Source organism: Panthera uncia, unplaced genomic scaffold, assembly GCF_023721935.1.
Source record: "Panthera uncia isolate 11264 unplaced genomic scaffold, Puncia_PCG_1.0 HiC_scaffold_204, whole genome shotgun sequence".
NCBI classification, from domain to species: domain Eukaryota; kingdom Metazoa; phylum Chordata; class Mammalia; order Carnivora; family Felidae; genus Panthera; species Panthera uncia.
This window is the reverse complement of record NW_026058734.1, coordinates 4,682-75,841: the sequence shown is the minus strand read 5'-3', so window position 1 is coordinate 75,841 and position 71,160 is coordinate 4,682. Positions and strand designations below refer to the sequence as shown.

At 48.1% G+C, this 71,160-nt stretch overlaps 1 protein-coding gene and 1 non-coding gene across 2 annotated transcripts; one reads left to right on the top strand and one right to left on the bottom strand.

Annotated features, from left to right (window-relative positions):
* Positions 1–25,541: 25,541 nt before the first annotated feature.
* Positions 25,542–25,633, bottom strand: TRNAT-CGU (transfer RNA threonine (anticodon CGU)). Its single transcript is given in 2 exon segments — positions 25,542–25,589; positions 25,597–25,633. It is a non-coding gene; the product is annotated as a tRNA-Thr (tRNA).
* A 10,638-nt stretch (positions 25,634–36,271) lies between these two features.
* LOC125917579 (autism susceptibility gene 2 protein) lies at positions 36,272–65,696 on the top strand (the record flags this gene model as incomplete). Its single annotated transcript, XM_049623746.1, has 13 exons — positions 36,272–37,013; positions 38,692–38,945; positions 39,980–40,200; positions 41,940–41,984; positions 45,046–45,141; positions 47,477–47,548; positions 48,758–48,787; positions 50,479–50,550; positions 54,675–54,816; positions 57,764–57,841; positions 58,713–58,796; positions 59,936–60,158; positions 62,487–65,696. Coding segments are annotated over 13 exons (3,308 nt in total), but the record flags the coding sequence as incomplete, so codon positions are not given.
* Positions 65,697–71,160: the final 5,464 nt, after the last annotated feature.

Below are 71,160 nucleotides of genomic sequence, written 5' to 3'. Positions count from 1 at the left end.
GTCCCAAAGTGGGGAGGTGGGGCTAGGAGTTGAGAACAGATTTCTTGAATCACCTGCAATGGGTGATGCTTTACATGAAACACTTCTCCCTAATCTACTGTTAGTCGTGCTTAACAAGGACAAATTTCCTTTTGGAACTCTCACCTGGAGGCTACCCGGGGCCAGGGGATTGGCAGACAGCACTCCTGGGTTTGGCAAAAGACCCCGGAGCCTGCATCCTTGCCCGTGCTGTTGAAGGAGTCAGACACACGGCAGGTGTCTGTGCGCCGTGTAGAGTCCTCACACAAAGGGCATTGGGGGCATTTAAAGCGAATAAAAGGCTCCGATTTTTCCCCCAGAGAAACTGTGTTTGCATTTACCTTTGTGAGTTGTAGAGAAAAACTCCTGTAAACCCACTTTTGTTTGCATCTTCGACAACAGCAACTTCTCTTGTGCATTTGAGTTTAGTTTACAGGTCCTTGGCTGCATGTAAAATTGATATGTTGGGCACCATTACCTAGAAAATAATCTTTAAAAGATAAAGACTAGGTACCCCTGAAACTAATATTTTGTTTACAGACCTCCTAAGGATATACCTAGGCAACTTCTCTTACAAAGGGGAAAGTACCTGTCAATTTTTTTGCGGGGGAGGGGAATATATTTTTGGATATTTTCAGTTGTTTTTATGTGTGATAGCATCAGAGATTTGATTCCGTATTTTGATATACCCTGTGGGTATAGACAGATAATATCGTAACTGGATTCTCCGTGTAGAGTAAGCTTAACAGAAAGCAAGCTATCATGAGAAGGAAAACATCAGTCTGTTGTTGGAAGGAAGAGTGGTTGCATTTCCATCTTGAAATTCTGTGTTAGGTCCCAAAGTGGTGGCATCCTATTAAAATGTGATTGATGGGATTTAATCTAGGTAGATCGTTTTCAGGAACCCCGTGCATTAAACAATTTCTTGCCTCCATTGTAAGATGCACCATTGACTTCTTAATTTTTTGGAGAGTGGAGAGTGAGAAATACTACTGTATGAAACTACCGTGTTGATTGCAAGATGCCTCTGTATTTCAGAAACATTAAAATGTGGGCGTCGGTGACAATGGTGAGAATACAGGTCTCAGAAATGAAGAAATATGGCACATACATGTGGCGTATTATATCACATTTTATAATTTGTCCACTCAAACTGTGATTTATAGATCTTTAGAGAAAGAGAGCAAAGAGGTTGAGCCTTTTAGTAAGAGAAATGACCTTCCCTCCAAGACGTAGACCAAATTAAATTGGACTTGGAAAATGGTTTACCCTTTTCCTCTAGGGTAAAATCTTCTTGGGAGTGAGCGCTCTGGCTGGACAAGAGGGGAGATCCATTGTCAGCACCTTGAAAGCCTATTTGAAATGTCATCAGCTTGGAACATTCCATTGGCAATGACTCTCACACCCCATTTTAAAAGGATGCCTTGGCATAAGAATGAATGGATTTGGGAGCGATTCTGTAGTCCCCGTGCTCTATCGTGACTGTCAACACCAAACGCATTTTTATTCTGCCAGCTGCCTGGGGATTTTCCATTTGGCAAACCTACACGGCGAATGGTAAAGCAGTGACATTCCACGAGAGTCCCGAATCTGTTGCTGGTAGGGATTGCTATCTCTGACTAAAGAATTTTGCGATTTCAGCCAAGGCTTTGGGTTAAGGTTGAGGCTCTGTGTGCTTGGCCTCAGTGGGTGCAGGTAGAAAATTTAAAAGCTTGACAGTAGCCTCCGTTTGAAATAAAGAGCCGAATTTAACAAACACAGACAGTGCTTTTCTTAATTGTACTCAACTGTAAATAAAGCACAGGGGGAAAGGAAGGGACACGGCCAGGTTGTTTTACGAGGAGTCGGGATTTATAGCGTTTCAGTGTTCGGGTGTGAATTTAGGAAGTTTTTTCACATTTTGAGAAAAGAGCGAAAGATGGAAGATATTTACCACACCTGTGGTACTACTTTTCAACACTTGGGAAGATTTTACGGAGAGACAAGCGTGTTCAGCAGAAACCCTGATTTATTTTCTCGCGAGGGAAATATTCCAAGGAATATTTAGGTATCCTGCTAGACATGTATGTGAATGAAAAATGGCATTTCTTGACAAATAATTAGATCCCTGACACACATTCTATTATTTGAATTAGACAGTTGCTTTATGGGAGTATGCTGAACTTCGAAACATTCTGTCATGTATATACAGTTTTTCAGTATGTTGGCATTTCCTATGAAAATGGTGTGTGATGTTGGCCTTCTTAAATTTCTGTGGCTTAAAATACTATCAGTAGGAAGAAAATAAACAGAGGCAAAAACACAAACTCAGTGGGCGAAAATAACCATGGCACACGTGGAACCTTCCATAACACCGCATCCCAGAAATTTTGAGAAGATAAAATCTTAAGTGGTCAAGAAATCCAGAGGCCCTGTCCAGCTTATTGCTGTTGGTGCACCCAAGACCCTTTAATCCCCCCGTTTAGAGGATAATGTTGTCAAGTCAGAGAGGCTTAAACACACTAGCATCTTCTGGAACCCCGGTGACCTGTATTGAGAGTGGATCTCGTGCTTTTGTTCTCCTGAGAAGCAGGTGTAAAGGATAACACGGCTGGATTATCTTATTTTAAAGCATCTCAAAGCCAATTCCCCAGCTTTTGTTGTGTTTGATCAGGTAGATTCTAAGGGCGGGTACTTGTGAAGAAGCCTCAGGGGCCTGGTTCTCGGCGTTTGTCTGAAGGCCAGCCTTCTGTCTTCCCCCTCCTCACCAATTAGGACTAATGAGCGTGGAATCTGTGAAGGCCGAGTATTAACATTATTGTTGCCCAGGTGACTCTTTTCCTAACCTGTGCGGTGTCTAAGGGGAGAAGGGTTATTTCCACCCCACCTGGTGGGAATACAAAGACAGTTTTCGATTCTGAGCAGGTTAGGCCGTTCCTTCGGGGCCAGCATGCAGGAACCTGCACGTTTATACCAGAGTAAGAGTAACTGCACCCAAGTGTGTGTTCAGATTGCTGTCGTACCGGGCCAAAGGGGCCACAGCCCCATATGTTACAGCCCCCAAAGCCTGTTCATCCCAGGGTGTTGGTAAAACTTACACGTTCACGATTTCAGATTCACGATCTGTGTCTCCAGACCACCTTACTTAATCACCTTAATCACCTAACGTGTCCTAAGGTATATGCCTTGGTTATAAGTTAGCATGAAACATCGGACCTGACCTAACAAGTTAAAACCCCACACCCGGGCATGCGCTGGCTTCCAAAGTGTTCGACGTCAGTGAGAGAGAAGAGAGCGGAGTGAGTCCCAGACGTGTGGGCTTTGTGGTGCCAGGTAGCATGAGAGTATCTAGGATTCTGTCACCAGTTTACACAGTTTGAACTGTCAAAGGAATCTGTCGTTTGGTAAACTTGAACTTGAGAAAGGCAAACTCCTGAAGGCAGTCATTGATTTCTTCCGGAGAAAAGAAGCCAGTCATTTAAAAAAAAAAAAAAAATCTTAAAGGTAATTACATTATCCAAACCATAGTCTGGAACCAATAAAGGGGAAATGCAAATAGTTTTATTTGTTCACCTGCCTCTGTTCCCTGTGGGAGACTTGTCCTTAAACCAGGGTGAGGTTCCTTGAAGGCATTTTGGAACAGCAGGAAGGTGCTGACCAGGCCATGAGCAGATGAGAGTTCTGACCCGGGTTCGAGCTTGCTCTTGATTTAATCTTCATGGCTCAGCTCACCCATAAAGGGATTGGCTGGTGTAGTTGTTTATAACTCTGAATTTTCTTGATTTCCCTCTTGAACCAATTCAGAAGTAGATGGAAAAATTGTATGTGAATATTTCTTTTTAGGCACAGTTGAACAAAACAAAACAAAAAAAAACACTCGTAGGCAGAATCTGGTCTTTAAGAAAATTAAAACAAAATGTACCGAATGTTTAAACACTTTCCTGATATCTCGAAGGCACTTTTTTTTCTCATCTACTGTCTTCGGTCATCTCACAAAGAGCACTTACGCAAAGTGACCCACATAATTGGAGGGATCGCTTACCTGCAGAAACAAATAAACCTTTTGGTTTGCCTTGTGATGCTCTCCTGATATTTGGCTCCAAATTGCCAAGAGATTTTAAAAAGGAATTGTTCTTTTTTTTTAATGCTTTACACCAGCCAAAGTTAGAAGAGAATCCTTAATTTATCCTTGTGGTTTTGGGGTTTTTTTTTTGAAAAACCCTTTGAGGGTCTTAGAGGGTTCGATGGAGTTCATCCAGACTGAGCCTCGTCCATTTCAGAGCCCATCTTGAAGGAGCTTTGCACACATTGTGCCTTGGACAGTTTTCCTAATCGGTAATTTTACCAAAGAAGGGAGATTTACATTTAACACTTTTGTGTGTGGCCCAAATGAAGAATGCATCCTTAACTGATCTGTTAACTTTCTTCCTCCCTCCCCTCCAACCCCCCCGCAACTGTTTCCTCAAACAGTGCTCCCTGATTAAAAGGAAGGACTCACCCAGTTATCCCCAGAAGTGCTTTTTCTCCCCAGGGGCCAGCAGGAAAGGCCAGCAGCACACCAGCCAGGACACGCTGGGCTGGGAGGAGCGCTCTCTGTTCTTTGTGAACCTAAGACCTGCTCTGCACTTGAGAACAGGGATTTACCAAATGGGGTGAAAATGTCAGCCACACCTTCCATCTCCTTCTGTTTCTTCTGGTGCTTTTGAGAGCTTTTACAGACCTCTGAGGTGGGGGTGGAGATCCTGAGAATGGTCCGGGGGCCGGATGGTTAGGGTACCATTGATGGTCAGCACCGTAATGTACCCACAGTGCCTTCCCTCTGTGCCCCTCCAGCTCTCCACTCCCCAGTGCCCTCCTGGTCAGGAGCCCAGAGCCCCGAAGGCCCTCAGGCCCTCAGGTCTTTCCGATGATAAGTTAGGAGATCCTTCTGGTCAGGGTTCAGGTCTTAACTTTTCTGCAAATTCTTAGCATCAGTCCCTGAAACTTGGCGGTCCGTCTGCAACCGTTGAATTACTGAATTATTTCCATGTCATAGATGACAAAGCTGGGGGAAATTCTTTATTCTGAGACTCAGAAGACTTTAGAAATGTATAGAAGCCAGGCCTTATATGCTCTCCTCCTCCAGAGATTTAGAAGTTGGAAACTTGTTAGCGCTCTGTGACTAGTATAAACCCAAGGCCATGAACCCTTAATTACTTCTTATTGTAGATTGTGTGACCCTGTCTGCCCATCCCTAGGCACTAACTAGCAATAAGACAACCATTTGTTTTTTTTATTGGTAGCATTCACATACCATAAAATTCACTCTTTTTTTATTTAAAAAAGTTTTTTTAACCTTTATTTATTTTTGAGAGGCAGAGAACAAGTTGGGGAGGGACTGAGAGAGAGAGAGAGAGAGAGAGAGAGAGAGAGACAGAATCGGAAGCAGGCTCCAGGCTCCGAGCTGTCAACACAGAGCCCAATGTGGGTCTCAAACCTACAAACCAGGAGATCATAACCTGAGCTGAAGTTGTACACTTAAGTGACTGAGCCACCCAGGTGCCCCCAAATTCACTCTTTTAAGATAACAATCCAGTGGTTTTTAGTATATTCACCAAGTTGTGGAACTCTCACTATAATAAATTCTAGAACACTGTCTTTATACCCGAAAGGCACCTAACGTTGGAGAAGTTACCCCCTAAGCCTAGCATTGTCCCTCAGCCCTCGGCACCCACTAATTTTTCTGTGTCTGTATCTCTGTTCTGGACTTCATATGAATGGAATATGGTTATGTGCTCTTCTGTGACTGATTTCTTTCACTTAGCCTTTTTTCACGGTTCACCCATGTTGTGACCTGTATCTGCACTTTATTTTTTTATTGCCAAATAATATTCCATTGTAGAGAGATGCCACATTTTGCTTTTCGATTCCTTAGTTGAACGTTTGGGCTGTTTCTGTGTCATGAATAATGCTGCTACGAGCATTCGTGCACGGGGTTTTTGTGTGGACAAGTTTTCGTTTCCTGGCAGCATGATGGTTGGGTCGTTTGTGAACACTACACTTTAGCCTCTTGTGGCTCTGCCACACCTCTTTCCAAAGCGAGGGCACCAGTCTTGGTTCCCACCGCAGCAGCGTGCGAGGGTTCTAATTTGTCCACATTCTGCCAACGCTTGTTATCCATGGTCTTTCTGAGCTGGGTGTGGGGTGGGATCTCATTGTGACTGTGATTTGCATTTCCCTGGTAGGCTAAGGATGTGGAGCATCTTTCCATGGGCTTATTGGCCTTTTGTGAACCTTAGGAGAAATGTCTACCAAATCCTTTGCCCGCTTTTAAATGGGCAATTAGTCTCCATTTTATTGAGCTGTAACCGTTCTTTATATATTCTGCATCCTAAACCCTTATCATATTTGTGACTGACACATGTTTTCTCCCATTCTCTGGGTTGTCTTTGCGCTTTCTTGGTAATGTCTCCTGAAGCATTTGTTTTGTTTTGTCTGGTCATGTGTTAGTTTAAGGACATCTAACAAGACTGATCGCTCAATTTCTACCACCTTTCAGTGATGATCCACTCCAAGTAACTGTCACAGAGCCATTCCACTGTCTCCCTTTCCTCCTCCACCTTTCTCTTTTTACTTTTCATTTGGGAATGATCTCAAAGATTTGCAAGAATAAGAATAGTACAAAATCCATATATTCTCCTCCGCGTTTTAATTTTTGGCTCTATTTGATTTATTCTGATACTCTCTTTCTGTCTCTGTCTCTCTCTGTCTCTGAAGTTTGCCTGCACATACACTCGAATAGGCAATTCTGTTCTGAACCAGTTGAGGGCAAGCTACGTAAATGAGGACCGTTTAACGCCACCCAGGTCACTGAGTATTTCTTAAGAATACTCTCTCAATTCTTAGGAAGAGTCTCTCACATAGCCACAGGACGGTCACCACCTCCAGGAAATTTCTCACTGATGTGATGCTTTTGTCTGCTCCCCTCATCACCACCCACCCCCTGACACAATGACCTTGATGGCATTTCCCCCTCCAGGACAGGGGCTGGTGTAGGATCAGCCGTTGCATTTGAGTAAGAAAATGAAGGCCCGTAAGCGTGTTTCCTAAACATATGCCTCTGCTAGGACTTTGGCCCCTTGGCTTTGTGCGTCAGAATTTGTGGCCGACCTCACGCGCCCCACCTGTAACCTTAGGACTCCTCATGGGTAGCGCGGCTTCCATTTCCTGAGGGCTTGCCCAGAGAAAGGCCAGGTGTCGGAGGCTGGGATGCCCATTTGAGAGAGCAACAGAGGCTCCTGGGATGACCTCCAGACACTGACATGTAGCCGGGCCCATCTCTTCCAGTGGTGTTCCGTGTCCAGACCCCAGCCTCGCACGCTGAGTGTCTGTCTGCTCCCGAAAGGTCTGCTCTCCTGACAGAAACGTTGGGGGCGGGGGAGCGTTCAGCTTAAGTTCTCTTTATCCGGTGACCTTTGACCCGCCCTGTCCCGCCTGCTTCTCCCTTAACCCACTTGGTGTTCCGCCTGGTGAGGAGGCTCAGGCAGGCCCCGAGCCTTCCCTTTGGCTCCCCCTCGCCAATCGTTACACCACCAGGTCCCAAACTCTGAATGCTAGCAACTGTTTGCGCATGATATGGAAAAAGCAAGCACCGTTTTCCAAAACAGGTGCAAAAGCCGGTCAAAGTAAATTAGGAACCGGACTGCAGCGGATTACGCGTCACAGTGTTCAAAGTGCTTTCTCGTTTCTTTGTGTCATCAATACACGTATTTATAGTTACCTACGCTCAGAACAAACACTTGGAGGAGATGTGGCACGTGTGACCTCCATTTTGTCCCCGAGGAGGCCGCGTGCTCAGAGGCGGCCACTCGCCCGCGGAGGCTGGCCTCACACCTGGCTTCTCCAACTTCCCATCTTCTGCCATTCCCACGGGGCTGCACAGCCTAATCACTTTGTTAATTAGAACTCAGTATTGCGGGTTGGGTAGAAATTGGTTTATGCACCATGCAAGAATAATAAACATTTACACCCTAGATTTTTAATGATCTGAGACAGCAGAGAAGTACAGAAAAAGGTTAGCCTCCTGAACATTTAATTCTGCAAAGGAGGGGACGGAGGGAAATCTCCATCTGCAGAAGTAATTGCAGCTTAAGGGCATCTTAGATGGGATGTTGCCTAGGACTCTGGAAGGCTTAGAGCGACGGGTGTTTACTGATCATATTTCCCACCATTCCAAGCCGGGGAATGTTTCTGTTGCATAAATAGAACATTCTGTGGAGCTTAGCAAATCTGTTGCACACAAGTCCCACACGATATTGAAGATGCCAACTGTCTGGATGATTTTCTCCCAATAATTTTGTGTGGAAGTTTTCAAACATACAGAACAATCCAGAGCATTGTATGGTGGACACCTGTGTCCTTCTCCACTCGCAGCCTCACCAACACGCACCCCCATCCACCTGAACTCTGCAGTTGTTAACATTTCCTGCAATCACTTTATCACATATGTGCAGGCTGTTGTTGATGTGCCTTGTTTTTGTTTTAAAAAATTTTTTTTTAATGTTTTATTTATTTTTGAGAGACAGAGACAGAGCGCAAGCAGGGAAGGGGCAGAGGGAGAAGGAGACACAGAATCCGAAGCGGGCTCCAGGCTCTGAGCTGTCAGCACAGAGCCCCACGCGGGCTGGAACTCACAAACCGAGAGATCATGACCTGAGCCGAAGTCGGATGCTTAACTGACTGAGCCACCCAGGCGCCCCTGATGCGCTTTGTAAAATAGTTGTTAAGCATCTTTTATATCTTGGATGGAAGCGGCTTCACAGTCTTTTTTGGCTGAGTTACCTTTTTTTGTTTCTCAGAATCCTTCCGAACTTCAAGAACGCAGGGCTGAGCTGATAACAAAGGTCTGGAGGCTCGTGCTCCTGTGGCTCGAAAGCCCACAGTGCATGCTGGTTTCCCGTGATGTTTGCCCATTCAGATCTCATGACAACCTGGGAAGTGTCTCTATGGAGATAGAAACATTCTCCCCCTCGCTCCTGCCCTTTTTGACGTGTAAGAAAGCTGTCCCGGAATGAGGTTTGCTGAGGGTTATGTCTGTTTTGGCCTGTGTACGGGGGGGACACCCTGTGTCAGGGGGGTGAGCTTGGCAGGGTATGACCACTATGCTAGTATAGTCACTTTCTCTCTTTTCTGCTCACTGGAAGTAATATTTCCACATTTGACCACACCGTGGATTGGTCCGTTTCCAAGAATAGAAAATAAAGCCGTATATTAACTGTGAAAGTCCCCAAGTTAATGTTTGAGCTGCTGTATAATACCTCCCTAAGTCATTTGATTGCCTTTCCAAGATTCTTCAACTCTGTTCATCATTATCTCTGCCTCTTTTTAAAATGGAGGCAGTGACTCATGAAAGAGCTTGTTACGAGTCATAAGAAGAGCTGCTTTAATGCTTCATAATTATCTCAACTTCAGTTCAGTGTCGCACTGTTGAAGGTTAAGGAAGAAGTGTTTGGTGTTTTAAGGTGGTAAGGGAGGTAATTACAAGCTTTCAGCGCAAGGTCGAGAGAATATATAGATCTGGAGAAGGAAACTAAGTCCTCGATCTGTCCCTCAGGTGGAAAAACACAGGTAGTGCTTAGGGTAAGTGGCCCTTGTCTACAAAGAAAGCCTTGCCAAAGTAGGGCTGAAACAGATTACCGCTGCACGTGGAAGCCTGGGCGACGGACGCATCACTGGGTTCTGGGTTTGGGGGGAATTTCGAGGGGTGGGGGTTTGGAGGGGGTGCCTTACTTGGATCTTCCTGAAATCCAGAAACAACGGAAATTGACTTGTGAAAGGATAAGGGACATGGCAGCAGAACATCTCTATTCCATTGTTTAGAAGCCGCTACAGTCATTCAGGAGAGGGGCAGGAGGAGTGGCGAAGGGCAGTGAGAGACCTGGCTTCTAGGCCAAGGTTGGGATCCTAGCACTGACCTTCTGGGGTGGTCTTGTTGGTTTTATGGGTTTGCTATGAAGGATGCAGTGCTTTGGCCTTTGACGTTCGGGCTCTAATGGAGAATTTACTTACCAGTCAGGCCAAGGCCACATGCGTGGACCTGTCTGCATTCCGTGTGTCAGGGAGTGCATCTGTACTCTAAGTTATTCTCCCTGGAACTGAAGCCCAGGGTTGGCTTTGCTTCGGGGCTTTTGTGTTCTCCTGAAATCCTCCATTTGGAAAATAAAGCCCTTGGGAGTGGGAAGTAACATGTTCTCAGGATGCCTGTTGAAAGGGCAGTTCCATTCACTTAGCAGACTAAGATGAAGACAGTTACAAATCTCTGCGAGGCATGAGGCAGATTGTGGAGTTCGGCCAAGTATTAAGTTTATCTGAGTGAATTTGAAAGTTTAGATCAGTTACCGTCCAAATTTTTATTTGGGCGAGTGGAGTTTGGATTTGAAAATCTGCAAAGAAGGAGGAAGTGACCACTTCCACTGTATTTATTTATACGTATGTGTGTGTTATGTAACGTCTACGTAGCTAGAATATTTTGACTATCATGGTCCTAATAATCTGAATATTCCAGTGCTGTTAACAGACCGTGAAACAAATCCTATTTTCGTAGAAAAATGTAATGTAGGATATAAGAGCCTTTACAGACCCGAGGGGAACGGGAGGAAAGATTGTTCAACAGGTGGTTAGATCTTCATCTCATACCAGGGTAAATTTCTAATGAACTAACGAGTTAGATAGATATCATTACTGTTTAACATGGTACCGGAAGGTCTCAGCCTCAGCATTCAGGCAACAAAATGAAATAAAGGGCATATGGATCGGCGAAGAAGAAGTCAAACTTTCAGTATTTGCAGACAACATAATACTCTATGAAGAGTTAAAGATGCGTTACCTAAAAGCAACCAGAAGTCACTAAGCCACCAATAAAAACCTATAGATTACATATTGCATTCCTTTAGGAATGTTCCTGATGAAGAATAAATGTCAGCCTGGAAAAATACCGGATCAAATGATCCGGATCAAATGATATAGGAACTGAAGGGAAATGTGCAGTCACTTTAATAAGCATATTATTGCCTATTGTCCTAAAGGTTTGGGAAGAGGCCTTTAGTTTTCCAAAGCGAGTGGTGTGGTTGGAATAGTTGTTGGAAGAAAAATGTATTTATAATCTATATGTTTTAAGGTAAATTCCTTCCCATTTTTAAAAAATGTCAGGTCAGTGCCTTCTATGCATCGTCATTAATCCATCCAAATAGGAACGATTTACAGAGGGCTTGAGTCTGATTGATGGGGTCATGAGTTGAAAGACTTTGTCATGGTGAAGAGGGCACTGGGTGGGAAACGCTGACCTGTACTGGAAATGAGAAATGTCTACGTTGTGCTCTACATTCCCAAAGCTGGCTCATCAGAGCTGTTATTTCCTATTTCATATACTTGGGAAGAGATTGTTTCCACAAAGTTCATCTCTGACTGTTAGAAAGATCTAGACATAGGGTAGATTGATTGTGCAAGAGAGTCATAAATATGCCCTTCCGTTCCCCATGCTCGACCTCCTCACCCCTTCCGCCTCCTTGTAAATCATGGGCCTTCACCAGCCCCCTCTGTCATTCTACCGCATTAACAGAGAGAAGGGGTACTATTGTTGAGTCCATCGCTCTGTCAGCCAAGCTAGTGTTACTCCCTAAACGGACTAAAACATTAACCGCAACTGCTCACAAGGAGAAAAGTTATCCTCCTCTTGCTTCTTTAATGCCTGGTGGAGACCCGAGGAAGCAGTGATAAATAGAAAAGGCAAGGAGTTAAACAAATTTGGATAATACGTGCAAGCTAATGTTTCCACGAGAGTGTTATCCTTGCGTTTTCCGCATGCTTAGTCATAGAGCAGACTTTCTCAGCCTGCCCCTTAGTTATATCACCTAAGCAGTCGATGCAGAAAGGGCCTGGGAAATTAGATTTTGCAATGTTGCGTCTTCTAGAAACATCTGTAGTGTAGATTCTGCCTCGTCCCTAGAATCAAAATGGAATCAGAAGATCATGTTTCTGGGTTTGAGTCTAAAGGAATTTATTTTTGAAGGCCTGTTTGCTCTGTTATTTTTAGTGTGGGGTAGAAACATCCTGACCTTTGATACCCACTTCTATCTCATTGATGTGTGATTTCTGAAGGAAGGGATAGTCGCCAGAGTGGACCGGCATGCATTTTGCTTTACTGTTCTACTACTATGTGCTGCCTTGATTATCCAGGGGTGCACAGGACGTTCACATGACCCAAAAATCCAGAGGAGTGACGAGAAGGTCTCCCTCATGTTTCAGAGCCCCGGGGCTCTATAGATAACCTTGAAGAGAGAAAAAAGTCATTGCCCATTTTATTGATGTTGTGATTGGCAGTAAAATACTATAATGTAGACAGATTATTATACTGCAGCCAATTAGCAATAAAGAGGACATTTCAATAGATGGATTAATTAGGTGTTAAAATTTAGGCAAGTGGGAATTAACAAAGACCCCCAACGGAAGGTTTCTGCTGAGGATACCCGTGAACTAACTTTTGGTCAGGTTAAGTCCGTAAACTGAAAACAGATCAAGAGGTGTGGCCGAAGTTATCCTCAGACTCCCAGGTGTGCAGTTAGAAGGCTTTGCAGATTTATGGGCCTTTCTGCAGACTTGCCTAAGAACCAGGAAGTGAGGTCCTTGCAGGTCTCCGTGTCCTAGAGGGAAGTCCCGGACACCACGTTGTAAATGCACAGTGTGCTTGTGAGTGGCGGTTCTCCCCAGGGGGAGATGGCCTGTAGGGGAAGCCCGTGGCCATTCTCGCTGCTTTTTGTTTGTTAGATTGTCTCAGAGAAAAAGAGAGGGAGCAAGAGCAGGGGAGAGGCAGAGAGAGAATCTTAAGCAGGCGCCACGCCCAGCGCGGAGCACAGCGCAGGGCTCGATCTCACGACCGTGAGCTCATGTGGCCTGAGCCGACATCAAGAGTCGGACGCTTAACCAGCTGAGCCACCCACGTGCCCCCTCTTTTTTTTTTTTTTTTTTTGTTAATTGAAGTATAGTTGACAGACAGTGTCCCATTAGTTTCGGGGGGTAACATCGTGCTTCCACGACTCTGTACCTTAAGCTTTTCTTTTTCTTGGTGCTAGAACTTGTAACTCTTAAGGCGGTCTTGTCTTCTTGGTCAGAGAAACGGGTGTTGCTGCGTGGACAGATGAAAAGGCTCCACGGGAGCATTTAGATTGACATTTTTTTCCTTCCTGCCCCGTACTGAAGTGTCGGGTTTGTTCTTCACTTTGTTGGCATCCACGTGCGCGTAAAGCTGCGTAGCTGCGAGGCACGAGGTAGGAGGCAGGCGTGAAGAGAAGCGGTGGAAAGCCCTCTGCCTCTACCCAGGACGGACAGCAGGGGGTGACAGTGGCCAGCGGGATCTGTGATGCAAGGTGCCAGGTTCCCAGGCTCAGTCCCCGGGGGATAGTGGGGGCTCACAGTGGAGGGAGGAAAAGGATGCTCACGCGCTTTGCAGGTTATTTTATCCCGTCTCTCACAACCGGAGAGGAGCAGTGTTAGATCTTCACCTGTGTGGCTCTTCTAGTCGCGTCAGCCCTTAACACACTGGAATATTCTTGTTCCGTGTCGTCCACGTCTTCGTGGCGCACCGAGTATGGACAGAGTCGCCCTCCCCACCCCTGCCTTCTGGAGGCCACATCACCAGGGAAAGTTTCGATTTGCTGTTGTTCTTTCATCCTGACAAGCTTTTGAGGCCTTTCCGGCCCTGCCTTGGCTATCCGGTTGTAGAGAAATTTCGATCCACACGTTACCTGGAAGGATCAGGTGCACTCTGGTGCCACCAGAATGAGCGGGGTTCCGTGCGGATCTTTTTCTGTCTTCCCCACATGCCGGCCGTGGAAACATCTAACCGAGGGAAGGGCTTGGGTACCCACACCAGAAATCGTGATCCAGAAAGAAATCTAGATGGGCTTTTACCAGCCACTCACCTTGAGTTGGAACGAATTATCTTCTGAGAATCGCCTGGGCTCACAAGAGAGCCCACAGGCACTGTCAGAGCACAGCTTAGCCGTGCAGAGATGTGAAGGCAACCCTGTCTCCTTACGTGTGCCCTTGTCGCCCTCACGGAGGTGTGTGTTAAAGGATCCAAAGAAGAGGAAACGGAAAGTCTTTGATTGTGTTTTTTATTGAAGTACGTACAATATTTTGTGGGTTTTGACACTTGGGCGCGTTGCAAACTGATCACCACGGTTAAGTGCCATCTGTCCCCGTACAAAGCTACTACGGCATTATTGCCTATATTCCCCATGCTGTGTATTAACATTTCCGTGACTCATTTCTTTTGTAACTGGAAGTTTGTATCTCTTCATGCCCTTCACCCATGTCACCTCTCAACCTGCCTCTCCTTGTAAGGAGACACCAATCTGGTCTCTGTATCTGTGAGTTTTGTTTTGTTTCGTAGGTATCCCACGTAAGGGAAATCTTGCAGGATTTATCTTTCTCTGAGTTATTTCACGTCGTGTAACACCTTCAGGGTCTGTCCACGTTGCAGCAGATGGCAAGATTTCATTCTCCTTTATGGCTGAGTGATATTCCACGGGATCCGTATGCCACGTCTTTATCCTTTCATCAGTCGATGGACACTTGGGCTGCTTCTGTGTCCTCGCTGTTAACGTGCAGTGAACGTGAGGGTGCGAGAATCTTTCCAGATTAGTGCTTTTATTTTCTTCAAATACATAATCCAGCAGGGGAATTGCCAGATCATATGGTGGTTCTGTTTTCAATTGTTGGAAGACCTTCCAAGTTATGTTCCCGCCAACAGTGCACGAGGGGTCCCTTCCCTCCACCTCCTCGCCAACACTTGTTTCTTGTCTTTTTGAGCGTAGCCATTCCGACAGGTGTGGGGGGATAGCTCATCGTGGTTTTGACGGAAAGTGTATGGTCGGTGGATGCATTGTATAGGTGAAAGACGATGGATTGAGTACCTGTGGGTGCTCCTCGTGTCCTCTCTTACACTTTTTGTTCTGTCTGTAGCATAGACTCTTTGTCTCTAAAGGAGCACCAGACGGCATGCTTTTCGTGTCTGGCTCTAAAGTTAGGAGGTGGAGAAGAATTGTAGCTTGCCTTAGAATCAGGAAGCCAATTTTTAATAACTGGAATCATGGAAACTTTTGACTGGGGAAAGATCTGAGAAAGATCAGGCGTTTGTAAATCTTCTGGCTGTAGCTTCCACGCCAGCTGGTCACAAAGCCTGTGCTTGAACACCCCTGAGACACCTTTCCAGGAGCTCCGTTCTGTCTTTAGGCAGCCTGCTACAAAAGTCTCGTCTTTCTTGGGCTGACGTCTGTTTCCCATGGAGCACTTTCCCCTTGGAGCCACGTAAGAGAAGTCTACTTTCTCTTCCAAAGACAGCCTCTGTCCTGCCCTCCTGTCCTGTTTCCTGCCCTCCTCCCTTTCCCCCTTCCTGCAGCCAGTACCAAGGAGACAAGGCTTTGATTCTGTCCGTCATCCTCTGAATTCGTTCCAGCTTACCTACGGCCCCCTTAGAGTAAGGTCTGCAGAACTTGATGCTCCCGATGTGGTGTAACCAGTACCTATCACCCCTGTTTGCTCGGTGATACGTTTCTATTAAGGCAGCCAAAACTTGCATTAGAATAGCTTTGGGCTGATTGGAGCTTACCACAAAATGAATGCAAGTACCGGCTGTTTTCAAGTAAAGGAAAGGAGAGGCAAGGCTTACTAGGGGCAGATTTTTAAAAGACCTAAAGATTTTAAGTACACACTTAACAATTGGTGCTGTTGTAGTTCCTTTGGGGTGTGTTTGCTTATTTTTGTTTTTTCTTTTAACCCATCACTTATTTCAGCTTGTTAAGCTTTGAGGATTCATATTTCTGTCATTGAGAGTTAGTCCTTCCTTCCTTTGAGATTGCAGAGGACTTAGTGCTACGTTTATTAGAGCTTTTGCTACATTACATGATAGCTATTTATGTCTTTCTTCCATTCAGATATGAGTTCCTCCAGGAGAGTAATCCTATCTTATCATCATCTTTCTCCTCTCCCTCCAACACTTAGCTTAGAGTGAGTAGGCTTACTCTATTTGCGTTGAGTGAATAATTCAAAAATATTCATTCTCTCAATTTCTGCCTGGTAGTAAATAAGTTCATTGCTAAGTAAGTCGAAGAGGACAGTACCTGGATGCCTTTCGCAGCGCGGTAGAAACTTTGCCCTAGACTCTGCCCTGGACTGACTATTGATCCATTCTTTGACATTCTTTGTACGAGGAGGTTCTCCCTGTCATGCATAGTCCATTCTGCTGCAACGTTGCTTATATGTTCCTAAAAAAAATCACTGTGCTGTGCACAATGGAATAATTGGAACTGTAGGGCTTAGGGATAAAATGAGTTAGGAATACAAAAATTTCATCACTGACATTTTTTTTTTTTTTTTTGAAGTAAGAACCTTATAGGGGTGCGCCTGGGTGGGTGGCTCAGTTGGCTGAGCGTCCGACTCTAGATTTCAGCTCAGGTCACGATCTCACAGTTCATGAGTTTGAGCCCCACATCAGGCTCTGCGCTGACAGTTGGGAGCCTGCTTGGGATTCTCTCTCTCCCTCTCTCTCTCTCTCTCTCTGCCCCTCCCCACGCCTGCCCTCTCTCTCTCTCTCTCTCAAAATAAATAAATAAACATTAAAAAATATAATAAATAAAAATTTTAAAAGATAGGAACCTTATAAAAATGGTAACGTAGTTTTACATGCATTAAGTGATAAGAGACAAATACATAAATGCTACAACGAATATGGCATTTGCCTTGAAAAAGGCCTGAAGGTGGCTTGTGGAGGCGGATGTTGGGTTGCAGCTTACGCGTTATCGTGAAGAGGTGGAAAATTGGGACACCAGACGTGGACAGGTGAGCTCCAAATGTACAGGGAGCCCCGGGGTATCAGGCAGGAGTTTGAAACGTGAGCATTCAGTGTGGTGAATGGTGGTTCACTGTGGGCTTGGTTCAGCCTGGTGCTGTTTTCCGCATTCACCTCGTGTTTCTTGGTTTGTTTGTTTTTTGAGAGAGAGAGAGAGAGAGCACGAGCAAGAGTGGAAGAGAGAGAGAGGGGGAGAATCCCAAGCAGGTTCTACATTCGCCTTGGTGTTTGATGCAGGGCTTGATCCCACGACCACGAGATCACAACCTGAGCCAGTATCGAGAGTCAGATGCTCAACCAACTGAGCCACGCAGGTGCCCCTCACCTAGTGTTTCTTGCAGGGAGGATCTGCCCGTAAGCAAACCCAACATTCACGGTGGAACAAATTCATGTTTTCAAAACAAGTGGTGTGCAGCCCTTTATGAGTCTGGTTTCTTGTTACATTTAGCACCTTTCTCTACAATTTGAAAGCTAGAGTTTGAATAGCTCTTACTTCCGGGCGCCTGGGTGGCTCCGTTGGTTAAGCGTCCGACTCGAATTTGGCTCAGGTCATGATTTCACAGTTGTGGGATCGAGCCCCGCGTCAGGCTCCGCCCTGAGCGGAGACAGATTCCCCCTCTCTCTCTGTCCTTTCCCTGCTTTCACTCAAAACAAGACAAAGCAAAACAAAAAAGGAACAGCATGGAGGAAAGACTTGTACTTTACCCATCCCATTTCTGGTTTAAAAATAAAATTTCACCTCCTATCACTCACATGGTTGTGACTTGTTGATGGCCTTAATTAAAAATAGGCTAATGTGCCAATATGATCACAGACTCTTGGAATTGGAAAGAACCCCAGAAATCAGGAGGCCCAGGCTTCTATTCAGTTCAGATGAGGAAACCAAGGCTCTAAGAGGTGAAGTGATTTCCTCAAAGTTCTGGGCCAATGAGCGACAAAGCCAGGACGTGAATCCAGTTGATTTCTGAACTGTTAATATATTTACTGCCTCTCCTCGCCAAAGCGTATCATAAGGCAGATATAAGTTCCATTCATTTAGGGGAGAAGTCTAAACTGAACTTACATTATTTCAGCCTCTCCATTTATTCATGGAGTTGCTATTCATAAACACACTTCCCATTGTTTCATTAGTGTTTACCTATAAAATCTGGCACTGCACAAGCTCACCAAGTTGTGTCTTCTTCAGACCGCATGCTCTATAATTACATGTCTTTGTTAGGGCAGACGGAAAACTGTGTTTCTTTGTACTCAAAAAGATTTAAGCATTTGCCGTGAATTGATCTGGGGTTTTGAAGGAAACACATCCCTGGTTATGTTTGTGGAATTTGTGGTGCATTACAGAGGATTAAGATTTCATTGCCTCTAGGCAGGACACGCTTTCTTTTTCCAGTTGATGGGTTTTATTTTGTTTATATCTGTTCCCCCCCAGTCCCCAACACTGACTGACTGGCTGGAAAATTGTGTCTGAAGCGCACCTTTGTGTGGAAATCATAGTCTTAGCAAGGGCCCCGCAGGCCCGTTGGCCTTGGCCACTTTGCCTGACTTGGTCATTTCTAGTGTACAAGAAATTGAACCAAAGATACGGGGTGGCACTTGAAGAAAGCAGGAGGGGATGGTTAAAAGTGTGGGGTGAATGATCATTCTCGAGGAAACGCATCGCTGCAGCGGAACACGAAGGAAGAGGAAAAGACAGCAAGACACGTTTTGCCAAATCAACTCAAGAACGCTTAGAAGGGTAACCTGAAAGAAATTCTTCGCGTCCCCGCCTTTCCTATAGGAGAGGAAATAAACCAGTGTATTTTGAGCCCTGACTGTTTGCAAAGCAGTTTTAAATTCTCACTTTTTGGAGGTAAGTTTTGTTTTAAACCTGGGAGGTAGGCATTCTCAGGGGATATTTGAATTCTAGACCCAATGCTTTGAAAACCCCCAGTTTCACCTGGAATCAGGTGCACTAAGCGTGGTGGTTAAAATAAAGCAGTTTATAGATCTGAGTAAATCAAGGTCTAAAGAAACACTGACCAGTGTCGGCGGTTAAAAATAGACTCCAGGGGTGAAATGACTTCCAGCCATTTGTCTCTGGCAGAGCGGACTAGGTTGTGGGCCAGCACATTTCCAGTCTGGGGACATTCGCCCAGTGCCCTCTGTTTTATCTTGCTCTTTCTAAGCCAGTCCTCCCGTCTTCAAGGTCAGGACTTAAGAATGGCCTTCAGTTCTGCTTTCAGATTGATTGAAAGCCTTCCTTGGCACCTGAACAAGGAGGAAATCTTCAAACGGGCACATTTCAGTTCCGTCAGCCAACGTGGCCTCTGTGAGCACAGGGAGTAGCGGTGAAGTTCCACGTGCTGCTGGGGGCGTGCCCTTGTCAGACCGAGCAGGGCGCTTGGGTGCAGCAGCGGACGAGCTGGGGAAAGACTGTTGCAGAGTGCGAACAGCCCCACGAACTGGGAGACGCTGTCATTTAGGCTCTGAGATGTCCTTGTGTCTTTGTTCAGTTCAAGTGCCTGGGGTGCCCGCGGGAATCATCACCGGGCAGCAATCTTCCGAGTGGTGATTTTCTCCTTTGGGAGGACCTTTTACCTCCAACAGAATCGAGATCTCAGATTTCAACGGTACTTGAGGTCGGGTGAACGAGCTGGGGACGAGAAGAATTTCTTTCAGGTTACCCTTCTAAGTGTTCTTGAGTTGATTTGGCAAAACGGGTCTTGCTGTCTTTTCCTCTTCCTTCGTGTTCGATGCGTTTCCTCAAGAAAAGGGTGATTCAACAATTGTATTTTCAATCCGCAGGGGGTTTTTTGCAGCTTAAGAAATTAACTCTTACCCCTTGCCTTGTTGTAGAAGACTTTATTCTATAAACCTTCATCTTATCCCCCTTGTTTCAGTTTTGGGGTGTGTGTGTGTGTGTGTGTGTGTGTGTGTGTGTGTGTTTGCCATCATAGGGATTTCCAGGACAAAACCCTGTCCCCCTTCAACCCCATGTACTTTGGACCCCATGATTGCAGCATTCTTACCGGCATTTATTGGTGCTTGATGTTTCATTGCTGGGTGATTTGTCTATGTAGTTCTTAGCAGTTCTGTTTAGCTAATTTTGAAAAGGTTTTTTGCTTTGGTTTTCTCATATTGAGTATATTAGGCCCATTGCACAGTTACTTGACTCTGTATCACCTTTGTGGATTTAAACCGTGTTCTGATGCAAGTGTAAATACGATAAAAGGTGAAAAATAAAAATCCTCTGACACCTCCCTATGACTAGTCCCCAAGTGAAGCCATGTACATTTTCACATTTTCTCAATACACATAAAACTGTGTATTTGTACTCATAAAGTCTGTAGACAGCATGCAGACCACAAGCATATTCCTTTTTTTTTTTTTTTTTAAGTAGGCTCCAGTGCAGGGCTTGAACTCACAACCCTGAGGTCAAGACCCTGAAATGAGATCAACAGTGGATGGCTCAGTCAGTCAAGCGTCCAACTTGGGCTCAGGTCCCAATATCACAGTTTGGGAGTTCAAGCCCTGCATCGGGCTCTGTGCTGACAGCTCAGAGTCTGGAGCCTGCTTCGGATTCTGTGTCTCCCTCACTCTGCCCTCTCCCCTGCTTGTGCTCTCTTGCTCTCAAAAATAAAAAATAAACCTTAAAAAAAAGAGAGAGAGAGACACTTAACTGACTGAGCCACCCAGACTCCCCAAGCATATTCCTAAAGAGGCTTTACCTACCTTCGATTATTAAGATATTCCTCCTTTAACATGATGTGCTTTGGATTGCCCTGCTTTTGTTTTGTTATAGGAAAAAAAAAAAAAAACCCAAAACTATTAGAATCTTTTATGATTCAAAATAGAACATTAGTTTTATTATATATCAAAAATGGATGCTTAAACTTCATAATAGCTTCCAATTATTTTACATTTGCTTGTGTTATATACTATTATTTTATTGCAGTATAATGTTCAATTATGGAAATGACTCCAAAGAGACATGATTTTTCTGGCTTAATGTGTAATTGTTTATTGAGTATTTTTCTCATTATAGCGTTTTTTTTTTCTTTTTGAATTGCAGATATAAAGAAACTTACTTAGATTTTGTAAATTGATTATTATGTGGCTACAGAAATCAAATATTTGCCAAGTACTCACTATATATGGAAGGCATTGTGTTTGGGATTGAAATGAAGGCACAGATTTTAAGCGGTCCCTCCTCCTCTCTGAAACTAGTCACACGTACTAAAACACCAGTAGAGTAAATGCCTAGTAAGTTCCCTGGGCATTTAGTCTCTAGAAGTTCTTCAGAGGGTTGGGGCGGGGGAGGGGGGGCAGGGGCTCTGGTGCCTGGAGAAGGTTTAGCAAGGTCGTTTGACTAAAACAGGGCTTCGAAAGGCAGAATTCAGAAGCACCTGTATGTGTGTAGAGGGGACAGAGCCGGAGACGGAAATCCTGGGTGCTTATCCGGAACAGAGCAAGAGTACAACAGAGGGCCATGGAGAGGAGCTGGGGCTTTATTCTACGTGTGGGGAGAAGCCATTGGAGGGTTTCAAACCGGATTGACATGACCGCATGGTCTGGTTTATATCTCAAAGGCTCACTCGGGCTGCTGGGGAGCAGCAGATTCTGTAACCGTTGGTTCCTTTGTGTTAAATGGCCTCGGAAGCAATAATTCACACCCGAATTATTAATATTTAGGGATAAGTTAAGGGGGACTGCAAATAGATAAGTGCTATGACTCTGAGCTTTGATGGTGGGTACGGGGGGAGCCAGAGTGGAAGGAGGCAGGGATAGACTCGATTTTAGTCACATTGAGCCAGGGATGATGGTGGGACGGTCAGGTGCACGCGGTCTTGGGGAATTTGGAAAAGAAACAAAACGGGTGCCGTGTTTTGCCTTTTGCTACTCCGGTTTGAAGACATTTCTGAAGGTAAAGTTCAGGTAATTGCAGGAGGGTGGAAGCCATTGCGACAGCCCAAGTTGCAAGCCTCCACTTGGGACATTTGCCTTCCGGGATTATAGTTGGAACTGGGAGGCAACACTACGGTTTTTTGGCCACTGACTCCAGTTCCCGAGGACAGTTATTACAACTTCCCACGGTTTATTTCTGGAGAGTGGTTGTAGCATTTCAGATTTGAGAGGCAAGTCAAGCAGACAGGTAGTTTCGGAGTCCAGAGTGCCAGCCATTCCTCTGTGGAGCCCCACGGATAGGTAGTTTCTAAAAGGCCGATGGCCGTGTCCTCCTCACTGCCTTCCTGGACTGCCTTATCGACCCGGCGCTTCAAATTTTGTATCTGAGCATGTTTCCTCTTTCTAGGATAAATTGAGGATGATGAAAACATGAGGATATAAAATGATGAAAATTGAGGATATAAAACATGGATGGTTTATAGAAAATCACTGTAAGGATTGGTAGACATGTTCCCTAAAAAAGATAAAATATTTCAAATATAGGGAACAGAGCAACACCCCCCCTCCCATACACCCCCACACAAACACACACCCCAGTTTTAAAAACCTCTTTCAGCTTCACAAAAGTCACGGCGGGGAATAAGCAGATTTTCTCCTTCTGCTCCTTGAGAAAACTCTTTGGTGTAGGGATCCTTAGTTTATAACTTAAGATGTGGCGTGTGTCAAAATCCGTACAAATCAAGTGCATAGTGTTTGTTAACCTACAGGTGAAATGTTTGAGAAGACTGAGTTCTGGAACGGGAGAAAGGAAAGTACACAAATGATTCTGTTCTTCCCAGGGGCATGCTACCAGCGGCTTGTTAGGGAACTCATGGGATCTCAGAAGTCATGTAGTCCAGTCTCCGTTCCACAACTAACTCCTCAGAGTTTTTGTCATGGTCATTCTTGACATGAGTGCTCCCTCGCTATGCCCAGCGAAGAGCCGATTAGAACATTAGCTTGTTCCCCTATGGCAGCCGAGGCCATCACAGGTGGAAGGTTTGCTCTGCAATACACATCCTTTGGTCTTAGCTCTGCCCGTGACGTCATTCGCAGAAGGTCTGCTTCCTCTTCCATGGGACAGTCATCAGGGCCTTGAAGGTGCCTCACGGCCGTGCTTACAGGCAAGACTCTGTAACTCCCCGTTCTACGTGGTGAATGTGCATGGAGCCAGGATGGGAAATAATCACCACGAATAAGAGCTCGCTGTTGTTGAATTCACAAGAGCTTTCATGACTACGTCCGGTACCAGAGGCAGCTTCTAATCGTCTCCCACCACCCCGCCCCTCCAGCAGCCTACATGCTGGTAGAGAACCCACCCGGGAAGGAATGGAAGAAGTAATTTCCAACAGTGGCCTTTGGGAGGGGGAGACACTGAAGGACTGGTGACCTTGTGGATGGCATCCCTCGGCAACGGTGCCGGCTGAGGCTTTCCCAGTAGTCTGTGGAACAGTGCTTTGCAAACTTGGACTTGCGTATGGACGGGGGCTGCAAATTGAACTCTATGACAAGATCTAGGTGATGCTAGCGTTGCTGATCTGGGGGCCACACTTGGAATAGCGAGGTTGTAGAACACCCTGGAATCATAGTATGAGGGGGTGGATGGTTTGGGACCAGAAAGCCAAAAGTGCCTTAGAGAAACTGTCAAGAGTCCTCTCTTTCCTGATCTCTCTCCTTTAAACAATCACAGGCTCTATGATATCAGGCACAAACAAGCAACTCGCACAGATTCATTCTAGAGGCATCTGTGGTGCTCACCCATAAGCTAGTCAGACAGATTGCCGGCGTTTGGCAACACCCAGGTCCCATGGGCCACAGCAGGTTGTTTGAACAGACTTGGGGAGATTCGTCATCTGTCCTCAGGAGTACGGGCGGGCATGTCTGAAAGCTGACGGAACTTTCCTTGCCAAATGAATGCACGCTATTTCCCAAGGCAAAACCCACTTCTTGCAGTGACCTGCTGAGAACAGGATGGGAGTGGCTCTTGGAGTTTTCCCACAGTGCATTGCAGAAACATTGGTTTTAGGATATTTGAAGAAGCTTTGAAGGAAGAGCCTCCTCCTCTGCTACTCACCGAGTGACAGCAGCGTGAACTTGGTAGAGACCTGAGGGCCCTGATCGTGCCCGTGGGAATGAACCTCCCCCTCTTCCTCTGCAGCTCTCAGGGCACAGCAGGGGCCAGAGTGGTCCACCTGCCTTGCATCTGTGATCCCCTCCTCCCTTCTCTCCAGAACAGAAAAACTTCCTCGCCACTATGAGGAATCACAAAGGTTCGCTTCACTCCTGCATACTAGGGTAACCTGAGACCTTCTCTCTGATACCTGGACCCTGAGGAGAAGGTGGTTTTGAGGGAAAAGAAGTAGATGGAGGGATGTTGGATGATGCAGGTGACACTCACGTTCTAGAAGGATGAAGTGTGCATTAGTTGCAGACTCTGAAGCAGTGAGAGAATAAGCCAGTGTTGACTGGAACTTACGTCATCCCTGCGTTGCGGAAGGTTAAGAAGAAACGGGGCCGGGGAGTATTTGTATGTAGGGCCAGGGAGCTGAGAAAAACCTAGGATAGACTCGACTCACGGGAGGGAAATTCTAACTTCCCGTCCTCATACCCCCCATCCCAGCCTCTTTACTCAGGGTCCCAGTGATTGTCTAATCTGTGCCTGAAGTCAGGTAAAACGGGTCACAGTGTGCAAAGCAAGAAGTTAGAGTGCTTGATAAAATTTCAGTACATCTTTGGTACTGGTGGCTTTTTACCTTTGTCCTTGAGAAAATCATCTTTGGTAGAATTCAGAGTGTTGAAAATAAGGTTTAAACCCTACAAGCCAACCTTTGCCAACCTTGACGGGCACACTGACCTCTTAGAGCGTGAATGTTACTGGCCACATGTCTCATTCCCTGGCCCCATATCATGAACGTGTTAATACCACAGACATGTACAGATCCAAGAAAGGTTGCTTATTCCAGTAAAAGACCAAATGCCAAGGACACGATACACCAAAGCCTCAGAAGGTGACCAGGATCAGATTAGCCTCACGATTATTGCCCTTTCTGACTGTGGACAGGAAACCCTCAGGCGAAGACGTTAGAAGTTAGCAGCAAGCCACGGTATAGGAGGAAGGTGTCACGTCTGCAAACAGATCTGTAAGCTTGACAGCTTTGGAGTCCTCACTTTCCTTAGCAATGAAAATGTTGGGGGAGGGCTGTCTTGCCACATTCTTTGCTTCTCCCTCACAGCCTCACTTGATTGTTCTGCGTGTGAAAGATAGGATGATTAGGTACCAGGAAGACTGTTTCTCAAACCAAACACCTAAAGTTGTAATTCGTTTTCAGTGCTTTGGTCCCACCTCCTGGAGAACTTCCAAAATAAGCAAATGGGCTCCTTGTTGTCCTCCAGTCTAAGGAATGTGTGCTGTGGCTTTTGTTAGGGTGAGAGCCTTGTTCCTTAGATTTGCTGTTTATGGAGAGCAGGCAGGCTGTGTTGCATGAATACAGACCTGGGGTTGAAAGTCCTTTTAGAACTTTCCCTTGTTAGAACCCAGAAGTATCTTGTTAGGTTTTTCTTTTTCTTTTTCTTTTTTTGCTTTTTTTAAAAAACATTTAATCTTATTTTATTTTTATTGAAGTTTATTAATTTCTTTTGAGAGAGAGAGAGAGAGAATGTGTTTGTGTGACCTGGGGAGGGGCAGAGAGACAAGTAGAGAGAAAATCCCAAGCAGGCTCTGCGCTGTTCAGTGCGGAGCCCAAGATGGGGCTCGAACCCACGAACCGCGAGATCACAACCCGAAATGGAATTACGAGTCGGATGCTCAACCGACTGAGCCACCCAGGCGCCAGAGTGGGCACTGGTTTTAAAGGTGGCTGTGCCTGTGTGTGTGAACATGCCCAGTGTCGTGTGGGGGCACCCGGTCCACAGCCAGACAGGGCTGATGAGGACAGGCCAGGCGACTGAGACCCAGCCGCTGGAGGGCAGAGGCAGAGAAGCACGGGGGATGGAAAGCAAGCAGGAGGTGATCTTGTCCAGGTGATGAATATGGAGGCCGGCTGGAAGACCCAAGGAAGAATAATGGGGATCTGTCTTTGAGGCCAAAGTGCAAAAGTTTGGGCTTTCTCTGAAACTAATACTTGGAGTTTTTCCAGGGTGCTGACGTGATTGGAGATTTTATCCTTCGATACCTTGACTCTCCCATCAGGCCCGCACATGGCGTCCGTTCAGTTGCTTTGGGCCTAAGACTGATCCTTGGGACCATACAGCGGGATAAAAGTGCCCTACCATCAATAACTCCAAATCGATAAGATATATAGAGATCTTCATTAGCTCTGATTAGCTAAGCTTATCTCTGAACCTCACAGATAACAGACACTGACCTAGAAGGCCGAAGGTTTCCTGCCACTTCCATACTTTTCCCTCAGTACCTGTTCTACGCCAGCTCCTGGAAGTCTGGGGCCGTCTCTTGTTCGTCTTTGTAGCCTCAGGGCCGAGCACAGGGCTGGGCACACGAAGGGACACTAGTCTTTTCTTTGTATGAAGTGAGAAAAGCCAATTATATATATGACATTGACACTCTAGGGTTTTTTCAAGACTTTTTGATGCCCCCGTCTCTACCCCCGACAGATCACAGTCTACTTTTCTCCTCCTTTTGGAGGAGAAACAGTTCGCCTTTGCTCCGATTTGCTAAGAGACTGCAAAAGAAATACAGTGCAAGCCCAGGTTGACCTTCAAGGCCACATCATTCTGTAGGCAGAAGCCATCCTAGTGGGCTGCAGTCTGCACATTCAAGGCTGAAGGCAGATTTTTGGCCTTAAGGCATCAGAAAGAAACACGGGCGTACGCTTAAGGGTGGATGCTTTTCGTGGTGCGAGGCTTACGAGGAATAAACTTGAAATAGGTTTGAGTACATTGACCTGTAGTCTGTCGATTTTTCTTCAATGCCTGTCGTAGGTTAATCTTGGAACCTAGGTGATAGCCAAAGTAGCTTGTCTGATGATGTCAGCCTCTAACCTGCTGGTCCCCACACAGCTTTCCCAGTGGGCTTGCTGGTGTTTTGGCAGATACAACGGCTATTTTTTCCTGTTTAGGATTTTGCTTTTACCAGGAGCCCTGGAGGCCCTCGGAGGTTTGCGATACAGACTTCAGCCCACAGCTTAGCCTCCCAGATGGTAATTAATGTTTACACAAAATGACAAGCACAAAATGGAATCTCTCTGAGCCCTGCCAAGCACCCACCATTCCCCTGATCTCCCACTCTTGCAGTGTTTGAAAATTAATTTGCCTTGAACAAACAGTGGGTTTTCCTCAATTTATTTGTACAGTTTCAGTGACCGAGCAGAAGAGCTGCGAGGCTGAATGTCATCCTTCCATTCGTTCGAGTAATTGAATCTGCTAATGGAACAAACTGGTCTCTGTTTAATGATTTGAAGAAAAGACGGAGAGGAGGAAAATAAAGAAAGGTGTATTTTGGAGGAGGTAGACCTTTTCTGCAGAACACCATTGCAATGCAGAGCTCTGGGGACAGAATCCAAAACTTGGGGAGAGTTCAGAGTATTGCTGAATTAATTCAGTAGTGCAATTTTTGTTTTTATTTTATTTTATTTTATTTTATTTTATTTTATGTATACCATTCATTGTCAAGTTAGCTAACAAACAGTGTATACAGTGTGCTCTTGGTTTGGGGGGTAGATTCCCGTGATGCATCGCTTACATCCAACACCCAGTGCTCATTCCAACAAGTGCTCTCCTCAATGCCTGTCACCCATTCTCCCCTCTCCCCCACCCGCCCCATCAACCCTTTTGTTGTAATAAGTATATACAAAATACGCAGTCTTTGCTAAGAGGAGGTTTTGTTTGAGGTAAAAGAATAGACAAGAAGAATGGATATGGCTAGTAACTGTAAATAATTCAGTGTTGATTCACAGAAATAGGACGCTTCCGTATGTTTCTGGGCTTTCTAATGTTGAACATTTTCAGCATTTATTAATGTTTCCACTCTGCCTTAATTTAAAGTCTGGGTCCTTCCGCCACCACACCTTATTTGGATGCAGTCTTCACTCCGTCTGTGTGGTGAGGTCTTGGTGGCTCCGTCATTTGGACAAATAAATAGAGCCGTTAACTGGAAGGCAGAATAACGTAAAAATAGGACACACCTGTATCTAGGTGCTGTGGGTCAGACATTTGAAAAGATGGATGGACACATTGCCTAATGGCCAGTGCCCCACGTAGTTTCCTTGTTGTCTTTAAGGCTTGTGCATATTTGCTGCAGTAATGACCTTGTCATGAGTACACCATAATAGGGCTCTCTAATCGAGTGTAAAGACATGGGAAGACAAGAAGCACAGAAATGTGCCTTAGGGGAATTCTTCCCACTTCTCTTCTTCCTCCTTAATCATCAATATCCCCCCAGTTCCTTTCTGTCCAAATACACCCAGTTAGAACCAGTTGGAAACGTTGCCAAGGAGATGGAAGGCCATATCCTATCCCCATTTCTGAAAGGCAAATATTTATCTGTCCTCCGGATAAAGAGCTTTTTTAAAAAAATTCTGTCTAGTGGGTAAAGCAGTTTGACTACAATAAAGTCACTTTCTGAATTGACTTCTTCGATGGTGCAGTTAGATTGTCCGTGAAAGGACTCATTTAAAAACACACAGTTGAGGGGCACCTGGGTGGCTCAGTCGGTTAAGCGTCTGACTTCAGCTCAGGTCAGGATCTCACGGTTTGTGGGACACTAACCCCGTGTCAGGCTCTGTGCTGACAGCTCAGAGGCTGGAGCCTGCTTCAGTTTCTGTGTCCCCCTCTCTCTCTGCCCCTCCTCAGATCTCAGATCATGTTCTGTCTCTCTCTCTCTCTCTTTCTTTCTCTCTCTCTCTCTCTCTCTGTCTCTCTCTCTCTGTCTCTCTCGCAAAAATGAATAAATGTTAAAAAAAAATACATAGTTGACCCTTGAACCACCTGGGGTTCGGAGCCCTGGTACCCCCTCCTACACAGTCAAAAATGCACTGTTAACCTTTACCTACCCAAACACTTTACAAACAGCCTACTGTTGACCAGAAGCCTCACCAGTAACATAAACCGTTGTTTAACACATATTTTGTATATGTATTATATACACTGTCTTCTTACACTAAATTAAGGCCAGAGAAAAGAAAATATTAAGCAGATTATAAGGAAGGGAAAATACATTCACGGTATTGTACTGTATTTATATTTAAAAAAAAAATCTACATGTACGTGGACCTGTGCAGTTCAAACCTATCCTGTTCAGGGGTCAGCTGTAATGCCTTCTTTTTTTTTTCTTTTACAATAATAGTCCATATTTACTATAGAAAGCTTGTTTTGGAAAGTTAGAAAAATTTTTTTTAAATGAAAAGCTGTGGTTGTTTCTGAATGATGGGATTACGATGAACATTTTGATGTATATCTTTCTAATCTTTTTTTCTGTGCCTGTGTATACCCACGTATACAGGTAATTTTCATTTTTGAGAGTCCATACTGGTGATAGTGCCCTTCGTTTTACTTGGTAGTAATTTTGTGAAGAAACGTTTTCCATGAAACGATTTTCAACTGTAGCTTTGGGAACACCGATTGTTTAGTTTGTGCTCTACCTCATGGAAAGAACTTAATTTTTACAACAACCCTTTGAAGCACTTCACCGTATTTTGCCGTAAGTTATTGGACGTCTGGAAACATAGTAGTTCATCACGGGGGCATAACACAGCAAATCTCAACCCTACCACTCCCAATGCACTTTTTGTGTAATATAAGAAACATTTAGGGGCACCTGGGTGGCTCAGTCAGCTAAGCGTCCGACTTTGGCTCAGGTTATGATCTCACGGTTTGTGAGTTCGAGCCCCACGTCGAGCTCTGTGCTGACAGCTCAGAGCCTGGAGCCTGCTTCCGATTCTGTGTCTCCCTCTCTCTCTGCCCCTCCCCTGCTCACACTCTGTCTCTCTCTCCTACGAAAATAAACAAACATTCAAAAAACAATTAAGGGGGCGCCTGGGTGGCTCAGTCGGTTGAGCGGCCGACTTCGGCTCAGGTCATGATCCCACGGTCCGTGAGTTCGAGCCCCGCGTTGGGCTCTGGGCTGACAGCTCAGAGCCTGGAGCCTGTTTCGGATTCTGTGTCTCCCTCTCTCTGCCCCTCCCCCACTCATGCTCTGTCTCTCTCTGTCTCAAAAATAAATAAACGTTAAAAAAAAATTAAAAAAAAAAAGAAAGACAAAAAACAATTAAAAAACATAATGTGTTCTTATTTTTTACTTTCTGGAACAAAATATATAGTCCAATTCTTATCTATACACATGATTTAAAAATGCACACAAAACCCTAATGAAAAGTAAAGGAGAAACAAGTAGCAAGTAATTTGTTATTATTAGCGTAACATGATTTTAAGTATGTAAATATTTACATTAGAAGACAACGAAATGGTCAGATGTTTGAGTCTGTACATGGGATGGTGTATAAATATGGCTGCTGCAAAAGCAGATCCATACAGGTCCGTGGGTCTTGATAATTCAAGTGCCAGGATTAACCATACCATTGGTGTCGTGATTTACCCAAATGGTGAACAACTAACTGTGGGTTGTTCGTGACAAGACATGACATCACAGACACAGGGGCATACAGTGGTTGCATTCGTGGAAAATCCAGTGTATTAACACTATACAAAAGTTATTTTGCGTTCATATGCAAAAACAGAGTTGGGTTCTAGATTCTTCAGCTGTGCAAATGTCCAGTGGGATTTTAGAACATGAACTGAGATGTGTGGCCTTGTCCTTCTCATGTCCCTAAGAGCCACCAGTGCTGTCCAGCCACTGTGACAGCCAATCCCACTCCACAGAGTTTGAGAACTCCACTAGGGGTATCCTCGAAGGAGAACCACCTCTTACATGGCTTTGACTTGTTTCTCTCTCTCTCTCTTTCTCTCTCTCTCTCTCTGTCTCTCTCTCTTTCTTCCCCCCCTCTCTCTTTCTTCCCCCCTCTCTCTTTCTTCCCCTCCTCTCTCTCTCTCTCTCTCTTTCTTTCCCTCTCTCTCTCTCTGTCTCATCATAAAACATAGGTGTTTGAACATAGAAGTTCTCAAAGCATTTTGGAGGTACATTTCTGAGACTTTCTGGGCCCTGTCATTTTCTTGTTAGGTTTGTCCCCAAGTATTACATGATTTTTGTTATTATAAAGGGGCTCATTTTTAAATTTTACTTTCTGTTCACTATTGCTGGTATGTAGAAAAGCTACTAACGTGTGTGGAATTTTTTTATTTGCATATTTTACTGAGTTCTCTTATTCTCATACATTTCTCATCTGATTGTGTTTTCTAGCTAGACTATTATTATTATTTTGTAAATAGTTTTGCCTCTTCCTTTTTTTTGTTGGTTTTCAATTTAAAAAATTTTTTTAATGTTTGTTTATTTTTGAGAGAGAGACAGTGCCAGCGGAGGAGGGCAGAGAGAGAGAGGGAGACACAGAATCGGAAACAGGCTCCAGGCTCTGTGCTGACAGCCCATGACACGAGGCTCGAACGGGGCTCGAGCTCGTGGACTGTGAGATCGTGACCTGAGCTGAAGTCGGATGCCTAACCTACTGAGCCACCCAGGCACCCCTGTTAGTTTTTAATTTCAATGACAAGAATATTGTGTTTCTTACAGGTATACTCCACACTGTCTATAACACCAAATATACCTGGTACATATTTCTGGGTTGAAGGGAAGGTGCTGACCATTGAGTCATTTTCCAGTTTACTTTTGTGATCAGATTTATTTGTTTTTGAGTCAGTTTTAGTAGTTGAGATCTTTTCATAAAATCCACTTATTTTCAAATCTATTATAAACTCATGCGTTATATTTTCTTATCTTATAGAAAATATACTCTCCATGTTTGTGGTCATACCGCTATTCACATTCTCAGTTTTGTTTGCTATGTTTTGTTTTGTTTTTTTTCACGCTCAGACTTTTTTAATGCATGACCAGTTTTCTTTTTAAATTTTTAATAGGTCAGGGGCACCTGGGTGGCTCAGTTGGTTAGGTGTCCGGCTCTTGATCTGGCTCAGATGTTGATCTCGGGGTCTTGAGTTCAAACCCCACCCACGCTGGGCTCTGTGCTGGGTTGAGGTGTGGAGCCTACTTTAAAAAAAAATGTTTTTGTTTTTTTTAAATAGATAACATGATCACATGATTCAAAAATTTAAATATATATGTATGTATACAGTCAAATAATCTCCCCCTCCTCCCGCTCCCTAAATGTCTGGTTTTCCTGCCTGAGCCCCCAGACGGGAAACCACAGTCACTGGTATCTTAGATACTCCTCCAGAGCTCCTTTATGCATAAAGTAAAAATGAATGTATATTGTTTTTCTTCTGTTTTTCACAGAAGCTAGCACTATGCCGTATGTGATATATACAGAGTTGATTCCTTTCCAAGCTGTAGTACCTTCCACACTGTGGATATACCAGATTTGTACGTAACCAATGTCCGAGTTCCTCTTTCTTTCCAAATTTGCGATTCAAACCACGATGTTGTTTCATTGTGTCTATAGGGCTCCAGTCAAAAGAATTCCATGAGTTTCTTGGCCAAGTGTTGCCAAATTACCCTCCACTGAAGTTGTGGGCTTTCTATTCTACTAGTAAAGTACAATCGCCGGCCCATTTTCCCCAAGGAACTTGTATCAGATGTGTATCGAAAGGAAACAGGAGTTTTCCTAATCTGCCTTTATCTTTAAAAAAAAAAAAAAAATGTGTTTGAGTCAAGGTTTTTTTTTTTTTACATTTTTTAAAGTTTCTTATTTATTATGTATTTTTGAGAAAGAGGGGTGTGAGCAGGGGAGGGGCAGGGAGAGAGGGAGAATCTCAAGCAGCCTCACTCTCAGCACGGAGCAGAACAAGGGGCTCGAACTCACAAAACCACGAGATTGTGACCTGGGCCAAAAATCAAGAGTCAGACGCTTACCTGACTGAGCCACCCAGGCGCCCCTGAGTCAAGTTTATTGAGATATAGTTTACATGTAGTAAATTCACCCTTTTTACTGTATACTGTGCAGTGTCATTTTAATTTGCGTGTATTTTATTATAAGCATGATGTGTTATTTTTATAATCACAAGAAGGGCGATTCTAAAACCCCAAAATGTAATGAGTAACACTTGTAAGTAAGACTGGTCCATTTGCACATTCTTATTTCTTTCAACCTCAGCAAATTTCATCCTTTGGCAAACTCAGAGCACACAGAGCAATACAAAATGGTTTTTTTTTTTTAATGTGTTCATGCCAATTTTGGAGAAGCACAGTAAGACAAATTGACTGCCAAGATGGAAAAGCTTAACTGGGAAGATACATTTATTGAATAATTGAAAGGAAGAGGAAATGCATTACCGATTAGCCACAAAAATGCATGACGCCTAATCTGTGCCTCAAGAGACTCATGTAAATGGGGAGTCGTAAAACTGTCTCAGCCCCCGAGTTCTTACCAGCCTTCTAACCTGCCACTCTTGCTTCTGGGTTGCATCGGCAGACTGATGATCGCTTTCAGGTTTAGCTGAAGTCCAAGTGTTCTAGCAACTCTTTCCTACCCTTTCCTAGCTTTCCTGCCCCTTTGCACTGTCTCTATATACCAAATATTGTAATGGACTCTTGGATTTTACCATTACCTGCTTTGTTCAGGATTTTTGTTTCGGAGGGGGCAGCAACGCGTAAATCAGAGAAAAAGCAATTAATGGTGGCAAGAGTGAGGACTAGAACAAAAGCCCTCTGATTCATTAAACAGCCAGGTGACCTCCATCAAGTGCATTCCCCAACTTCTCGGGGCTCATTCGCCGTCTAATCGGAGAGGATTGGATAATAAGATCCTTGCTACTCACAGAAAGAGCCAAGGCTCAGTAGTATCACCTGGGAAATAGAAAGGGAGACTCTGGAGCCCCATCCCAGAATTCCTGAGTCCAAATTGGCATTTTAATCAGGTGTGCAGGTCATTTGTATGCACCTTCAAGTGCATGGTTTTCCCAGATTCTGGTCTCACACTGAAATTCTGGGCTTCTGGGTTCCCGGAGTCATTCATCATAGCCCCGTAGGAATTTGCAGGGCTCACTAGGGAGATTTCGGCATTCCTGTGCACCCCCCTCTGGTTGTCCGGGATGGTGATCCAGTCTGCTCCCCGCCCCCCTAACTCTAGCTGTGTCTAGGTTGGTACTAACCGACAGTGACAAGGGGGCAACAGAGGAGACACGAAAGCCAACCCCCTTTGTCTTTACAGAGCCTTGGGAAGCAAGCCCAAGGCTGTGCCACACCCCCTGCCAACTTGGCTGTGTTGTCCTCATTCTAGAGGCTCATTAAATAAAGAACGAGGAGATAAATATAGTCAAGCTACATAGACGAAGCACTTATCTATGTGTTTCTAATGTGCTTCCTTACCGGCATAAGGAAAATTGAAACGATGTTCTCTGGGTGGTGTCCCTTGGAAGAATGAAACTTTCTTTTATGTCAGAGAGAAACTTCGTTTGGACACTGATTTGGGGCGGGGGAACATGGATTTGAGTTTAAATTTAATGAGATGGAAAACATTTATGTATTTCTCCTTCACCTTCCCAGCCTGGAGAGAACAAAGCACTTCAAAAGGAGAGAAATGTGTTCCTGCCGTTATAGCAAGCATAATGATCCTAATTAGCCGTCGGGAGTGTCAGAGTGGGAAGAACCCTTGCTTATGCATCCAGAACTTCTCACTGAGGAAAATCTCTTAGACCGTGTCCCGTTAGGATGTCTGGGGTGGTAGTGCTTGTGCCGTGGACCTAACTAACCAGCTTGCGTTGTAGGAAGCCGGTGTATTTCAGTGAGCTCGTGTAATTTCTTGCTGTGGAAATGATAGAAAAAACGTTGAAAGCAAAGCCCAACCAGAGCCCCTAGGTGTGAATGGAGGTAAAGGATCTTCTCTCCTTATTTAGGAGTTCGGGCTGAACGGGGCCTGTCCACATCAAGAATCTTGATGGGGCGCCTGGGTGGCTCAGTCGGTTGGGCGTCCGACTTCGGCTCAGGTCATGATCTCACGGTTTGTGAGTTCGAGCCCCGCGTCGGGCTCTGTGCTGACAGCTCAGAGCCTGGAGCCTGCTTCCGATTCTGTGTCTCCCTCTCTCTCTGCCCCTCCCCTGCTCATGCTCTGTCTCTCTCTGTCTCAGAAATAAATAAAAACACTTAAAAAATTAAAAAAAAAAAAAAAAAGAATCTTGATGTTCTGTCTCAGCCCTCAAGTTTGTGGAATTCATAAAATTTCAGCTTATCGTTAGCAAAAATCTTCCCAGAAGGGCTCTGAAGGACAGCACTGGATGGAAATATGTGCGAGTGGGATGCCAGGAGTCTAGAATTACTTTTCACCGAGGTCTTATTGGATGCTTTATCCTTTGGTGGCTGAAACATGTCAAGAGGGGACTTTCTTTGCACGCTGCCCATGCAGTTGTAAAGATAGCCAGGGTCACATTAGCCCCAAAATGTGCTTTGTTTATAAACCCAGTTTGCTTCTGCTTTTGTGCATGTTATATGCTTGATCTCTCTTTTTTTTTTTTTTAAACCAAAAGAACGTTTAAAATAACGGGTCACTTTGTTGCAAATTCCAGGGGAGAAAGAGGCAAGTGTGTGTACCTAAGAGGACATCCACAGAAATTGATAGGACCGTTAAGAATACTTTCCACACTCGATCCAGTGAGATTGGAAGAAAAAGCTGGGGGCCCAGAGTAGTTTATTTTGGAATGCCTGGAACACATCCTCATTTCAGAGAGTATCGTAATCGGTTCTCTCCCTGTTTCTGAGCTGTGTGACAATAAAACGATGGCTTTTTTAGCACAAAGTAGTGAGAAGGGTCATTCCCTGCCCCCCTTCCCCGATGTGTACAAAAGCATAACTCATCACTAGGGACGTTTCTTCCTATTTAATGTCGTATTTGTCTTTCATTCTTCTGTTAGAGGATTTTATGGAGTTTGGCTTATGCGGTGATCAAATAAACACTCTGTGAGATGTGGCATAGATGTCTGGGGCTTTGGAGAGGAGCATACCTTTTAAATTCATAACAGGAATTTTGCCTCCTCGTTCAGCACTGCACCCTTCCGGTGGCCGGGGGCGTGGGGGACCCTTTAAAAGGTCTGGCTTTGTATAGCTGACTGTAAATTGACTTGAATTCATGTTTGCACCTTGGATCTCAGACGTTGCCAGGATCACTTGGCGAGCACGAGGAGGCCCGCCGTTTGACCACAGTTTAGCACTTGCCAAACAAAAAATTATTTCTGTAAATGTCAAGTGTGTCTCATCGGTCAGAATGGGAAGGGGGAAGACGCAAGGCCAAGAAGGAACATCTGTGGGTGGTTCGACAACATTTGCTTCACTTGCTGTTTGAAAACACCGCTCTTTTGTATATTCAAGAACTGTATGGGTTTTAAAAGGGAGAGATCAACTTGCCGGCTATTGTTTCTTAATTTTACTGCATGAAAGGTTTTGTCAAGACTAAGGAAGACATCCACTTTCAGACCCTGGTGGCCTAGGCTGCTTTCTGGAATGCAGCCTCCTCCGGCCGGCCCGTCTTTCCCTGTTCACGGTGTGCTCGTGTCCCGCACGTGGTAACGTGAGGACAGGAAGCCAGGAGGCGGCCGTGGGCCATCCCGCGTCATTGAGACCGTGCGACCCGGAATCCGGGCTTGGACTTGGCTTTCGGCTCCTCGTTTCACACTCACGTGTCATTACCTGTGGTTTTGTCTTTGCTCTCCCCCCACCCCGCACAGATCCGGAGTTAGGTGTCGGCACACTGCCCGAACATGACAGCCAGGATGCAGGGCCGATTGTCCCCAAGATATCCGGTCTAGAGAGAAGCCAGGAGAAGAGCCAGGACTGTTGCAAAGAGCCCATCTTTGAGCCCGTGGTGCTTAAAGACCCCTGCCCTCAGGTCCCCCAGCCGCTACCCCAGCCCCAGGCGGAACCCCAGCCCCGAGCTCCTTCTCCAGACCCCGACCTGGTGCGGCGCACAGAGGCCCCGCCTCAGCCCCCGCGTCCAAGCACACAGCCACCACAGGCGCCCCCAGAGGCCCAGCTTCAGCCCGCCCCTCAGCCTCCGGTGCAGAGGCCGCCGAGGCCGCAGTCCCCCACCCAGCTGCTCCACCAGAGTCTCCCGCCTGTGCAGGCCCATCCCTCGTCCCAGAGCCTCACCCAGCCATTGTCCGCCTACAACAGCAGTAGCTTAAGCCTCAACAGCTTAAGGTGAGCAACCTGCTTTTTTGTTGTTGTTGTTTTTTTTTTGGCCTGACTTTTGCCATCTTCTTCGGGACCGGCAGGCAGGAGTGGGGAAGGGGTTCCCAAGGACATTGACACTGACACCGTGTTCCCCGGGAGGCAGAGACCAGGGGACAAGGAGAGGGCCCCGCGAGGCTCGGGGCTCTTGGGAGAGGGCGGGTTGGCCTGGGTTGGGGAGAGAGGACGTTGGGAAGAACTAAAACAGCTGCAGAGACTCCTGGCGGGGGTCGGGGGGGGGGGCGGCAAAGGCAGGAAGGGAAGGGAGTGTGCATAAGACAGTGTAGAGGGGAGCTCCCCACCCTGTCCTGGAGAGAGGCCACGAGGGGAAACCTACCAGCACCCAGCGTTAGGAGATTTAAAAAAAAATTTTTTAACATTTAGTTTTGTGTGTGAGAGAGAGAGAGAGCACATGCAGGGGAGGGGCAGAGAGAGAGAGGGAGACACAGAATCCGAAGCGGGCTCCAGATTCTGAGCTGTCAGCACAGAGCCCGACGTGGGGCTCGAACCCACAAACTATGAGATCGTGACTTGAGCCGAAGTCAGAGGCTTAACCGACTGAGCCACCCAGGCGCCCCCAGTGTTAGGAGATTGTTAGAAGGGAGGGATTTGCCCCCACGAGAGGATGTGCTGCAACTCCAGAGTCAGGAAGATGGGGACCAGGGGACTCCGGTTGAGGTTTTCCCGTTACGATGTACTTCTTCCAAGGTGGGTCAGAGGGGCGTAGGAGAAGCTAGCTGGACTGGAGACAGAGAAGCTCCCATGTGGCGATCCAGGCTCTCCTGCCTTGTCTTTGCCAAACTACAAAGGAAAGTTTTCAGAGTAGCTCAGTGGAGGAACCGCCGAGGAAAGGGAGACAGAAACCCGGGTGTGGGGCCAAGCGTGGCCCACCCTCGCTTGCCCCGGAGGTTGTAATTCTAACCTAGTAGGGCTTTGCTTTCCTTGTGACGTGACCGAGGGGGGTTCTGGGGCGGGCTGTTTTCCTGTCTAGGACAGGGGAAGGAAACTGCCTTTGCCAGGGTTCATTTCTGTGGCCCTCCAGACCACAGCGGTGATGAGGGGCTCCCTGGTTCACCTTCCTATCTGTGCTTCTTCATCAAGGGGCAGCAGTCAGACAGGGTGAGCTCAGGCCATTGTTCTCGTCCATCTTTGTAAAGTGGAGGAAATGTGGCTAGTGGAGGACGGACAGAAGGCGCAGGGTTTCTAGGGGCAGAGGTGAGAATCTGGCCACAGAGGGGGAGCCGACGTGAGTTTCCGGCCGCCATCGGGTCACCAAGTGTTCACCGCTGAGAGAGAGAGGGGGAGAGCATAAGCAGGGGAAAGAGAGAAGGAGAGAGAGAATCCCAGCAGGCTCTGTGTCCTCAGTGCAGAGCCCAATGCGGGGCTCGATCCCACAAACCATGAGCTCATGACCTGAGCCGAAACCAAGAGTCAGACGTTCAACCCACTGAGCCACCCAGGCGCCCCTGTGGTTATGATTTTAGCAGAGGCTTCTTGTGGGCATGAGGGAGGGTCTATAAAGAAGAAGGAGCAGGAGAAAGCATTGCACGGCTTTGGGCAGTGAGATAGGATTTTTTTTTTTTTTAAGAAAATAAATTGCTTACCTCTTTTTTCCTTCCTTCCTTTTTTTTTTTGGTCACTCCAACAGCAGTAGCAGAAGCAGCACCCCAGCAAAGACTCAGCCCGCCCCGCCTCACATCTCTCACCACCCTTCGGCCTCCCCGTTCCCCCTGTCACTGCCCAACCACAGCCCCTTGCACAGCTTCACACCCACCCTCCAGCCCCCCGCACACTCACATCACCCCAATATGTTCGCCCCTCCCACGGCTCTGCCTCCGCCACCACCTCTGACTTCGGGGAGTCTGCAGGTCCCCGGACACCCGGCCGGAAGCACTTACTCAGGTAGGAGGGGGGGCCGACCTCGCCCACCTGCCCTCCCGTCTCCCACGCTTGGGGCCTCACCGCTGCCTGTGTGTCCTTCATGGCTAGGTCTTATCGACTGAGCAGTTGCTGCTTTATTATAGAGACTCTTGTAACCCGCCTCCGGTCGGTCCTTCGTGGGCTGAGGTTTGGCAGAAATACACGCCGCCCCCTACCCACCTAGCGCAGCCCAGGAGGCTCGGACACAGCCAAAGGGGAGCCAGCTGGTTGGAAGTCCAGAGGCTCTTCCAAATAAGGCCACGCGCTACGTGGTAGAACACGGATTACATACGCCCGGTCATCCCATTCGAGGGACGGAAACTTCACCAGGCCCGCGACTGTTCTGTTCCAGTCTCTTTAAATTCCATCCTGGTTTAAGGGGGTTGTTTTCAAGGAGTAGGGCCTTCTACGTTCTTGGGAGGGGAGGATGCGCTTTTCGCTCCAAGGTATCCCAGAGTTTTAAGTGTTAACAAAATCCAGCCTTAGATATTGGCTTCTTCTCTCCTCACCTGTATTGACCAGGCTGGTATCCCAAGTTTGGGCCCCTGTAGCCGTGCTGTCCCACCGTGGCAGACATTCCCCCTTGAAGACGAGGGCATGGGAACACAGCCAGGTTAACAGAGATCAGTGTGCACTCGACGATGTTAATTCCTTGAACCATCAATATTGTCCCCCTGTGGTAGATGAGGGAGCTGAGACCCAGGTGGGTGATATCCCCACCCCCCGCCACGCCCAGGCTCCCTGAGCTGGTGGTCAGAGCCAAAAACTGACCTCTGGCTGTTCGGCCTGGAGCCTTGTCCCCAAAAGCCTAGGGGCTGGAAGAACGCAATCCCATTGTGACTGGGCGTCAGGATCCTCTGGTTGGTTGTTCCCTTCCATCCGGGGGGCACAGGGGCCCTCGGGGGTGCCCTCGGCCCCGCCGACCTCTCTGGTCAGGGCCTCGGGTGTCCTTATCCAAAGGATACCACTGGGGGTGGGGGGGGAAGCATCACCCTCTCCCTTTCCTTCTTTTCCAGAGCAAGACATCTTGCGACAGGAACTGAACACACGCTTTCTGGCCTCTCAGAGTGCTGACCGCGGGGCTTCCCTGGGCCCTCCGCCCTACCTGCGGACCGAGTTCCACCAGCACCAGCACCAGCACCAGCACACGCACCAGCACACGCACCAGCACACCTTCACGCCGTTCCCCCACGCCATCCCCCCCACCGCCATCATGCCGACGCCAGCACCTCCCATGGTGCGTACCCCAGGCAGAAATGTGAGGATAAGTAGAGCACGACTCTCTTTTGTGCAGCACGCCGGGGCGGAATGGGCCGTCGGGGCACAGGAGACCGGGTGGGGAGCGCTGGCCACTCAGGGGCCTCCTTTGGCCTCGTCCGTCTTGGCTGGAGAGAAGGGAGTGCGCCCTGCTCCGGGCAGCGCTGACCCGGGGCCCGAGGCAGGAGCCTCTTTCTAGCAAGTTCCGTCCAGCACTGCGTGTGCGCGTGGGCGGAGGGGAGGGTATTTTAGATGCCCTCCAAGCAGTCCCAGCCAGCGTCGGTAGTTAACTTCTTCGAGGGCAGTTGTGCCTTCTTGAGCATCTTGGGGGGGTCGCCACCAGGTGTAAAAATGTATCTGTCGGTGCTTCGCACCGAGTCATAATAGCAAACAGATGCTCATAGAATACTGGGAGTCAGGAGGAGGGCCGAGGAGGGGAGAGAGCCGTCAGAAGATCTGGACTGTATCCATTACCCCCTGCTCTTTCAGGGGGCTCCCCAAGCCTGTTTTGTTGGGGGCAGGGGTTATATTTTTTGTATTTCATAAGACGGTGCCCAAGTCTGGCATCCTGCTCTGTCGGCAAGTGGCCAGGGAGTGATGCACCCACAGGGGCAGAAGTCGACCCCGTGATGAGAGCTGCCATTGCCAAGGACACGATCTCGGTCTTGACCCGGGGCTGGCCCTTGCTGGATGAGCCACCTGGGATTTGTTTTTCTTTTTTAACTTACAAACTGTAGTGAACGGTCCCATATTAGGGTGCTAAGTATTCTGAGATAGAGCCCTGTCTGCCACAGTGAGGATTAGAGTGTTTTACTGACTTAATTTTTCATATTTAAGGAAATACTTGATTTGAAGGCAGTTAGTGTCGGCATGGCGAGAATAGATTTGAATTCCGTGATTTTAAGAGGTGCGCCCTTCACCAAACTTTGCGTCCTCTCCTCCCTCCCCCTCCCATTTTGTTCTACTTAATGTTTTTAAAGATGGAATTTTAAAGCTTATCTTATAAATTTTATTTAGGAGAACATTAGAGATGAGGCCTTGGGACCAAAATGTTTTCCTATAGTAAATCCTGTATCTTTTTTTTCTGGATGAATTGTTGTCCTTCTCAACAGTTATGTTTTTTAAGGGCTTAATATTTGGGGAAAGAGCTTATGGCAGCCTGAGTGGGCTGTTAAATCAAATCTTACTAAGGGGGGGTTGTAGCACCAGGACGTTGACGTTATTTAGAGGAAGCGGTGGGATACTCTTTTCTGCTCAAAAGAAAAGTTCCAAGGCCTCTCCCAGATTCCTTTATATTTGGGTCTAATACGTTTCAGCAGGTGGCTGAACATACAGTTCTTCAGCCACAAGGAAGATGGAAATGGAGGGAACTCTCTGGATAAATCAGACCAAATGCTCGCTTCTCTTTGATGTATCTGAATAATTGCCCCTTTTCTCCAGTTTCAAGGTCTGGTTTATGCCAGTCTCTAAATGTAGATCGGAATGACTCTCCGGTGTGGCCAGGACCGCAATGCACCGTCTGGGTTTTCACTTTGGTTTCCCCTGTCTTGTCGGAGGGACTCAGGAGTCGAGAACGGTTTCTCACGTACAACGAGGTCGTGGAGTCTGTTGACAGCCTAATTAACGGCGGAGAAGCTCGCTCAGGGCTGCCTCCGCCGAAGCCGTGAACAGAATTGTAGACTCTTTAAGTAACTAGCTTTTGCTTTGATCCCTTTACAGTTTGACAAATACCCTACAAAAGTTGACCCATTCTACCGGCACAGTGTGAGTCTTGTTACCATGCTACACATTCAATGTAACTGCTTTTCCATTTTTGTCCTCTTGCCACAGATCAGTAAATGACTAGCAGCCTTCCTTAATCATCTTTGCGAGAATCCCCATTGCGCCTCGTCACTTTGGATGCTTGCTTTTGTGACGTTTGCTTCTGGTAAAGATGCAGTATCCTCTTCCGAATCAAAAGATCATTAGCGCGCCTGACACCTTAAAGCACAGGTGAACCTCACTGCGAGCCAGGCGTCTGTCCTCAAAGTGGGGGGTCTGCACTCGAATCACTGTGGCCGCAGGAGACCCTGGAATCCCAGGATTTCAGGAATTGCCCAAAACATCCTTAACACAGATTTCCCAGAATCAACGTGAAGTATTTCTTCCGAACAGAATGTCGTTCGTCTTTTTTGACTCCTAAGTCCTCCAAAAACAGATTCTCATTTCCTCCTGACTAAATGTAGACCCCTCTCCCACGTGGCTGGTCGTGTTCGCCTGGGCTTGTTGCAACCAAAACCAAAAACTATCATTTCGGTAAAAGAGGGTCCTAAGATTGAAATACATGGTTTTTCCCCTTTAACCTCGTTCTTCTTTATGTAACAGAAAATTTTTTTCTTTTATGCCACGTTAAAGAGTACGGTTCTAGAACTGAAATCGGCACCAGCCTATTTCGATACATTTCAGTTGAGACATGAGACGAGGGCTTTACTTATTTATCTTTTAAGACAAACACCTTGTACATCTTACCATGATATTTTGATTATGGAGTGAATACTGCATCCTTCTTACCTGAAATTTTGCAAGTTTCTTTGCTCAGTGGTTTATTCATATTTTTCAAGCGACACCAGAAAGAAAGAAGAGGAGTAATTTCTTGTAGCCACGTTGTCCATCCGTCCTCACCTATGCTTGCTTGGAAAGAAGTGCTCCTCAGTAGATCAGCAAAGCCTGTGAGCTCATTCCTACTCTGAACCAGATAATCAGACACTGCCTTAGTCCAGAGTGTAGCCAGCCGAGAAGTCAAAACTACAAGATATTAGAAATCAATTAAGCATCAGTTACTCTAGAGACGTGCAGACATAACGTGAGGGAGCCTCCTCAGGAAGAGATGCGGAAAGTATATCCGAGTGCCGGAGCCCCACGTTGTTCTGGCACTTTCTGCTCACAGCACTGTGATACAAAAGCTTTTTTTTTTTTTTTTTTTTAACGGACGTGCAAAATGCAGCAGACGCCTGGGCTTCCTCTTTAGCGCTGTCCCGCGAGTGGTGCCGTCCTTAAGGGTCATCAGATTTCTGCCCTTTGTGTTTGTGGATTTCAGCGAAGGACTAGCTAAGGAAGTCATTCCTAGAGACAGTTTAGCGTGCTCAGCCAGTGGCTCAGATTTACTTCTGAGTAAATCTGGACAAAGTGTAGTGCCTTCCTACGTGCGTGTGCCACCGGCGGTCCTAGAAGTACGATAGAGAGAAAGCCCGGGGGCCTGAATTTCCGGCAGGTTTATGTTTTATTACTTAGGTACTTCAGATTTTTCATCCGGGGGGGTGGGGGGTGGGGAGTCCAGCTCTATTCTAAGAGGGTCAGTCATGGACTATAACAGCAGAAGGACAACGATGAAAATATCTAATTTTTGTATTGAAAACGTTAAAGGAAATATACCCACCGAGAGGCGGAGTATTAGAGACTTGAGTGTGTTTCAGTGTGGCATGCATTTAATTACACTGCTTCATGCAGTATACTGGGGGGGAGGGTTATTTCATTTTATTAGTTATAGTGGATAATGTATGAAGTACTTAGTCTCCCCTGCTTTGGGGATTAGGACGTTATAAGGGGAATTAAGATGGAATGCGCTCAAGTATCTAAAACACAATTTTAGACTTAAAAGTAGTTTTAAATGAGGGCACTTGGCTCGCAATCACTGTTTAAGTGGATTTAGTTCAATATCAATTAGTCTGAAAAACTTTTGCTGCATCATTGAAGGGAGCAAAATGAAATAAAGACCCACAGAAAAGTATGTGCCCTGAAAACAGGATTGCAAAATGGGCATCTCAGCCATGACCTAGAAATAGCGAACAGAAAGGCATCGTTAGGAAAAGCTTGAGTTCTTATTAATCGTGTTTTTGACATTGTACGCAACCCGAAAGGTGGGCCGTTACTTAAATGTCTGTATGGTGGTTTGATCAAAGGAAATGGAATCGGAGCAGTGGGATCTCGGAAATACTCAGTTTCTAGAAGGAGGAAGCGATGTCTGTGCCTTGTGTTCAGTATTGCTGCATATTTCTTCCCTCCGTCGTGTCCTCTTAATTCCAGAAAATTCATATTCCTAATTCAGAATCATTCCTCTCCCTGCACTGCGTGGTCGGACACAGCAAGGGCTGGGTTTGGGTAGCCCCCAGTGAGCTTGTCCACCTTCTAGAAAACAGTAGCTCCGTTGTAAGTGCACGTTTTACCCTCCCACAAATATTTGTCCTCATTTGAGATGAGACAATTAAATTGTCCTCTGAAACTGCCACTTCTGGAACAACGTAATGAAGCAAGGATTGTGCATATTTTCTCATTTCCTCAAACTATTAAAAATCTACAATTACTAATTGAGTTTTAATGGTATAAAATCCTGCAACTCGTAAAGAGTCGCTTCTTTTTCTTCCTTTTTCCCTAATTTTTCTTTTTTTTTTTTCTTTTTTTTTTTTTTCCTTTTTCTAATTAACTTGTAATTTTCCGGGCATCTTATTTGGCTCAGCACCCCTCCTGTTTTTGACGCACATTAAAATCTCAAACCATTTAGGTCTTCTACCCGATTTAACAATTAATAATTAGAAAAGCTCCCTTTCTAATGATGTCCTCGTCTGGGACATCATTTGCTGGCTGATTGATTCTGAACTACTTTTAACTTTTTAAGTTAAGCATTCATGGCACATCTGTGTGATCATTTCATCCTGGCTTCTTGACTAATAGCATCAAACTGAGATTATCTGGCTTGCTAATGTCGATGTCGTTCTATGGGAAGGGAATTGGAGTATATCATTTGCCTCCTACTAAAATCTTTTTTTCCCCTCTCCGTCTTTGGCCACAGCTCTTCCATTCCTACCCTCCTGCAGTATCGGGCATCCCCCCTATGATTCCACCCACTGGTCCTTTTGGTTCACTACAAGGAGCATTTCAGCCGAAGGTAAGAAACCTTACCGTGGAAATAGGCAAGCACCTTTACCAGCCGAGCCCCAGGCTGGGCGTGCGAGTGGGTTCTGCATCCTGTCGCCCGCCAGTGACGAATCTTCCCAATCCGAAGTGACCACTGGGATTAGAGCGACGTTTTTGTTTGGTTTGGTTTTTTGGGTTTGGGGATTTTTTGGGGGTTTTTTTTGCGAGCCCTCTGAGTTTTAAACCTCAGCCCCGAATTGCATTTTCAATCTGTATTATCCACGTAATCTCAGCTGAGCTGCGATTTCCTACAATCTTGAAAATATACAGAATACATATATATTTTTTTATTGCCAGTATTGTGGACATAAGCTTCTGGTCAGGAAATGTATGAAATGTCAGATATGTGTGCACCAAGTTGTCCTCGAGTTACATGTTATGAGCAAAGAGGCAAAGCTGAGCCTTGACTGATTGTAAGAGACAGGAAGGGAACAATTCCAAACTAAAATTGCATCCTTCCAGTTGTGTGAGGGGAAGACGCTTCTGCTCCCTCTTCCGCATTTTGCTCCTGAGCCCTGTCTGTCTGCAAATTCTGGCTCTACTCTGCTTCAGTCCTCCCTCAGCCGTGGTCATGCTTACCAAGGTCAAGACCAACAGCCTCATGGGAAATTAACCTTTTGCCCTTTAAATAACTAAACACTTTCTACCTACTCAGTGTTATCCTACTCATCTGGGGCTAGGCTTCTCTCTGAAGGTCAATAGGGAGGAGTCATTCTCAGAACACTCTGCCCTTATGCGACTTTATCACAGCCCCTTCTTTATTTTCATACAAAAGCGAAATGCAGTTATGTTAGTAACCGTCCTCAGACTCTTTAAGTAGGAAAGTTTGCTGTGTGTGGTTTTTGGTTTCCCTTTTTATTTGTTTATGTTTCCCGATCTCATTTCTAAGAGAACACACCAGATTGGGGCCAGGGTCTTCCAGCATGAGCGCGTTTTGCCTTTCTAGAAGCACGTTGTCATAAAACTAGAAACAGGAAAAAACATTTAAAAGCATTGGGGGTAGGACGAGGTACACCTCAGAAGTGACATTTATCTGCTTGGAATGGTGGCTTATAGGCCAGGTTATCCATACCTGGGACTTGCGTGATGGCCCTGTGCAACCCTCCTGTCTTGGGATGAAATGACAATGATTTTTCAACCCCTTCCCCTGTCTGCCATTCCCTGCACCCTCACACCCTGGGCCCTGGTCTGTCCCCTCTGGGCTGCACCAACTCTCCAGTGCCTCTCCAAACAGACTGCTAGGTCATTTAATAAATTAGACTATTTCCCTCACTCACAATTATCCAATCACACAGAAAACTACATCTGGGCAAGAAAGTGTCTCTCTTGGTGTTGAAATAGGCCTTTCCAGGCCATCTTACTGATTGAATATGTAGATTGCAGTTCATTAGCGGAGTTCTTCATATGTATGCAAATCAGGCTGTTAACAACTCCAGCTTAATTGTTAGTTGTACAGCAGCTGACTGCTTTTCTTTCTTTCATGCTTCCCCCTCCCCTCCCTTCTCCTTATAGGCAAGCTTTGTGCCTAAGCTTGAGCTCTTTTCCCACCCGCGTTAACTTCTGGTGTGACGGGAGTCCTAGAAGTTGTGGTTTCTGCAGTAAGATACCCGGTGAAACATGTCCTGACTCCTTCATCCCCCCCAGATAGTAGGGACTGACTGCGTGTGCCAGAAGTAGGCTTTTTTGTCGTTGCTGTAAATTCAAAGGACACAAGCCTGTGGATAAGGTTATTGTTACGAATGACATTCAAGAATGGTGGTGGTTTCGGAAAGATGAAGCCGAATTACCGTAGTTAAAATTTAGAGTTCGCTTAATGTCTGTGAAACACTTGCACTTATTCCGATGAGGGGCACCTGGTACAGCAAATGGCCGCGACGTTCACGCAAGCAGTTCTTAGAGTGCTTGGTGATAACGCAAAAGACACAGTGACAGGGCCGTCCGTGTCTCAGAAGAAGATGGATTTGGGGGCAGTCCTTTCACATGTTTCTTCTCTTTGGTCCTGTGCTTCTTACTGCGGTGAGAAGTGATGTGGTCTCCGCTTTTGGATGCCTTCCCTAGACAGGACAGCCTTCCCTAGACAGGACAACATCGGGTCAGGGTCCCTGGAGAAAGTAGGGAGCGGGTCCTCTTGAAGAACATGTGCGATCAACTGGGGGAGATGCCTCTGTGAACTCTCGTCGTCTTCCAGAATGAAACAAACAAACGAAATCGACGTTTGACTTGCATATTTTAGAAGGAAAAGAGAGATCTTGCTCTTCAGGTCATGTGTTCTATGCCTCCTGAGCTGTGGTCTGATTAATTTGTAGACCTCCAACCCTATCGATGTTGCTGCTCGACCCGGGACCGTCCCGCACACTCTGCTCCAGAAGGACCCGAGGGTACGTAGAAGAAAGTCAGGCTCGGTCACAGGTAACGCCAGGGCCTGTTTGTTTCTGCGGGCCGGCTGGCCCAGGTCGTGCGCCTTCCTCAGCCCATCTGAGCGAGCTGCCGCGGGAGCTGTTCCTTCTAGTTTGTGCAAGAAAATGCCAGTCACTCTTAGAGCACAAAATCTCCGCTGCTCCCTTGTGGCTGATGACACAAGGGGGGGACCCGCCAGCAGGGGAGAAGACAAATGGCTTGTGGTCCAAGCCCAGGAAGTGGGCTTGTGTAATTTCTGTTTGACCAGTCTTCTCTGTCTACGTCCCCTTACATTTTCTCACCGAAGAAGTAACTGTAAAATGTTTTGAATGGAAAAGCGTGAAGCACTTTTCTTCCTAGAAGTCACAGGACCCTCTCCCCGCACCGCCCCACCAACCCCAACAGCGCTCCTGGCCCCTACTTGTAATGCAGAATCCTCCTGTGACCTGAGTCAAATGTCCCTCACACTTAGGTTATGTCACTCGTTCATAACGCACACCTCCACCGCCTCTCAAAAACAATTGGAAGTTCTACAAAAGATGCAGTCTTGTCTCGTGGGTTGTTACTTACGTTTGGCTTTATAGTAAATGTGGACAGACGGTGACTTTTTACAATATCGTCTTTTTCCCTGGCTAAGGGGCAGTCAGAAACTGATGACCAGAGTTAGGTAGAAGTTAAAAATGAACTAGCTACGTAAGTATTTTTACGATGTTTAGTGAACCTTCCAAAAGTGTGTAATACCTCTAAGTAGTGTGCGGTCATCACACGGAGTGCGTTGGTTCCACCTTACGTCTGGAAGAGGACAGCTCTCCCAGAAACCCCTGGGTACCCAGGCTTCCAGGTCTACGGTCCGGAGGCCGTCCTCCCTTAGAACCCAGGCGGTGTGCTTAGAAGGGCTGTTCAGATGTGTAATGTGAGCAAATCATGTTGCCGGAGGGCAAATTGCTATTGATTAAACTTGGTCGGGGGGCTTGTCAGCGTGGATGTGCCCAGGCTTGTGAAGTGGGGGAAGGGACGCTTGGCACTTTTGATCGTGTGAAAATGGGTTAATTATTCTCTAAAAGGGCTTCATTTAAAAGTAAAATTCTAACATTTTAATTTCCCCTCCTAATGAAGCACTACAAATTTGTTAATTAGAGCAATTGTTTGAGTGACAGGCATGTAACCGAGTTGTCATTTTCTCTTCACAGTTGACAGATCCTTTCAGACCTATGTTAAGGGTAAGAGAGCTTCTTCTAGAACTGTTTTGCAACCTCTGTTTGACTCCCTGCGGGTTAAAAATACAAATCCATTACAAGGAAACAAGCCATAGAAACGTTGGAATAAAATGTTGGGAGGAGAGTGGCTGGGCTTTTCAGGTAGTGTAATTGGAAATGGCCCACATTGTGTTGCTTTGAGTGTCAGAGGAAGCCAGGCCATTGAGGGAAAGCAAACAGAACATTCAACTGAGGCACCGTATCTTGTTGGGAGGGCTGCTGAAAGCTTGACTAGTGGGAACGTACGTGGGAAGTCTTCAGCTAAAGGCAGAAATTAGGATTTCACTGAGCTCTGCTGTCTCTCCTGCACCTAGAAGAGATAGATAGATAGATAGATAGATAGATCTATTTATCTGGGCTGGTGGCTGCCTCATTCTGTGGTACGTGATGTTGACCCTCAGAGCCATTCAACCTATTTCTCTGGTGCAGAAGAGGGACATACTAAGCATTAGTTTTGTTAACGTCTTGAGTGGTCTGGAGAGTGGCCAAGAGATGACCTCTGAATAAACGCTGACTTACTGGGGAGGGGGATGGTCGGATGGAAGATGGATGGATAGATTTCCAGCTACACTTAACCCATTTCTGGCGCCTCTCATCAGATAATTCAATTTCTCCAAAGCGAAACAAAGGAGAACTGTGTCATCACGTAGGTGATTTCAGATGACCCATGATTTCATGACAAGAGAACTGACCCCAGACTTGGATTTAAGGATATCTTTCAGAAACAGCTCCTTAATATAGAAACCAGAAGCGTCTGTCCTTTGCCGATGTAGGAATGGGGCAGCGTTTCCTCTCATCTGGCCTGTAGTTACTGAGCGCGTGTCGGGAGCTTATGAGTAGGTTACGCAACAAGACTACAAACGGATTGGCAGGAGGTGGTCCCTGCCCTCCAGGGTGGTAAGACAGCTCACTCAGTTACTCCTCTGCTTGGAAAGCAAGACATGAACTGATCTGAGAGACATGGCTTGATACACTCCCAGACGCGACGGCAGCAGAGGCCTAGAGCACAGGAAGGAACCAGCTCTCTTTGTTTCTTCTCTTTTCACTTGGGAACGAGCGGCACCCAAGAACACCAATGGGTAGTTGACTCTTAGCGAAGCGTTTGTGGGAACAGGGCTTCAATGAAAATGTGAATTTCTTTGTTCCGCTCTGAGGGTTAACACAAAACCGCGTTGGGGGAGGCTACGCGGGTTCTTCTGTACCCTCTCTTGTTTTGAACCGATTCACAGACGCTCCCTAATTAGCTCTTCTGAACAGCCGATTTGCATGGTAGCATGGCCGCATTTGTTAGGTACAGCTTCCCCCTCTCCCGCTCTGCCAGCTGGCACCAGAAAAGAAAGAAGAGACACAGAGTGGGGCTCGGGCTTTTGCCATCTTGTGCTCGGTAACTGGGGAGGTCCCCGTCAAGTGTGGCTTTCTGAGCAGTGGCTTCCAGCTCGGGCCCCAAGGGAGGAGGGGCAGAGCTGACCGGGGTTCCCTGAGGCCCGGGCTCTGGGCAGCCGCTAAGAGAGGGCACTTGGAGGGGGGACTGAGCACAACCGGGCCGTGTAAAAGAGCGTCGGCAGCCAAAATCTGCTGAAAAGCTCTGAAGGAGTTGGGAGATGCTGTGCTCTGGAAGGTCTTCCTTGTGACCACATTGCTCTTTGTTGTTCCAGAAACCAGGGAAGTGGTGTGCTATGCATGTTCACATCGCCTGGCAAATCTACCACCACCAACAGAAAGTCAAGGTCAGTCTTGCCTTCCTGGTCTGGCGGGGGAAGGGGGCAGGGGGACAGGAGGGGGGGGGGGGGGGGGGGGGGGGGGGGGGAATCTCCGGATGGAGGGAGGAGGCATTTAAACAGCTTCTAAAGATCCACTGGCAGGAAGATGCTATTAGGAAATCTTACTATTAATTAGGGAAACCACCAGTAAAATGATAAAATAGGAATAAACCAAGAACTCCCTGATGTTTTTTTTTTTTTTTCCTTTTAGAGGATTTTGTCATCATATTGATCCAGATTAGATTAAATCCTGCAAAAAGGGGGGGGAGGGCGGTGGTAATCTAATTATAGCAATCACGTGTTTATACAGAAAATAACAGAGTGTCTGGGAACAGCCACACATGGAAGTTTGCATTTCTGTAAGAATTGGGGCATTGGTTTCATTTTATGACTTTGAGAAGCTGATAGAGCCCTTTAGACCCTATGTGATGCTACTAAGCTTCCATCAGCAACACGTGGCGTTAAGAATTTCTTGAGGCGCCTGGGTGGCTCAGTTGGTTGAGTGTCTGACTTCAGCTCAGGTCATGACCTCGTGGTTCGTGGGTTCGAACCCCGCATCATGCTCTGTGCTAACAGCTCAGAGCCTGGAGCCTGCTTCTGATTCCGTGTCTCTCTCTCTCTCTCTCTCTCTGCCCCTCCCCTGCTTATGCTCTCTCTCTCTCCCTCTCAAAAATAAACAAACATTAAAAAAAAAAGAAACCTAAAAAAATAAAAAAAGAATTTCTCTTTCAGACGTCGTGTTTGGTTCGCAGTGACCTTTTAACACTCTCATTAATTAGTCATCTTGATGACCAGTGACACAGGTTAGAAAACAGTCAGTACCTGTAGAACCACCTCTGGCCCGTTACCCTGCAGATTATTTTGCTTCTTTTGGCTGTGTTTTTGTCACACAGATGAATACTACGTTCCACTTTTCCAGCCATTTACGTTCTAGCCATTAGATTGCTGACAATTAAGAAGGTGGGGCAACTCTGAAACCCACATATTTGAGGGGCGCCTGGGTGGCTCAGTCAGCTAAGCGTCCAACTTCGGCTCAGGTCATGATCTCACGGTTTGTGATAGGGTCAAGAGCCTTCTGCAGGAGACCAGATAAGGTGTCACTGGTTGACATAGTTGTAACAGAAATAACTGACAAGTTCAGATTTAATGTCTGTGTAAGTGTGCCTAGAAAACTGGGAGAAGACGACCAATCAAGCAATTCCAGTAAGCTTCAGTTAATCCATTTTTTCACGAACAAGCATTTAGTGCTAACGGCCTCCATGAGAATAAGAAGCCTATAGGAGCACCTGGGTGGCTTAGTTAGACAACCAATGCTTGATGTCAGCTCAGGTCATGACCTTGCTATTCTTGAGTTCGAGCCCCGCATCAGTGCAGAACCTGCTTAGGATTCTCTCTCTCTCTCTCTCTCTCTCTCTCTCTCTCTCTATCTCTCTCCCTCCCTCCCTCCCTCTTTTTCTGCCCCGCCCCCTGCTCGCTGGCTCTGTCTCTGAATAAATAAATAACTTAAAAAAAAAAAGCTGATAAATAAAGGAGGGAGAGCTGGTTGTCACAGAAATATTTTGTTTTGTTTTGTTTCATTTATTTTGAGAGGGACCCCAAGCAGGGGAGGGGCAGAGACACAGGGAGACGCAGAATCCGAAGCAGGCTCCAGGCTCTGAGCTGTCAGCACAGAGCCCGACGCGGGGCTTTAACTCATGAACCGTGAGATCACGACCGCTGACTAAATTTTGACACTCAGGCCAGTTCCCTTTCTGTTCTGGATGATGGCGATTAGCGGATCGGTAGGTGAGACTCAACCCTCCTCGTAGCTCCTTCGGTCACAAGCGATGAAGGGTGTTGTATGTGCTACTTTAGCAACTTCCTCCCCGTGAAGGTGTCCCCGGCGACTAAAACCTTCATTATCTCGATTCAATTAGGAAGCCATCTTGCACACAAAGACGGCTGCTCATCTCCCCTTCCCAGCGAGCTCTTTGTAATCCCCAGGTGCCATCCGCTTGGATGGCTTCGTGGACCTAAGTTGTGGTTAATGTGCTGTGTTGTGTTCCGTGCAGTATTAGCAGCACCAAATAATCTGGCAACCAAATTAAAAGAGGCACTCAGAAGATTTTCAAGGATTTGTAGTGAATTAGAAGCTCGGGTTTGGGGTCTGGCTATTACTGCCCTGTGGATTTGTGCAGAAATGCCATTGTCCCCTTGCCTGTGATGGGCGTTTCCTCATTCTGTTAGTACTCCCCGAATACCACCTGCAGATTACTTCGGGTGCCAGGCTCAGAGGGCCCTCACCCGGCCTGCTGTCTGGTTGCCCGGCACTCTCCGGCGACCATACCCACGTACGCATGAGAAGCGATGGAACGTGCTGTCCGCTTCCGGCTGGAAGCGATCAGGGACGTTTCATCTCGAGTGGGCACAGCGGATGAGCGGGTGAGGGAAGGGCGTACTTCGGTCGTCCCGGATTCTCACGCAAGCTAGCCCAGAGGCCTCCTGTTGACTTCAGTATACAGTGGGACGGGGCTGTGCTCAGGGCAGACACGAGGGAGTTTGAGGTGGTGCAGGCCCAAATGGACGGTGAGCGTCAGTCGGGTGGCAGAGGTTGGAGGAGTGGGTCAGAATCCGGCGAAGGGCCGTGAAGGATGGGAGCCTGGCGGGCGGGGAGGGCCGGGCAGGGGGAGGGGCACAGGGAGGGAAGCATGGAGCCTCCAGCCACCCCGGGGGGGGGGGGGGCGGGGGGGAGGGTTAATGCTCATCAGGGGAGGCCTGAGATTCAGAGAGAAGGTTGCTGAGGATTAAGAAGGTGGGGCAACTCTGAAACCCCCATTTTTGAGGGGCGCCTGGGTGGCCCCGTCAGTTAACCGTCCGACTTCGGCTCAGGTCATGATCTCGCACTGTATGATCTTGAGCCCCGTGTCCAGCTCTGTGCTGACGCTCGGAGCCTGGAGCCCGCTTCAGATTCTCTGCCTCTCTCCCTCCCTCTCTGCCCCTCCCCTGCTCGCACTCTGTCTCAAAAATAAACAAACATTAAAAAAATCTTCTTTAAAAAAGAAAACCCCATATTTGAGACCGCTACTGGCCTGAAGAATGACGCCACAGTGCAGAAGGGAGGAAACGGTGAGCCAGTTTCTACAGCCTTCCAGGAAGGTGAACGGAGGAGAGTAGCTTGAGGGTGGATACATATAACTGGGTGGAAACAGAGCGATGGCAGCTGATGGCAAGTGCTTCGCGAGAGAAGTTCTGGCGGTGCCTGCGTGGCTCAGTCGCTTAAGCATCCGACTCTTGGTTTCGGCTCAGGTCATGATCTCACAGTTCATAAGTTCAAGCTTATGTCAAGGACCTTGGGCTCTGCGCTGACAGCATGGAGCCTGTATGGGATTCTCTCTCCCTCTCTCTCTGCTGTCTCTCAAAAACAAAACCAAAAAAACAAAAAACGAGAAGTTCTCGATGGTTCACTGGCTGATCTCTTCCTCAGGGAGTTGTGGGGCAGGGGCAAGAAAAAGACCCCTGTTCGTTAAATGAATACCCCTGCTTTGCTGCTGTTTATTTTTGTTTTTGTTTTAATATGTAACAATGAGCATCTGAAAATTAGCTTGTAGCATGCAAATATTTCATCATAACTTCCCGTTACTAATGTACTGTGATCTATTAGAGTACAGCATAGAGTCATTAACGATTAATTTGCACAGCAGATTATTCATGCAGAATTCCTAATAAAATGAGCTTTGAAATACTATCATTTAAAAACTTGCTAAAATGGGCCTTTACAGCGAATAATAAACTGTTTCGGAGTGGTGGCGAGTTTGAATCAACGGTTTTATTCCTCAGGCCGTATGACCTCACAGATGGAACACTGGCCCCGTCCGGACGCAGGCCCCACTAGCCCCTCATAGGTTGACCTGCTTTTCTGGCATTCGAGGGTGAGGTGCTTTGTGGGCTGTTGTTCTCCCAGCTTTTGTAAACTTGAACCTGACTGTAGCACGCAGCCCAAGAGCACCATTCACAGAGTCTCCTTTTTCCATCTCTGCCTCTTCGCTGAGGTCGTTCTTCCCTGCTGTTCCTCTTGGGGTTTCATCTTTTCTTTTTCCCCCTTTTCCCCCTAGAAACAGATGCAGTCAGACCCACATAAGCTGGACTTCGGATTGAAACCCGAGTTCCTGAGCCGCCCCCCAGGCCCCAGCCTCTTCGGAGCCATCCACCACCCCCATGACCTGGCCCGGCCTTCAACTTTGTTCTCTGCTGCTGGTGAGTTCCGAGCTGGAGGAAAGAGTTGTTGTTGAAGAGAACTCTTCTCTTCAAAGAGGAATGTTGTTCGCAGGTAGCTATATAAATTATGTTTGTGCTCTGGGCTACCGCTCAAACCTTCCCTTTAAAAACTACAGTTTCTGGGACGCCTGGGTGGCTCAGTCGGTTACGCGTCCGACTTCGGCTCAGGTCACGATCTCACGGTCCATGAGTTCGAGCCCCGCGTCGGGCTCTGGGCTGACAGCTCGGAGCCTGGAACCTGCTTCAGATTCTGTGTCTCCCTCTCTCTCTGACCCTCCCCCGTTCATGCTCTGTCTGCCTCTGTCTCAAAAATAAATAAACATTAAAAAAAAAGAAAAAAACTACACTTTCTGCCAGCTTGCAAGGCAACATCCCAGTACGTCTAGGGAGATGGACCCTTCTTCACTGATACACCCTCTTTCATTACAGAGAGAAAGAAAGATCATCTTTCTCTCCGGGGCCTCATGTTGCTTCGGCTCATTATTTGATGGTAGAAAACTTGCAGGACAGGGTAGAAACACCTGAGGGATCTGTTCATTAACCTTCGAATGCCTCCTAGGTGTGCCAAAGTGGGGGCAGTGGGAACTGGGGGTCACTGCGTCAGAGAACGACCCGTTTCTGCTCCAAGGACATACAGACAAAAGGCAGCAGACACACAGCCGTAAGGCGCATCAGGAAACGAGAACAGCCCTCCTCCTCAGAGGAGCCTTACCATCCAGGCCTTGGAAAGCCATTTTGCCACACAGAGCTCCGCTCACTAATACTTGTAAATGGCGACGCTGCGCTCAATCTGGTGACGAGCTTCATAACTTCATACCCACTGTGCTAAGTAGAATTTATTCTTCTGGACATAAATATTCACGGGGCTGCCCGTTCCTGGTCCTGAGGGAACAAGTTTCACATCCATCCTGCCTGCTGCCTTCCCAGGCTTTTATCCAAGACTCATTTTGGGTTGACCTAAGGCTCTTCCATTCAGAAAGAGAGAGACTCCCCCACTGCAAGAAATCATCATTATAATGGGCCTTGTTGCCAAAGCAAGTGAGTCACCCTTGAGGGTAGATGGAATTTGCTAAGGTCTCAGGTTTTGCTCTGTGAGTTCTGTCTAGGGACATATTTGAAAGCTTTGTTACCATGGCACCTAGGCTCTGAGACAGAGCTACACTAAGAGCGATTTTTGGAGAGAAATAGAGAGATTTCTCCCTGGCTTCCGTTTGAGCCAAGTGGATGAATTGGCTTCTTTTGCTTTAATAATTCTGGAACTGCAAGGCACCCCTGGGGGCCCTGGGCTGAGCAAAGCTCCCAATCTTCATCGAAGCATTAATTAGCTTGTACTACACAGGCAGTGTGCGGCCACATTTTTATTTAGCTGGCAACACTGTTAACACCTAATGAATATTCTGGACCGTGTTCGCTTGGTAGAAATGGAGTATCATTTTTGCATTGCCTGGGTGGAGGATAAGTCACCATCCAGGACTGAACGGATGACTCCTCAGGTGCCTTCCAAGTCTCCGAGTCCGTGACCGTGACAGACGTCCTCCCGGGTTCCATGGCTTCCTCCACACCCGAGGCCCCACGAAGACCTTGCAGTCCAGGGAGCAGCGACCCAGAGCATCAACTGAGTTCATAGGGTTTCGGGAGGGACAGCACTCCTCCATTTGATCTGTCTTCCTGAGGGAATTTATAGTCGTTTGTAGGAACTTAGACAAAATGCAAGAGATTGTGGAGAAGCGAAAAGTCTCTTCATGGAGGCCCTGTGTATACATTCGTTCCGGGAGGCCATCTTTTCTCAGTATGAGCATCACTGGATTTTGCCCCCGAATGATAATTTGGTGAAACTTTGAGCCGCGGTGTCTAATTCACACACGCACGTGTTAAATGCAGCCACTTTCAGCTTGCTGTTGGGCACTGATGCCTGAAATAAGCTTAGGACGCTCCCTCCGGTGAGCCCGGCCGGTCTCTTCTCTGAAGCCGGGCCTGCCGCCCCGAGAGCCGGGATGCCCTCAGCCTTTAGGAATGTGGGCCTCCCCTGCCTCCTGTGCGCACACCCTGTGTCTGTCCTCTCCCTCTTGCCTTCCCCCGCTTCCTCCAGGAAAAGGAGGCTGTGGCATCTTGAAGAAATACATTCTGAGGGGGAAACCGAAGGAAAGGAGACGGCTGAACTAGCACTAAGGTCCCTGGCGGGCAGATTACTGGTGTGCACAACCACGGACCAAAGGAGCTTTTCCTGGCACCGAAGCCGGACAGCTGCCTGAAGGCGCTCACGTCCCGTCACCTGGTGCAACGCACGATCCCGGGTTCCGTAGGGCCAGGCCTTGTAACGCCCTTCCTGACAGCTAACACGTGCCTCGGGAGAGGGGTTCCGTGGGGCAAGGCACCGTGGCCCGGACCCACCGCTGCGCGACAGCCGCTCCCAAGGATCGTAAAACGTGGTTTCAGGCTCAGTGTTCCTCAGAGTGAAAGACCTGCCCCCCCAACATGCTCCGGGAAGAAAGTATCCCGTGGCCAAAAGCTCCCCTTTCAGAAAACGAGCCCAGGAACACGCGAACGGCTCTGAGAAGTCCTTCAGTGAAGAACCTCGCTTAGCACTTTGTGACTGGGCGTTTCTTCAAACTCCCTTGGTTACAGGATCACCCCCCTCGCCCCTACCCTTGCGCCTATGTCCCCACGCCTCTCGGGCTGCGTGTCCGCATCTTGAAAAAGTAACGCCCCGATTTGGGGGTGGCCAGCCCCGCCCGGAGAAAGGGCACGGCTGGGTTTTCTGCTCCCTAACAAGACCCTGTCGTCTCCCGGTGTGTGGCCGGGGTGCCCTTCCGTGAACGCGTTTCCTCCCGAGTGTTCTCCCGGGGCCCTGACGCAGTGAGGAGCCGGCCGCATGGTAGGAACCGGCGTTCCGCGAAGCCTGACCCCGCCATGTCTGACTTTCTAGGTGCTGCACACCCAACCGGGACCCCTTTCGGGCCACCGCCTCATCACAGCAACTTCCTTAACCCTGCCGCTCACCTGGGTGAGTTGCCCGCGGTGATGGGAAATGACGCGCGTGTCTCAGAAAACCTTTGTTTTCTGCTGTGCTTCCGGGCAAGTCGGCCATGGTCCTAGACACCTCCCTGACTACGTGGGGCGATGAGGGCCCTTGGGAACAAGTTTCAGCACCTGCTGTCCATCCTCGGGGTGTCTCGGCACCCCTGCCGCCACCTCCTTAAAGCAGTAGCTGAGTGCTCCGTAGCCGTCCCGCCCGAAGGGACCGATGGCACAGTGGGCACGTGCCCGGCCACCTCCGGGAATCCACGTTTACGATGGCCGCTTCCCGCCCAGCGGGGCAAGATGATGTGGTGAGGAGACATTACCTGCTATGTTATAATCCCTTCTCCTGTCACCGTGAGTAGGTCTCCCTCGCAAAGGCGTACGCTTTCTTTGCGGCCTTGATTTATTTGATATTTTCTGCGGATGTGACAAGCAGGTGCAGGCAACGGTGTATACGCAGTGCAGCGACAGCGTGTATAATACACACGACTTCGGCGCTTCGTCACTGAGAGACTCATTTTAAGATGTCATTTACTTGTTCTGTTAGAACTTACAGGGCAGGAGGGCGTCTTAAGACACTGCTGGGCTTGAGTGGTAGTCCCCACCCGGCAAGAGGAATGGGGCGAAAGGCACAGTTCTGGAAAGACAGCTCTCGTAAATATTTTGCTAATCCAGTGCCCAAATCCGAGCGCACCGAAAACCTTTTGCACAACCTGGTAGCAGCGGGAGGGACACGTCGGGTCTGAGTAGAGAGAGGGCGGGGCTCCCACATCTCTTTCCCACCTGCCTGGAAGCTCTTCGTGCTCCTCACTCAGTCCAGTCCAACCTTTTCCTTCCTCCCCATGTGTTTGCAGAGCCTTTTAACCGTCCGTCTACGTTCACTGGCCTCGCAGCGGTTGGTGGCAATGCCTTCGGGGGACTTGGAAATCCTTCAGTTAGTGAGTACCTCTAACTTTTTAAAATCCGCCCTGGACTCTGTCTCCTCTGATCTGTCTATGGCTCAAGACCTTTCTAGCGAAAAGGAAACGATCCTCTTGGGAAACACATTGGCTTACATCACCGCAAAGGCAGGGCTCAGCAGCGGAGTTAGGGGCGAGGGTGCATTTACGTCGAAAGCAACGTCTCAAGGGTGACCCATCGTGACTATGTCCTCCTGGGCATCAGTGACGCCACTGACTGAACTCCCAAAACATTGCTTAAGCTCAGTCTCCTCCATATTCCATCCCTACTATCCATGACTTTAGCTACAGTCCCATTGCAGGGGGGAATTTTGCACTCACCTGGCCTCTGGCATTATGGCACTGAGAGAACTTGACGGGAAATAGCGGGAAAACAGTACCAGGCTGAGGCTAGCTAGCTGGCAACGCGTCATAGTCCCTCGTCTGGGAGGGCCATGTCGTTTTCTAAAAAAGTATCTAGAAGGGGAAGAGTTGTGGCACCTGCTCGTTTTTGAGTCACTGAATTCTCTAGCCACTGAACACGCCACACGTTTTCTTTCGTGCCATCCACAGATCATGTTCTCCTGGCCCCGGAGGCCCCAAGTGCAACTCTAAGCTCGCCCTCCCGACTCTGTCCGGCGCGGAGACCTTCCGCGTCTGCTTAGGTCAAGGCCCTGCCCGGGCTGTGACGTCACCTGTTTCCGCCTGCTACCGCTGCGGGAGCAGCGGCGGTCCCATTTGAGGGGCTGTGGGTAGCGGCTCGGCTTGACCGTGCCTCCGTGCCGAGCGTTGTTCCTCCCAAGTCACCCCCGCGAGAGTGCACCACGCTCGGGGTTTCTGCATGCACCAGACGTGTTTGATGGGGCGCTCTTGACACCCATCTGGCCCCTTTCCTTTTTAAAGCTCCCCCTCCCGCCCCCCTCGCCTTTGGTTTAAGAACAAAAGCTGCGAGCTACCCCTCCAGCGTAGGACGAGCGCTCCTCTAATGAATCTGTTAATCTCCTTTCCTTTTCCAGCTCCCCATAATATGTATTCATTTTAACTCTGAGTGCTGTTAAAAGTTTTTTGGTAAGTACCTTCATTACGGCAGATTATATAATTTCTCTTAAACCTTTTTGTTCTCCACTTCACCATTTCAGCACCCAACTCAATGTTCGGCCACAAGGATGGCCCCAGTGTGCAGAACTTTAGCAGCCCTCACGAGCCCTGGAACCGGCTGCACCGAACGCCTCCGTCGTTCCCGACCCCTCCGCCCTGGCTGAAGCCAGGCGAGCTGGAGCGTAGTGCGTCCGCTGCAGCTCATGACAGAGATAGAGACGTAGATAAACGAGACTCATCTGTTAGTAAAGATGACAAAGAAAGGTACGGAAAGAAACCGTTCTCGAGCCCCGATGGGGAAGCCCGCTGCGTGCCAAGGGCAGCCGTCCACCCTCCCCGTCCCAGCCTCGTGCTCCAGCTGGCCCCGTGGCCTCAGCTCCTCGCTCCGCCCGAGGCCGGCCCCCAAGTCCCCGAGCGCACCCCCTCGGCCCCGTAGTGCACCGCGACCGTAGGATGAAACCGCAGCACAGCGAGAGCGTCCCGACTCAGACACAGATGCACACTTAGAGCCTCCGAAGTCCCAAATATAAATCTCGCTCTCAAAGACAGTGAGTTGGAGCTTTGGACCAAACACACACGGCATGAATCAATACCATATCTGCTTTCAAGTTCGTGCAGTCCATTCAATCATCCATAGGTTTTTTTCTCTGTCTCCCTCCCTCCCCCCCACCTCTCTCTCTTTCTTTTTGTTTGCTTTTAGAAAGTCACGTTTGCATTGTCTCGTCACATTTTTCTCAAATTTCGTTCAAACTCAAACCCTGGGCTCACAGATGACTAATAAAATTTTGCAAACCTACACGTAGAGGAGTGCCGGCAAGCATTTCTGGTGTGGGTTTTGTTTTGCCAGTGGATAATTAACCTGACTAACCTTTTTTTTTTTTTTTTTTTATCTCTGTGCTTGGTAACCCATGCCCGAAAAAGAAACGGCCTTAAAGAGGAAGACGTCTCAGAGCATTTTCTCTGAAGAATGTCATCCCTTTCTGATTTCTTTCTGTAGGAGACTTTCATTTTCAATGACCTGAAAAATCAGGGGAAAGCAAATCAAGATATGCTTGACAGAAAATACCTAGTAACGCTCTGCTTTTGGTACTTAAGCCTCAAATAGCCAAATCTTCCAGTTTTCTTTACTGTGTGTGGGGTGTGTGTGTGTGTGTGTATGTGTGTGCACGCGCGCGCGTGCTCACTAGTGATTGAAAAGAATTCAACTTTACGGACTCTGAATGTGTCCGATTAGTATGCGTTCCTCGGAGGTCATCCTTCTAACTGATTTCTTTCTTAGAAAAGAATCCATTTTTCCTTCAAGACAGTATGTTAAAAATCTCTTACCCAGCGGAAGGACCGTTTATGGCGTTCAGCTTTCAGCTGTCAACTGCCAAAGAGAGGCGGGCACACCCGGCACCCGGAGCTTTGGGTAGCCTGTCAGGGCACAGAAGACCATGCGACAGCAAACCTTTCCACATTTTTCTTGGTGGAGTCAAACGGCCTTTTGGACTTAAGTCAGGAAACTTAGTAAAGCACACTCTTCTTTGTCCTTCACCTTTTAGACGCTTCTCTTCCTCTTCTTAGCCTTGCATGCTGGCTATAGACACCAGATCCGCAGGGGAACCCTCCTTAATTCTCTCACTGCAGACTACCCTCGCCTGGGAGCCTTGCTGCTACCGGGCCGGCGAGGCATCTTGCTCCTCCCCTTGGCCACGTCCCGTCTCGGGGCTGTCCCCACGACACACCCGGGCCCGTCTTACGTCTCCCAAGTCGGCCTCTGTTGTCCTTCTGTTGCTCTGAATTTTCTGCCCTGTGCTCTTAAGTCCCTCATCCCAAACGGGTCCCCCAAGTTCTTGTTCCACACTTCCATTCACAGGGGCTCTTAAGATTGTTCTCCATTTGTCCCCCGAGGCCTGGGGACCCCACTCTGTCTCCCAGCTTCCCTCCCATCTTCTCAGACTCGGGCTTTCTTGCCCTTCCTAAGGTGTAAGTGCTATTTGGGACCCCCAAGCCCTGACATCATGGTCTCCCTTCAAAGCCCCCTCACATGCTGTGCCCCGGAGATCACTCTGCATCTGTGCCCTTGACTGTGACGCAGGTCCCTCGTCCTGATGCCGGGAGATCGAAGCCCCTTGCACCCTTCCTCCCTCTGGCTCTGTTATCGCAAAGATCGTCTTTGCATTTGGGCTCTTAGAACTTTCTTCTTACCACTCAGTGACCCTAGGAATCCAGACAGGCAGGCTGTGTTGCCACATCACTGTTGGCCACGTTGGTCCATTTCCACCCTCCGAAAGCGCTTCGTCTGTGGCCTTGACAGAGGCACGTGAATCTCACATGCAGAGAGAATTGTTTCCCCCTCAGACTCTCCCACCTGCCCCCCACCCCCACCCACCCCAGCGCCAGTGCCTTGTCCCCAGAAAGCTTCCGTGAAAGTCTAGGTGAGTAAGGTCAGGGTGGCTGGTTTTGCCACGCGAAGGGCACATCCGGCTGCCTCAGTGACCACGGGAGCCAGACCCGAGCCTCTCTCCCACCACCATTTCATTGGCAGCCCCTCCCCAGGCCGGCAAGCCCACTTCATCTGCTTCTCTGTGTCCCTCTTTTCTTCCGCAGGGAAAGCGTTGAGAAAAGACACTCCAGCCACCCTTCACCAGCACCTATCCTCCCAGTGAGCACCCTGGGACATAACCGTAGCTCCGCTGAACAGATCAGGGGTCATTTGAACACTGAGGCTCGCGAGAAAGACAAATCCAAAGAGAGGGAGAGAGACCACTCGGAATCCCGCAAGGACCTGACCGCCGACGAGCACAAGGCCAAGGAGGGCCACCTGCCGGAGAAGGACGGCCACGGCCACGAGGGGCGAGCCGCGGGCGAAGAGGCCAAGCAGCTGGCCCGGGTGCCGTCACCCTACGTGCGGACCCCTGTGGTGGAGAGCGCCAGGCCCAACAGCACCTCGAGCCGCGAGGCCGAGCAGCGCAAGAGCGAGCCGGCCTACGAGAACCCCAAGAAGAGCTCGGAGGTCAAGGTGAAGGAGGAGCGCAAGGAAGACCACGACCTGCCTCCGGAGGCCCCGCAGACCCACCGGTCTTCGGAGCCACCTCCTCCAAACTCCTCGTCCAGCGTGCACCCGGGGCCCCTGGCCTCGATGCCCATGACGGTGGGGGTGACGGGCATTCACCCCATGAACAGCATCAGCAGCCTGGACAGGACTCGCATGATGACCCCGTTCATGGGCATCAGCCCCATCCCGGGTGGAGAGCGGTTCCCGTACCCTTCTTTCCACTGGGACCCCATACGGGACCCTCTGAGGGATCCCTACCGAGAACTTGACATTCACCGGAGAGACCCGCTGGGCAGGGACTTCCTGCTAAGGAACGACCCTCTGCACCGTCTCTCGACGCCGCGGCTCTATGAAGCCGATCGCTCCTTCAGGGACAGGGAGCCTCACGATTACAACCACCACCACCACCACCACCACCACCCTCTGTCTGTGGACCCTCGGCGGGAGCACGAGCGCGGGACTCACCTGGAAGAGCGGGAGCGCTTGCACATGCTCAGAGAAGACTACGAACACACACGGCTCCACCCCGTGCACCCCGCCTCCCTGGACGGACACCTGCCACACCCCAGCCTCCTCACCCCGGGGCTCCCCAGCATGCACTACCCCAGGATCAGCCCCACCGCGGGGCACCAGAACGGACTGCTCAACAAGACCCCCCCGACGGCGGCGCTGAGCGCGCCCCCCCCGCTTATTTCCACGCTGGGGGGCCGCCCGGTCTCCCCCAGAAGGACTACCCCTCTGTCTGCAGAGATGAGGGAGAGGCCTCCTTCCCACACCCTGAAGGATATCGAAGCTCGGTAAGGAGGGCAGGACGCGAGGGAGGAAAGAGAAGCCCTTGCACACCAACAGGGCGCCAGACCGGAGACGGGGAGCCAGCGCGGGCCCACCAGACTGGGGGGGGGGCGGGGCCGCACGCCCCGCCTCCTCCCCTTGTAAAAAATGTATAGGCTCCAGTGCAGATTTTGAAATGGTTTTTTTTTTGTATATCATATGTTGAAATTTTTCAGATCTTTCAGCCAAGTCCTATGTTCTCATGTCTCTAACTCTTTTGGTTTCTCACATAAGACTTTTTGATTTGAGCCAAAACAGTGAAGATGACAGACACACAGCGACGCGGTGGTGACTGGGGGAGAGACAAACAGCGGTCCACACAGCCCATCGTGCGAAGCTCCTTCAGATGAGAAAGGAAGGCCGTGTACATAGCTATGTAAAAACACACACACACAAAAACAAAAAACGAAACACAAAAACACATTGCTTCGTGAGCTAATGGTTCATATATGCAAAGGGTAAGATAAAAGCTTTACTTTGTACAAATGTAAATAGATCAAGAGTAAGTAACATAATACATTAATACTTCTTAAAATGTGCTATTTGCAAACTTAATATCAGCGAGTGCAGTCGGCTACGGCTGCGTTCCCATATATTGTTATAGACAGCTAAACCCTTCAACTATGCAATGAATGTTAGGGCTTTTCACAAAAGCCCTCCTAACTCAAAGGAGCCTTTTCAGATCCATTTACAACATACTTAAGGTCATATTTTCCCTGAACAAGCGCTTACGTGATAGGACTCTGTTTTCCTTGCTTGTTTTTTTTCCCAAACGGAGAAACATCCTATTTTGCAAATCGGACCCGGGCTGAAACTTGGCTCGCGAAGTTAAACTGCTCGCGGGCCGTGGGGGGGGGGAGGGGGCGGGGGGCGGGGGGGGGTGGAGCACAGCCCCCGGGAAAGAGAGCCGAGGGCCTGAACACCCAGTGCCAGGGAGGATGGGAGCTGTCAGACGCCAAAATCAGGGGACACAGACAGGTCGCCACCATCAGTCACGTGACTTCACACACACCTCATGTGGGAACCATGCGTGTTTTAGTGTGTCCTGTTTCCTGTCTGTACGCGCCTCCTCGGTTTGTAATGAGATTCGATTACATCCAAACACATCCTGAAAGAAAGCTTCACGTTTTCTCAGATGATGGATATGTTTTCACTGTTTTCAATAACTGATGGGTTTAAGGTGCACGTTTCCTAATGTGACTCGCTGTGTTCCAGTTGGTAATAAAGTCTGGGAAAGAGCCGGCAGGTCGACCTTGGGGAGCCATGGAGAGTTACAGAGGGTGAGCAGTGGCAGAGACAAAGTTCTGTGTGTGCGTGTGTTTTTAATTTTGCACCAACCTTAATGTGTCTTCATACTTTTATAATACATTAAGCCTCTTGTCTACATATTTGGAGAGAATATGACTTTACTAGCAGAGAAATACAATATATCTTGTCTACTGGACTGTAAAATATATGTATGAAATAAAATTAGTTCCATTGGGTCCTTCTAGTATATTAAAGTGCTATCTGATGTTGTTATCCTGTTTTTGCAAAAAAGAAAAAAAAAGTTAACTACAGACCATTGTTTCTAATAAGCAGAGAGATCTATTTTAGTAGTAAACTGAAGGTTTAGTTGTGAGCTTCAGATTTTGTGAACTCCAGATGTTGTGTAGTGTTTTTTTTTTTTTTTAAAGACAACAACTAAAAAGAAAAAAAGAAAAAAAACCCCAAGGAATATATACACTGGAACTATAGTGGTAGCTCTCGGTATTGTAAAGAGATTGTTCTATACAGACCTTTTTGCTGTTTACCCTGTATGTAATAAAGTCCTTTCTAGACCCTCTGTGAAAAGACGCGTGAAAACCGACTGAGTTTTCAGCATGTTCTCATCGGCGGAGCCTTCTTGTGTAATGTAAACTGTGCCATGTTATTAAAAAATGTGAACCAAGCTTCCAGCTGCTTGTTTGTGTGAGAATGGCCATCGTTACCTTAGGGAAGAAGCCTTACGTGCAAGACCGGGCTCTTGGAAAAGAAACACCTTGAACCCAGCCCGAGTGAGGACGCGAGGCTGACCTACGGCAGCCGGTCGCCCTCCCTAACGCAGTTAGTGACCCGGCCGGTTAGTTTCTGTAAACGTTTGCACCCCACACCGTCAGTTGTGGATCTTACGTTCTTTTTTTGCTTTCATTTTTTGGCATGGTCGAAACGAGCCGTTAAGTCACGGGAAGGTACTTCCGGATCTTGCGGGGGATGTACGCACGGGCCGAGGTGGCCGCTGTGCCACCTCGCGTCTGGGGCCCGCCTCAGAGCCCCTCCGCATTCGCTTTCTCTGCATCGGTGACAGATCTGATTTCGGGCCTCTGACAACAGTCATTGCTTGCTTGTTCCTTTGCGTTTCAATCCGTGGATTCGGTCAGTTGTATGTTACTTAAGACCTTCCCGGTATTTTTTTTTTTTTCTCCCCTGTCTCCGCTTTCTGTGTGTCGTTGAATTACATGGCCTGTCCCTCAGCGGTTTGCAGACTTCCCCCTCGTCCTCTGAAATCTGTTGTGTTTTTCCAAGATGTAAAAAACTGTCGACCTGATGAAATTGCTGTTTGGATGAGATTGTTTGGATTGGTGTTATCTTTCTGGGGACAAGACAAAAGCGGCCCCGGGTCAGCGGGACGTGGGCGGCCGCTGTCTGGGGAATCCGCGCAGAAGTGACCAGGGAGGGTGTTTGGGAAGCGGGGTGGGCACCCGAAGACCGTCCTGGCGGGAGAGCTGGGCTCGGGCAGAGCAAGGGGTTTCCCGAAGAAAGACCCGCTCCTGTTGGCTCTGCTCCTGCAGACTCCTGACTCCCAGACCAGAGAAAATAACCCGAAGAAAAACTGGAGGATTGGAAAACACGACAAACGCTGTTTTTCCGAATGGGCCAATTCTCGGGACCTTCCAGACCCTGCGTCTCGGCGGCGGCTTGATTCACTGTGCCTGGCAGACCTTCCCGCGTCCCCTTCTCCGTGCTCCTCTCTGCACGTCCCATCTGCCGTGTCAGAACGCAGAGGAGTCAGACTCTCAAATCAGTCATGGTATTTAATCCCTGGGGCCTTACTCATCTCAACCTTTGCATCTTCCCCCTCTAATTACGTTCAGCTCCCCGGCATTGATGGGTACTAGCACCAATTTGATTTCCTGCTAACCTATAGATGCTCTAATTATCTCCACAGCCTTTGACTGACAATGATCTTGTTACCTCCTAATGGTAACAGACAAGTAAAGCAGCAAATATAATGATGCAATAATTACCATTTGGGATGGATATTCGCAACGGCGTTTGCTGTTTATCCCTCCTTCTGCCTCAATCAAGGTGGATGAGAGGAAATCAGATGTGACTGCTGATGTTATATACGTCTGCAGCATAAAAAGACGTGCAGGACGGCATCTCACGGTGCCAATCAGCCCCGTGGCTGCGGGGTGCTCGACACCTCGGGAATGCGGATCCGCGGCATCGAATCGGCTGAAGGCAGAGGCCAACGAAGGTGACGTGGGCTTTTTCACACTATTTTTTAAATGTCCCGGCCATTCCTTCCTACAAATTTCTGAGCGGTTGATTAGACGTTGGAAAGCTTTCAGATAGGGCCGTTTATCATTTGGGAAATCGTAGCATCAGAGACGGCCCCACACTGTGAAGTGCCAGCCTGCCTTCGGCCCCGATCCCAAGTACAAAGCAAGATTGTGACATCTCACGTCCCAACTGCTGGAAGCTTCTGATAAGGAGCTTGGACCAGCAGTCAGGGGTCCTGCGGCCGCCCCTGGGCCTTCCATTCTCAGCGACCTCGGATCCCGGAACCTCTCTGGAACGGTTTCTTAATGTGTAGAATGAGCCCATCCGAACATAACGAAAAGACGTGCAGGCCGTGAGCCCAGCGGACGGGGGCAGGGCCAGCGGAAACCACAGACCGGAGCGGGAACGGCCCACGCAGAAGAGAAAGCCACTTTAGCCGTTTTTTTACAAACTCGGTGCAGTTACAGTGTCGTGGAAAGATCGGAAAGATCGTGAAGATCGTCTGCCATAGTTGGTGGGACTGACGGGGGTGGGTTGGTGTTCCTCACGGGCTGGGGGAGGGGAGCTAGGGCAGCGTCGCTGGGGTCTCGACCTACCCTCCTACCCAAAGCATCCACTGACTCAGAACACTGAACCCAGAAGCCTCCAAAGCCTGTGTTCCTGTGCTGGGCGAGTACAGGGTGCACAAACGGGCCTCAGTTCCCTCCACTGTAACTTGAACGTGTCGGCTATTTAAGGCTCTTCAAGCTCTGTTTGGATTTTGTTATCTGTGCTGGGCCTTGGGTTCCACTTTAAAACTTTTTTTTTTTCTTTTTTTTACACCTCCTCACACCCTGTACCTCTCCCAGTGCATCTTGGCAACTTCTTTGGTGATCTGCAGAACCTCTCCGCTCTCCCCCAAAGGCCCTGGTGTCAGCATCTGAGCCACCAAGGAGGTCAGACTCCGCCGTCTCCAGGAAGCCCCCTCCCCCCACCCAGTGCCTCATCTTACACTGACCCCTCCTCCTGGAGGCCTCCTGGCTTTAGCTCGCTCCCACCCTCCCCTTCCTGTTCTGGAGTTCCTTAGGCCTCACCTTCTCTACGGCGGGATTTTGCACCCCGCACCCCCCCTCCCCCCCCCAACGGGCAGGGCCTAAATGGTGTGTGTCCAGACAAGGTCCTGTGCTGGATGACCAGGCGGGGGGAGGCCACTCCTGCCTGGTCTGGTGAACCCCATGGCCACACAGCCCTGGCCCGCACACCTTTTCCACCAACGTACGTCACAATACGATACACCCACAAACCATCATCCTGAAGCGGGTTTGGTTTACTACCCTTGTGAGGTGCGATCAGGTCCCCCCGCCCCTTTTTCATTCCATTCGCTTCTAACTCATGTTTTTTAAACGTGGCTGCAGCCCACTCCCTCCTCCTGCCCCTTTGAAAATCCCGGGTCTCAGTCCCTAGTTGGAAAAATAGGATCGTGGAAGGACTCCTCCAGTTTTTGGGGGTTTTTTTTGTTTCAAGTTTATTTATTTTGAGAGAGCACGAGCAGGAGAGGGGCAGAAAGAGGGAGAGAGAGAATCCCAAGCAGGCTCCGTGCTGTCAGCTTAGAGCCCAACGTGGGGCTCGATCCCACGACCCTGGATCGTGACCTGAGCCGAAATCCAGTCGGATGTGCAACCGACTGAGCCACCCAGGCTCCCCTCCCTCAGATTTTAGTGGAGGCTGAGACACTGGGCTGAGGGAGGAACGCTGTGATCTCTTGTCCCACAGCTGCTCCCCCTCTCTAACCCGCCCTTCATGCTGCTGCTGGCTCCATTCCCATAGATCCCGAGGGCCCAAGCCACCCCGGACTTCCCACTTGGCCTTCGAGGTCCTGTCCCGCTAGTGCCCAGGGACCTGCCAGCTTCACCTCCCCGTGCCTTCCCCAGATCACACTGGCCACTCCTGCTCCTGTGTCTTCGTTCCCGCTGCTGTCTCTTCTCCATCTGCTCCAGGAGGTCCGCTTCAAAGACCTTCACCTCCAGGAAGCCTCCCCTCGCTACGCTGCGGCCCCCCCATCATAGTTAACTGCTTAGACTGGCGTTTCTCAAAGTGTGGTTCTGGGGCCAACAGCAGCACTAACTGGGAATTTGTTAGAAATACAAATTCTTGGCGCACCTGGGTGGCTCAGCGGGTTAAGTGACCAAATTCGGCTCAGGTCACGATCTCACCGGTGGTGAGTTCGAGCCCCGTGTGAGGCTCTGGGCTGACAGCTCGGAGCCCGGAGCCCGCTTCCGATTCTGTGTCTCCCTCTCTCTCTGCCCCTCCCCCACTCACGCTCTGTCTCTCCTGTCTCAAAAATAAGTAAACATTAAAAAAAAAAAAATACAAATTCTGAGCCCCCTGCTTCCAGCCGCCTGAATCTGGAACTCTGAGGCCCAGCGATATGTTTTGCAGCAAGCCCTCCCCGGTGGTTCTGATGCATAATCAAGTTTGAGAACCACTGGATTCGACCATGCGAGAAGGGAAAGTTCTGGTCAAAAGCTGCAGGAAGAATCCTCGAGTAACAGAAAATGATCCTGGGAGAGACGCTGTGTCTTCTTGGACTTCCTAGCCTGACCCATGATCCTGCTGGACCGCAGAGAGGTTGCAAGCTTGTTCGAGCTGGAAAGGCATGGTCCACTCCCTGATTCCTCACTGGTGTGCTGCTGATTCATCTGTCACTAATGGCATGAAATGCGCAGAGTTTTGCCTCCCCTTGGCGGTAATGACCGTAGTCGGTGCTGAGTGCTTTTTGCACGCACTGTTCTAAGTGCCGTTCACGTGCACTGAAGGTTTTCAAAGGCCCTTACTTAATACGTCATACCCCCGACTGGACAAGTGAGAAAAGCGAGGCCCAGAGAGAGGAGATCATTTGCCCGCGTTCAAGTGCATAACCTAGATCCAAACCCGAGCAGTCTCCCTCTAGATCCTGCACCATAACCGGGGCCCTTATCACCGAAGAAAGGCGTGCTGAGTGAATGAACCACGTAAGCAACATTTGCAGGGACATCATTTATTCCTTAACACTCACTTGTAATTAGCACCATATACATTCCAGAGGCTGCAGACTGCCTGCCTGGAGTGAATGAACGGATGAATGAGTGAGTGCACGAATGAATGAATGGAAAACAAGAGGACTGAGCATTGCTCAGTGATGAGACTATGCCATGAACCAAGGATTATGATGAACCCAGGTCTGTACACCTAAGGTCGATTTTTTAAAACTGAGCGTCTTGTGTGGTCCAAAGCAGCTCATCAGCCTGTTGGATTTGGCCCAGAATGATTTTAGAATATAGAAATCTTACACAGGCAAACCGGAAGTCGAGCCCCCACGGAGCCCTTGTTCCCAAGGGACCACGTGGCCTGAGCTGCCTGCAGGCCTGGGCTCCCAGACCTGCCACAGCCCCCTACACAGTGGCCTTCCACGTGAGGCTGATGTCAATGTCACTGTGGATACGTTGCAAATGGTTAATACAAAAGTTCTTGAAAATACAGTTTTCTCGGGGCGCCTGGCTGGCTCAGTCCGTCGGGCATGGGACTTCGGCTCAGGTCACGATCTCGCGGTCGGTGAGTTCGAGCCCTGCGTCGGACTCTGTGCCAACAGCTCGGAGCCTGGAGCCTGCTTCGGATTCTGCGTCTCCCTCTCGCTCTCTGCCCCTCCCCCGCTCGTGCTCGCTCACGCTCTCAAAAATAAATGTTAAAAAAAAATTTTTTAAAGGAAAGTAAATTTTTCTCACATCTGTGTATTAAAGGACAACCCAAGTTCCAGGCAATGAAGTAATAAAGACTGCCAGTCTTCAGCAGTAATAAACCAGCATGCCTCTGTTACTTGGAATTTCCCTCCATTCCCGTGGGTCTTCTCCCTGG